This window comes from Leucopleurus acutus, assembly GCF_964270905.1.
Source record: "Leucopleurus acutus genome assembly, chromosome: X".
NCBI classification, from domain to species: domain Eukaryota; kingdom Metazoa; phylum Chordata; class Mammalia; order Artiodactyla; family Delphinidae; genus Leucopleurus; species Leucopleurus acutus.
Genome location: NC_139148.1, coordinates 25,781,968 through 25,847,745, shown reverse-complemented (window position 1 = coordinate 25,847,745; position 65,778 = coordinate 25,781,968). Strand labels below are relative to the sequence as shown.

At 45.5% G+C, this 65,778-nt stretch overlaps 1 protein-coding gene and 2 pseudogenes across 3 annotated transcripts in view; 1 reads left to right on the top strand and 2 right to left on the bottom strand.

The window, feature by feature from the left end:
* The first annotated feature begins 8,535 nt into the window (after positions 1–8,535).
* On the top strand, positions 8,536–9,002 carry LOC309978531 (ubiquitin-conjugating enzyme E2 D3-like; annotated as a pseudogene). Its single transcript has one exon. The product of its transcript is annotated as a ubiquitin-conjugating enzyme E2 D3-like (transcript).
* A 1,880-nt stretch (positions 9,003–10,882) lies between these two features.
* On the bottom strand, positions 10,883–47,754 carry LOC309978530 (uncharacterized protein; the record flags this gene model as incomplete). The annotated part of the gene is given in 8 exon segments (XM_082865080.1): positions 10,883–10,960; positions 10,962–10,990; positions 18,532–19,558; positions 33,240–33,252; positions 36,134–37,106; positions 38,896–39,043; positions 44,293–44,485; positions 46,715–47,754. Coding segments are annotated over 8 exon segments (3,501 nt in total).
* Positions 47,755–65,540: 17,786 nt separating this feature from the next.
* LOC309978529 (V-type proton ATPase subunit F-like) overlaps positions 65,541–65,778 on the bottom strand; it is a 359-nt pseudogene continuing 121 nt past the window's right edge. The window contains exon 1 of the transcript in view: positions 65,541–65,778. This exon is cut by the window's right edge and continues 121 nt beyond it. The product of the transcript in view is annotated as a V-type proton ATPase subunit F-like (transcript).

Here is a 65,778-nt window from a genome sequence, read left to right as displayed (position 1 = left end):
ATGATACAAAGAAATGAGGAGCCTCCGCCTGACAACCATGCTCTGGGCCTTCAAGGGCTGAGCAGAGGCCTGGGCAGGACTGTTTATTATGCCTTTGATTCGGTGGAAGGGGGGTGTGCTACCTTCAGTCGTCATTCACAGTCCCCACTGGGTCTCCTGGGAGGATCTGGGGGCTCCTTTCTCTCTTGACTTGAGGACATTTCCTCACAGTACGGCCCACAGCTCCCTGAGACCGAACAGTGGAAGTGACGATGGCCTTATCTGGCCACAGCGCCCCTAGTCTCCAGAGGCTGAAAGCTGCAGCAGGCAGGCTGAGGCCCTATAACGTGTGGTCCTCCCTCACGGTCCCCATTTCTCACTCAGAGGAGGGCCTACGGTTCCTCCCTCTGCTGACCCATCACACCAAGATGCTGACTTCCCTGTGAGTTCCGAGTGGGGAACTGATGGGCACTTGTGCCTCACATCTGTGCCCGGGGGCGCCTCTAGGAACGACAATGGAGGGGGACTCTGCGCGGTCCCCGCTGGCACGGGGTGGACTTCCCCCCACAGTCCTCAGCATCTTCTCCGTGAGTCCTGGCAAATCCCGGAAATCCTCCCTCTGCTGATCTGAGTTCGCTTGCATTACATTAAGATTCTCACCTTCCTGAGATCCCCAAGATGAAAGAAAGGGTGAGCCACTGCCAGTCACCCCCGTCCATGCCCTCCCTGGGTTGGTAGCAAGGGCTGGACTCCACGGGACCCCACTGTTGCGGCATCGTTGGCCTCTTTCGCCCTCACTCAGACGGCATCTACGCTCCTCCCTCAGCCCACCTGAGTCTTCTGGCCTCAGATCAAGGCCCACATCTGCCTGGGTCCCTGGGGCCCGAAGTGAGGGGTGACACATCAGGCTACCTCTACCTGGGGTTTCCCAGGGCTGAGGGGGGTGGGAGTTTGTGGGCCCCCACTGCTTTGGGTGGGTCTGCATCTACATCATCCCTCAGTGTCCTCACCCTGACGCACAGCAGGACTTGGACATCCTCTGTGTCTTGACTTGACGTCTATCCCCTCACACTAAGGCCCCCAACTCCCCGAGACCCGCTAGAAAGAAAATTTTCTTGTCTCTCTAGCTACAACTGTGTGTGGACTTGCAATGCTGACAGGCAGGAAGAGATTCTGTGGCCCTCACTATTGTGGTGTAGGTGGTCCCCTCAATTCTCAGGGTCCTCTCCTTGGATCCTGGCATTACCTGGAAATCCTCTGGCTGCTCACCTGAGCCCATACTCCCATCAAGGAGGTTCCTCACCTCCCTGCCATGGTCCGGGAAAACGTGAGTGATATTCATCAGGTCACCATGCCTGAGTCTCCCTCCCAGGTCTGAGAGTAGGGATGAGATTCTATGGGGTTCACTTCTTTCTGGGTGGGGCTCCCTCACGTTCACTCGGTGTTACCACCTTGACTCTCGTTAGGAACCAGGCTTCTTCCCTATGTTGAATGAGGCCTCTCCCATTAGACCCAAACCCTGACGTCCCTGAGACCACCCTTGGAGGAACTGAGAGGGCAATTCAGCCTGAGAGCTCTAAACCTGGCTTCCCAGGGTGAAGGCAGACGTGGCACTTTGTGGGGTCTCCTCTGTTCTGGGGGAGTCGGTTGTCTCATTCCTCACATAGAATTTGTGCTTTGACATCGATCATGGCCTGGGACTCCCCTTCTTCTGCTGAACCGGGCAGCCAGCCCTTAAAGCAAGGCCCTCATCTCCCTCAGACCCCACAGGCAGAAGTTAGGGGGCACCTGAGCCTGCCAGCTCTGCCCTGGGCCTCCCGGGGCTAACGGCAGGGGCGGCATGAGATGCAGCTCTCTCCACTGTGTATGGAGCAGTCTCCATTTCCTCACTCAGGATCTTCACCTTGACTCTGAACCCTGCCTGGGACTTTGCCCTCTGCTGACGCGAGCCCATGACCGTCAGAAAAGGTCCTCATCTTCCTGGGACCTGAGCTTACAGTCAGAGTGAGCCTCATTCTGCCAAAGCTGATCTGGGGCTCGGCTACGCCTGGTAACAGCAAGGGTGGGACTCTCCGACCCCACTGTTCTGGAGTTGGTGGCTCCCTCAGTCCTCATTCAGGACTCTGGCGTCCAGTCCGGGTAGGGTTTGGGATTCCTCCCTCCACTGACCCGAATCTACATGCCTCAGGCCGAAGCACTCACCTCCTTGAGTAGCTAGAAGAGAAGTCGGGGGCTCCACATCCCGGCTACCTTATCTGGGGACTCCCAGGTCTGAGAGCAGGGCTGCTGATTTGTGCAGTTCCCTGTTTTCACGAGAGGTCTGCTTACTAACACTGATGGTCCTACCTCTGCTTCTTTTAGGGCCAAGTCTCCTCCCTAAGCTTAATGGGGTTGCCTTATCTATCTATCCATCCATCCATCCATCCATCCATCCAACTACCTTTGTTTTACATTTCACACCCTTTACGCATTTACTTCGTAACTGGTAGTTTGTATCTCTTAATTGTCCTCACCTAATTTCTCTCCTCCCCCCAACCACGTTTGTTCTCTGTATCTATAACTGTTTCTGTTCTGTTGTTTGTTCATTTGTTTTGTGTTTCAGCTTCCACATGTAAGTGAAATCATACAGTATTTGTTTTTCTCTGTCTGACTTATTTCACTTAGCGTACAGAACACCCTCTTGGTGCACGCCCCCGCCCTTTCTTTTTGGCCGCACCATGTGGCATGTGGGATCTTTGTTCCCCCACCAGGGATCGAAGGTGCGCCCCCTGCAGTGGAAGCGAGGAGTCTTAACCACTGGACCGCCAGGGAAGTCCTGCCCCCTTTCCATAAAGGCCTTTCTCTACCCGAACGTCCCCTAGCCCCCAACCCCACTTCCCACCCCAGGCAGAAATGAGGGGTTCTCTCAGCCTGAATTACTCTAGGGCATCGCGCGAGTGAAGGCGGGAGGGGGCCCCGTGCAGTCACGCCTTTCGGAAAGAGGGACCCTCGTCAGCTCTGAAGGTCCCACTTTCCACCTGCTGGGGACAAGACTACACCCTTTGCCTAAGAAGCCGCCCCCTCTAGACAAAGGCCCTCCACTCTCTGAGGCCCTCCAGACGGCAACTCCTCTGGCATATACATCATATCAGGGTCCCACGCTGCTGATGGCAGGCAGGGGCGGGAGGCGGGGGTCACCTCTGTTATGGGGGGAGGGGGGAGGGAAGGTCCCTTCAGGCTACATTCAGGTCCTCACCGTGGCTCCGGACGAGTCCTGAAAACCCACGCTCGGACGAACAAACGCCGCGGCTCCCGGTCGGGCTCCTCGCTTCCGAAGCGGAAGTCGGGGGGAGCCGCATCCGGCGCTGCGTGGGGTCTCCGAGGGCTGACGGCAGGGGCGGGACTCTGCGGGAACGCCCACTGTTCAGGGGTCAGTGGTCCCTGCGTCCTGCTGGTGCCGTCTATCAGAGCCCGGGACCCCTCCCTCTATGGTCCCGTGTCCTCCAGCCTCCGAACCAAGCCCTCACCTCCCCGAGGCCCTAGTAGGGGGAAGTCAGGGCAGTGCTCCGACCATCTCTGCCTGACAAGACGGGCGCCACCCTATGAGCCTCCCTCCTTGGGGGAGAGACCCCCTCATTAGCACTGAGGGTCCTCATCTTGACTCTGGTTATGGCCAAGACGTCCCCCTCTGCAGAACTGGAGTCTGATCCTGCTAGATGAGGCCCTTCCCTCCCTGAGATCACTCGGGTGGAATGAGGGGATGACTCAGCAGTAGCTCTTCTGGGTCTCCCAGGGCTAAGAACTGTACAGAATTCTATTTGGCCCCCTCTGCTTTTGGGGGTCCCCTCATAACACTCAGCATCGTCACATGAATTCTTGTTAGGGCTCAGGTCTCTATCTCTCTGCAAAACTGAGGCCAACCCCATTAGACAGAGACCCTCACCTCACTGAGACTTTCCAGGCTGAAATCAACCTGACATCTATGGCCAGAGCTTCCCGGGGATGACAGCATCAGAGATTTTCCCGGGGCCTCCTTTTATGCTGTGCGTGCTACCCTTAGTCCACATTCAGATCCTCACCTTGACACATGATCAATCCTGTAACTCCACTCTCTGCTTTCCTGAAGCTGCTTGTCTTACATCAAGATCCTACTCTCCTAAGAATTCCAAGTTGAAAGTCAGGGTGATCCTCATATGACCATAGTCCATTGGGGCCTCCAAGAACAGGCAGCAGGGATGCAACTCTATTGGACCTCACTGTTCTGGCTGGGTCCTTCCATGATTCCTCACTCAACGTGCTCACTACATCTAACAAAGCCTGGCACTCCTCCTTCTACGGAACTGAGGTCACTCTCCTTAGTCTTTGGATAACTCCTATATTCAGGGGTGATCGTCTCCTCGGTCCTCATTCATGGGGGTTCTTATATCAGCTTCTGTCTCTTGATTAAAGGCTTCCTGGGAAACGCATATTCCTAGAAACATTTGACCAGTTACCCTATTGCAAATCTCGGGAGAAAATGGGTCTCTGTCCCGAAAGTGATGTAAGATTAGGAAAATGCAGCACAAATTAAGGACCTCAGGACAGATGTTACGCTGTCAGAGAAAAACAGCTGATATATTCCTTCTCTTCACCAGCCAGACTTAGGGTAGTTCTAAAATATTTACTTTCTACATAGAAGGATAGAGCCAGATAATCTTGTAAGCCCCTGATCATTTGAGGGTATCTGATTTTGCACATGCAGATGATCATATTGTTACCGAGCATTATCTCTTTCTCTCCTTTATTCATATCTCTTGTTTATTTCCGTATTTGTACTGCTGTGGGTATGTATTCCAATCCAGTGTTTTGGTCACAGAGTCCTTCTTTTCATCACTCAAGATACATTTTGAAGTGGTAGAAGACAGTGAATTAACTGACTCATGATCAGCCTCAGGCTGGGAGGAGTGGAATGGCGCGAGCTCTGGACAAATTCAGACCAGAGGTCCAGTCCCAGCCATGTGACCTATTAGCTGTGTGAACTCAGGTCCATCACCAAGCTCTGTGAGCCTCAGGTGAAGTGGCTTTGTTAAGCCCTATTTTGCAGGGCTAGTGGCATGCAGGTAATGTATGTAAAACACCTGGCACAGCGCCTGGACCACATTGAGACTTTACACAATGTCTGTTTTTACCATGATTATGATTATTTTGGCTGCAGACGATACCACCCACCCTGAAGGAATTTTTAAATCCAGGAGATATCAGAGAATATGTGGCATTCTAGGACATGGAACACCAAATCAGTCCAAAATGCTGTTTACAAAGAATCTTTAATTTCCCCAATAAATCAAATATGAAAATTATATTTTCCTTCCAACTGAATGAAATTCAAATATTCTAGAATTTGCTTCCAAGACTAACTCTTTCTTCCTTCCAAGCTGCCCTTTCATCTAAACTAAACAACCCCTATCGTCATTAATTTTACCGTCACCGAAAATCTACACCTCTCGTAGACTTTGCGGAATTACAACCAAAAAAAAAAAAACAAAACTGAATGCGAATGCCCTTTTAATAGAATGGGCTCTGACTCCTTGTCCCCCAGCAAAGAGTATCAGCCCACTGGCTTCTGAGTTTCCAGTTTCAGACTACTGTCACCTTTATTTCAAAGACACTCCTTGGAGATGATGTGCATAAAACACCTAGGTTGTGCACTGTGTTCACCTGCACTGGGACAGGAGCACGGGGCACGTTCCATCCCTGCCCCGGGTGGAGATTTCTCTCTGGTTTACTCATGGTTTCAAAGTAACTGTTAAGGGCAGTTTTCCATTCCAGGCTTAAGTCTCTCAACTCTGAGACCCACCATCTGAGGGTCTGGCCCCTGTTCAGTGTTTCCACAGCCTCACTGGCTGGCTCACCATACGGCCTAACTTAAAATTATCTCCCACTGCAGGACTTTTATATTGTCCTAAAGTCTCAAAGTGCCTTGCATCAGGACATTTACACTAGACTCCTCATGAGGAACCCCTCAACCCCCACTTCTTACCCCTTATTTTTATTGGGCCTTTAGATCTTCGTTCACCAGCTGCTTTCTATGAATGCTGCTCTTAGACTCTAGAATTCTACAGGCAGGGGTTGGGTCTATGTTTCTTAGCATCCCCAGTACCATCCAACAGCCTTCTGAAGAGCAGACGCTAAATTGATATTTGAACAATTAAAGATCAGGGCTTCCCTGGTGGCACAGTGGTTAAGAATCCGCCTGCCAATGCAGGGGACACGGGTTCGAGCCCTGGTCCGGGAAGATCCCACATACCGCGGAGCAACTAAGCCCGTGCGCCACAGCTACTGAGCCTGTGCTCTAGAGCCCGCGAGCCACAACTGCTGAAGCCCACGTGCCACAACTACTGAAGCCCACGTGCCTAGAGCCCGTGCTCTGCAACGACAAGCCACCGCAGTGAGGAGCCCACGCACCACAATGAAGAGTAGACCCACTCGCCGCAACTAAAGAAAGCCCTTGCAGCAACCAAGACCCAACGCAGCTAAAAATTAATAAATTAAAAAAAAAGAGCACGTGTGCAAGAAGGCAAAATACTGTGATTTCACTTCTCCCACATTCTTAAATAAGCTAACCGAATCCAGGTATATATACTTCAATTTTACAAAGAAAGACTAAAAGGAATAAAACAAACCAAGAAGTGAATACCTCTTCAGTTTTTTTTTCTGTATCTCATGATCACACAGACTTTACTGTGGAATAATTTCCTTTTTCACAAAAAGTCCATATTCCAATGTTCCGAATGACAAGAAATGATTCGAGGGTTTCCAGTTTGTGTTACATAATACCAAAATTCTTATTTCTCAACCTGATAAGCTGCACTAAATGTGTGAGTCATGTCATTAATAAACTTAGACTCTGAAGCTAAACACATCTTTAATTGAAAGGAACAACATTTAAAAATAGAAAAAAGAAAAATCTCCGATTTGTGCATATTGTCTAGGAACACAAATATATGTTGTGTTCCCATGAGCCCCACCTTGGCCCTCCACTAGTTGGGAGACTGACTGCTTTCTTTAATACAAAGTGAAGTATCCGCTCAGCCTTCACTAGGGACCGAGGAGCTTTGGGACATGCCCTGGAACACCCACTGGCCAGCGTAGCAGTATGAGCCCTGGCTGCAGCTCTGGCTCAGGCTCTCTCTTCCTCATCTCTCAAAGCCTCTTCATACCAGGATGGGAAGGCACTGGGCTTGGTATCACTGACATTAGCCCCAAACTCACACATTCTTTTATATATCTATATCCATAACTATCCTGGAAGCACCCCATACTAGTTTACAAAGATCATGCTCATTCTTTTTTATAGCTACATAGTATAGTGCTCCACTCTGTGAATATACCATGTTTTTATCAATTAATATATTCACGGACATTGCAGTATTTTCACATTGTTGTGGATGTGCCTTCGGGGTTAATTTCTGAAAAATTGGAGTTACTGGCTCAAATGTAAATGCATATTTCCTTTTGTTGTATCGCCAAATTCTGTTTATGTTCTAATCTCATTCTTTGACGTGTAGCTGTCCAGCTACACGTCAAAGAATGAGATTAGAACATTCTCTAACACCACATACAAAAATATACTCAAAACCAATTAAAGACCTAAATATACGAGTGGAAACCATAATGCTCCTAGAAGATAACATGGGTGGAACACTCTTTGACATAAATCATAGCAATATTTTTTTGGATCTGTCTCCTAAAGCAAAGGAAATAAAAGCAGAAACAAACAAATGGAATATAATTAAAGTTAAAAGCTTTTGCACAGCAAAGGAAACCATTGACAAAATGAAAAGACAACCTGTGGAATGGGAGAAAATAATTCAAAATGATATGCTCATTAAGGGGTTAACATCCAAAATATATAAACAGCTCATATAACTCAACAGTTAAAAAAAAACCCAATCGAAAAAATGGGCAGAAGACCTAAATAGACATTTTTCCAAAGAAGACATACAGATGGCCAACAGGCAAATGAAAAGATGGTCAACATCATTAATCATCAGATAAATGCAAATTAAAACTACCATGAGGTATTACCTCACACCTATCAGAATGGCCATCATCAAAAAGAACAGAAATAACAAATGCTGGCAAGCACGTGGAGATCTGTACACTGTTGGTGGGAGTGTAAATAGGTGTAGCCACTGTGGAAAACAGTATGAAGGTTCCTCCAGAAACTAAAAATAGAGCTACCATATGACCCAGCAATTCCACTCCTGGGTATGTATCCAAAAGAAACAAACAAACAAACAAAAAACAACAACCCCACCCCCTCACTAAGTTGGATGGTCTCCTTCAGGTTCTCGATGGTTCTCTGAGTCTAAGGGTTTCCACCGCTCATCTACCCTTCCCCCCAGTTTCGCCTACATGCCTCTGACCCCACCCTCACAGTCCAACCTCTCTGTTTAGTAAGAAGGTGCCTGTGTCTGGCAGAGCCAGGATAGGATGAAGAGACAGTCCTTCCCAGCCGCCCGGATAATCAAGAGTTTTGACCGGATCTTTGAGCACACACCAGGACTGTGAGGGGCCAGAGGAAAAGCACAGACTATGGTGCTGAAAGGGATTAATAAGGAACTTAGTGATTTGGCCCGTGACCCTCCAGCACACTGCTCTGCAGGTCCAGCTGGCGATAATATGTTTCACTGGCAAGCCACAATTATGGAAGCTAATGAAAACCCATATCAAGGTGGTGTATTCCTTTTGACAATTCATTTTCCTACAGACTACCCCTTCAAACTACCTAAGGTTGCATTTGCAACAAGAATTTATCATTCAGACATTAACACTAATGGCAGCATTTGTCTCAATATTCTAAGATCACAGTGGTCTCCTCCTTTAATCGTTTCTAACGTTCTTTCATCCATTTGTTCACTGCTATATGATCCAAACCCAGATGACCCCCCCTAGTGCCATAGACTGCATGGATCTATAAAACAGAGAGAGAGAAGTACAAAAGAATTTCTCAGGAACGGACTCAGAAGTATGCCAGGTATGCTACCTTAAAGTCAGAATAGCCTGCATTATAGCCAGAATAAACTTTAAATTACTGTTAAAAAAGGAAAAAAACACTAATTCGAAAAGATGCACGCACCCCAATGTTCATAGCAACATTACCGACAATTGCCAAGATGTATATACCACATCTTCTTTACACACACACACACACACACACACACACACACACAATGGAATACCAGTCAGCCATAAAAAAGAATGAACTTTTGCCATTCTGCAACAACATGGATGGAGTTGGAGGGTATTATGCTAAGTGAAATAAGTGAGATAGAGGAAGAAAAACACTGTATGATACCACTTATATGGAGAATTTCAAAAATAAAGCAAACTAGGGAAATATGACAGACTCACAGATATAGAGAACAAGCTAGTGGTTACCAGTGGGAAGAGGGAAGGGGGAGGGGCAGGGGAAGGATGGGGATTAAGAGATACAAAATACTATGTATAAAATAAATAAGTGGGCTTCCCTGGTGGCGCAGTGGTTCAGTGTCCGCCTGCCGATGCAGGGGACACGTGTTCGTGCCCCGGTCCGGGAAGATCCCACATGCCGCGGAGCGGCTAGGCCCGTGAGCCATGGCCGCTGAGCCTGTGCATCTGGAGCCTGTGCTCCGCAAAAGGGGAGGCCACAACAGTGAGAGGCCGGCGGACTGCAAAAAAATAAAAATTAAATAAAAATTAAAAAGCTACAAGGATATATTGCACAACAAATGGTATATAGCCAATATTTTATAATAACTGTAAATGGAATATAACTTTAATAATTGTGAATCACTCTGTTGTGTACATGAAACTTATAAAATATTGTACATCAACTATACCTCAATTAAAAAAGATCTACTCTCTTAACAACTTTCAAATATACAATACAGTATTATTAACTATAGTCACCATGCTGTACATTACATCCCCAGGACTTCTTTATTTTGTAAATGGTTTGTACCGTTTGGCCATTTACACCCATTTCATCCATCCTCCACCCCACACCTGTGGCAACCACCAATCTGTTCTCTGGGTGTTTTTTTTTTTTTTTAATTTCCATATATAAGTGAGATCATATAGTATTTGTCTTTGTGTGTCTCTCTGTGTTATTGCAAATGGCAGGATTTCCTTTTTTTTTTTTTAAATGGCTGAATAATATCCGAGGGAGAGTGAGAGTATGACTGTGTGTGTGAGTGTGTGTGTATCACATTTTCTTTATCCATTCATCCATCAATGAACACTTACGTTGTTTTCATGTCTTGGTTATGGTAAATAAATGAATATGGGGGGGGTGCAGATATCTTTTCAAAAAAGTTGTTGTTTTCTTTTCCTTCAGATAAATTTCCAGGAGTGGAATTGCTGGATCGCACGGTAGTTCTATTTTCAATTTTTTCATGAACCTCTATACTGTTTTCCATAGTGGCTGCATCAATTTACAGTCCCATAAAATCATATTTTCTTGAATAATTTAAGCACATCCTAAATTCAAAAGGTATATATCTTTTCCTAACTTTAAAAGGTGTATATCTTTTAAATTTTGGGAAAGAAAGACTGAATGGAGTACGCCAAACCCATAGGTGAACCATTTTAATTTGTTTTCTCTATCTTCTTATCCTATTTTACTGTGGAGTTCTTTCACATTACCAAGGATATCCCTATTCCAATTCCATGCAGTCTTGCTCTGGATCACATCGATGATTTAAAAATTTTCAATTTGTATTTCAAAAAACAAAATTCTTACTTCTAAATCTGATAAAGAGCAATAAGTGTGTGCCCATGTCATTCATAAGCTTGTTCTGAATCTAAATAAACTTTCTTTTGAAAAGAAGATCACTTGAAAATTACCAAAAAAATAAGCCAACAGGAATTTATGCATATCAGGAACACGGGTTAACAGGCTTTACCAACCACAAAGTGAAGAATCGGCCTCTACCTCACTAGGGGTGACAGGAGCGACTGGATGTGGCCCTGGAATGTGCACTGGCCGTGGCAGTAGTGCCAGCCCTGGCTGCAGCCCTGGCTCGGGCTCTCTCTCCCTCATCTCTCAAAGCCTCTTCATACCAGGATGGGAAGGCACTGGGGACCCTATCATCAACCTTGGCCAAAAACTCCAGGACTTTCATCTTGCTGGTTTCAGCTTGGGCTCTTGATCGCTGTCGCGCATCTGATGATACACCAGGTATTTTCCTGCACCAAATCTTCTGTGATAAGCTTCCTGGGCTCCACCAAGATGAAGTGCCTCTTTCCATCAAAAACACCCCAAATATTCAGGAATTCCCAGATCTCCTCCTCAGAGGCGTGGTCGCCATGCAAGAAGATCACACCGAGGAGAGGCATCAGGGGCCCATTCTTCCGAAACCGCCCGCCCCTGCTCTGACGCCCATCATCGGTGAGATCTAGCTTGCTGACAAGGGCATAGGAATCACCACTCGGCTTGACTTCCTTCAAGTCAAGGCCGCAGACCAGTTCCATGTGCTCAGTGGCTCTCCTTAGGATCTCAGGGAATTGTTCCCTGTACATTTTGTTGACAACCTTCAGAATGTCCACCTTCATGATGGGCTCTTTTATATTTCTGCAGTAGGAATTGCATCAACATCCCTGCCTTCATGGTTAGAAGGTCCTTCCGTAAGCTCTCAGTGGAGGCTGAGGCTTTAGAGCGACGTGCACTTTCTCATCTTGGCTCTTGACATCTTTTTCAGACATTGTGCATGAAATAGCTGAGAAGTAACGATGGTGGATGTGGATCTCTGAGGCTCCTAGGAATGCCAGCCACCGGGGAGTCCAAGGAAACATTCCCAAAACAGGAGAGGAAGAGAAGGGGGACTCTTCCCTGCTCAGTGGTTTGAGCACCCTGGAGATCCTGGGTCTCACCCCGGGCATGCTGGCATTTCTCACGAGCACTGAGTTTACTCTTGTGACCCTAGGGAATGATGAGTGTGATCAGGAACAGCAGGCGGGAGTGTGGGTGATGCCCGCACTTGGAGGAGGGAGGAGGAGGGGGAATGAGATGATGTGAGGACCCTCAGCAGGGAGATTCCACATAAGCTTTAACCAAGTCCATCTCTGCAGGTTTCCTTGAGGGCACTGCCCTAGGACTCTGCAGGGCTCTTGTTCTCCTGGTCAACCTGTCCCTGAGAACCCAATGGAGAAACGGTGAGCCTTAGGCTGCAGCCTGCCTGCCCTGTGTTTTAGTGACTAGGGTGACAGCATGGTTGATAGTGGGGCCACTTGTGTTTTTCAGTGTAGGGGGTCTTCTATGTTTAGCTTCAGGATTATCATGACAGCTCTTGGCAAGGCCTGGAAACTCCCCTCTCTGTTACTCTAAAGGTGACACCCCAAAGCTCTCCGGGACCCACAAGAAGGAAGTGAGAGGGGCACCTCAGCCCACCACTCTTATCAGGGGGAACCCAGTAGTTAAAGCTCTGTGGGTACCTCTCTGTCCTGAGCTTGTTAGATCCTAAGTCATCATTTGGAGTCCTCACTTGGATATCGCACAGGGTCATGGACTCTTCCTTTTGCTGACTGGGGGCTGGACCTTCAGACCAAGGATCTCACCTCCTTCCAGAACTCATAAAAAATGGGATGGGGATCCATGAAAGAAATAATTGATAAGCTAGATTTCATTCCCTTAAACTTCTAATCTGCAAAAATACACCATCAAGAGAACAAGAAGATGAGCTACAGTCTCAGAGGAAATATTTGCAAAAGACAGATCTGATGAAGGCTTTTATCCAAAATATACAAAGAACTCTTAAAATTCAATAAGAAGGAAACTAACAACCCGATTAAAAAAATGGACAAAAGATATGAACAGATACCTCACTAAGGAAGATATACAGATGGCAAACAAGCATATGAAAAGATGCTCACCATCATGTACCATTAGGGAACTGCAAATTAAAATTACAACCAGAAACCACTACGTGCCAAAATCCAGAGGACTGACAGCACCAAATGCTGGTGAGGATGGGATTCAACAAGAACGCTTTCATTGTTGGTGGTGATGCAAATGGTATAGCCACTTTGGAAGCCAGTTTGCAAGCTTCTCAGTAAACTAAACATATTCTGTACTGTTGGTGGGAATGTAAATTGGTCCAGCCACTATGGGAAACAGTATGGAGGCTCCTCAAAAAATCAAAAATAGGGCTTCCCTGGTGGTGCAGTGGTTGAGAGTCCGCCTGCCGATGCGGGGGACGTGGCTTCGTGCCCGGGTCCGGGAGGATCCCATGTGCCGCGGAGCGGCTGGGCCCGTGAGCCATGGCCGCTGAGCCTGCGCGTCCGGAGCCTGTGCTCCGCAGCAGGAGAGGCCGCAGCAGTGAGAGGCCCGCGTACCGCAAAAAAAAAAAAAAAAAAAAAATCAAAAATAACATATGATATTGTCGGCAATCCCACTACTATCCAAAGGAATTGAAATCAGAACCTTGAAGAGATATCTGCATTCCCATGTTCATTGCAGCATTATTCATAATAGCCAAGCTATGGAAGCAACCTAAATGTCCACCGATGGATGAATGGATAAAGTGTAAAGTATACATACAATGGAATATCATTCAGCTTTAAAAAGAAGCTAAAACTTCTCCAGCTATGACAGCGTGAATAAATCTAGAGAACATTATGTTCCAGTGAAATAAGCCAGACACAGAAGGACAAATACTACATGATGTCATTTATATGAGGAATCTAAAATAGTCAAAGTCAGAGAAGCAGAGAGTAGAGTGGTGGTTGCCAGGGGCTATGGAGATGGGGAAAATGAGAAGGTTTTAATCAAAAGTTACAAAGTTTCAGTTATGCAAGGTAAATCCTAGGGACCTACTATACAGCATAGAGTTTACAGTTAAGAATACTATATTGTACACTTTCTAACAGGTTAAATCTTATGGTAAGTGTTCTTATCACACACACAAAATAAAAAGGGTGGGAGGAAACATTTGGAGGTCATAGATATGTTTATGGCATAAACTGTGGTGACTGATAGTTTCACAAGTGGATACTTATCTCCGAACTCATCAATTTGTATACATTAAATATGTACGGTTTTTGTATGCCCATCCTACCTCAATAAATTGTTTTTCTTTAAAAAAAACAACTAAACATACTCTTACCATACAATCTAGTAATCATGCTCCTTGGTATTTACCAAAATGAGTTGGAAACTTACATCCACACAAAAACCTGCACACCGATGTTTATAGCAGCTTTACTCATAATTGCCAAAACTTAAAAGCAACAAAGGTGTCCTTCAGCAGGTAAATGGATAAATAATGGAATACTGTTCAGTGCTAGAAATAAATATCAAACCATGAAAAGACATGGAGGAACCTTAGATGTGTATTACTAAGTGAAAGAAACTAATCTTAAAAGGCTACATGCTGCATGATTCCAACTACATGACATCCTGGAAAAAGGCAAAACTATAGAAAAAGCAAAAAGACCAGTGGTTGCCAGGGGTTGGGGGCAGGGAGGGATGAACAGAGCACAGAGAATTTTTAGGGTAGTGAAATTACTCTGTATGACACTATAATGGTAGATACAAGTCATCATACGTTCGTCGGAACCCACAAAGTGTACAACACCAAGAATGAAGCCTAATGTAACTCTGCACTTCGTGTGCTAATGATGTGTCAATGTAGCTTCATAGATCGTAGCAAACGGCCCACTCTGATGGGGGATGTTGATAGTGGGGGAGGTGTGAGCTGTGTCAGGGAAGAGGGTACATGGGAACTCCTTGTACTTTCTGCTCCATTTTGTTGTGAACCTAAAACTGCTTTAAAAAAAAATAAAGTGAACTAAAAAAAAAACTGATGGGGGGTGGTGGTTGTTGCTCAGCCTCACACCCTTCCCTGGGGATTTAAGTCTTGAGTGCAGGTGCAGGGCCAGTTTTCCCCTCTATGCAAGAGTGGGTGGGCCTCTCAGTCCTCACTCAGTTTCCTTGATTTGACTCCTGGCAGGGCCTGAGGCTCCCCTCTTTCTCGACCTGAGGACATTTCTTCAGAGAAAGGCTCTTATTTCCCTGAGATCCAATAGGAGGAGGTGAGGGTGGCCTTACTTGGCCACACCTGCCATGCCATGAGTGACAACTGTATCAGGCAGGTTGAGACCATATGATGGTGATCCCACTCAGGGTTCTAACTCAGTACCCTAAATCTGACTCACGTGAAGGCCTAAGATTCCCCCCTCTGCTGCCCTGGGACCTCCCCCTCAAACCAAGTTCCGCACTTTTCTGTGATCCCCGAGAAGGATATGAGGCCGTCTCTTCCTGACATTTACACCAGGATCTGTCACGGCAACAGGGAGGATTCTGTGAGGTCTCCGCTGATATGGGTTTGGTGGGCCCTGAACTCTTCAGGGTGCTCACCTTCCTCCTGGCGCACCTTGGAAATCCTATCTCTACTGACCTGAGTTGGCCAGCCTCAGGCCAAAGTCTTCACTTTCTCAACCTCTTACGTGGAAATCAGGTTCAGCCACATCTTGCCAAGGCTGTCTGGGGACTCTGAGGGCTGACGGCAGGGTCAGGAGTCCATGGGACACACTGTTCGGGGGTGGCGGGTGTGCTTCCTTCATTCCTCATTCAGGGTCCTCACCACCACATGTGGCAGAGACTGGGACTCCTCCCTCTACTGACCTGAGCTCATCCTCCTAGGTAGGACTCACAAGTCCCTGAGAACCCTGAAGAGTAAGTGAGGGCATGCTCAGGCTGACAACTTTGCCTGGCATGTTGCTCTCCCCAGGCCACCCGTAAGGGGCCCTTCATCGTGGCTCCTGTTTCTTGATTAAAGGCTTCCTGGGAAAGGGCCCATCCCTGCAAACTCTTGACCGGTTTCCCTATTGCAAACCCTTCAGAGACTGGGTCTCCGTCCCAGGAGTGATGTGAAGTAGGGAAGTTGTAACGCAAGGCAGGACGGATGTGCTGTCAAAGAAAAAAAATACATTGGTTTTTCCCTTCTCTTTACCAGCAAGACTTAGCCTTTTATGTAACTTCTCTTTGAATAGATTTAACTTCCAAATGCGAAGGGCTGTCCAGCATGATTTTCTGAGCCCCTGATCTTTTGAGGTTATCTGACTTTGGATATGTAGATGATCATACTGTCACTAAATATCTTCCTCTGCTTTCTTCACCCTTTTCAACTATTTTGAGACGCTTATTGCTGTGCTTATGTATTCCCATCCAGTGTTTTGGGCACAGAGTCCTCCTTTTTATCACCTGAGATATATTTTGTAGTGAGTGAGAAGTAAGGTGAATTAAGGAACACAAAGTTGGCCTCGGGCTGGGAGGAATGGAAAAGTGTGGGCGTCAGACTTAGTTAGGCCAGGAGTCTAGTTCCAACACTGTCACTTAACAGCTGTGTGAAATTGAACACAGTACCAAACTCTGTGAGCCTCGGTCTTTTCATCTGTGAAATGGGTTTGAGAAGCTCTGTCTTGGGGACTGATAGAATTTATATAATGCCTGTGAAGTGCCTGGCCCATTGCCTGGCCGGTACTGAGACTTTCAAGGATGCCAGTTCTTACTAAGATTAATTTGTCCCCTGGAGTTTCAACCCACTACACTGAGATTTAACTTTCAATCCAGGAGATGCCAGAGAATAAGCAGGGCTCTAGGGCAAAGAAACCCCTATCAGGCAAAATCCTGCTTAACAAGGAAAACTAGTATTTCCCTGTTAGAGTATGTCATTCAAGGTCAACATGAGGTAGACTTCCTCAGTAGATGCAACACGAAGCTCTAAAATGTTTCACGGACCTAAAAGTTACCTCCCTTTCAGTTGCCCTTCTTTATAAACCACTCCCACTTTCATTCATTTAACCACCCACGAATATCTATTCCTTGCCTAGAGTTTGCCAAATTACAATCAAGATAACTTAATTTGAATGATTTTTTTTTCGTGGAGTGGGCTCTGGCTCCCCCAACTAGGGCAAAGAGTGCCAGTCCAGTGGCTTCTGGGCATCCCCCCTCAGGGGAGTACCACCCTTATTTCTCAGAAACTCCCTGGAGACATGACAGCACGAATAAAACATCTAATTTGCATAGTGTTCACCTGCACTGGGACAAGAGCACAGGACACATTCTATTCCTGCCTCAGGTGATTTCTCTCTGATTTACCCACAACCCCAAAGTACAAGGAGACCTCGAAGATATTGCAGGTTTGGTTCCAGACCCCCAAAATAAAGTGAATAGTACAATAAAGTGAGTCACAAGAATTTTTTGGTTTCCCAGTGCTCTTATAAAATTTATGTTTACACTATACTGCAGCCTATTAAGCGTGCAATAGCATTATGTCAAGGAACAATGTACATACCTTAATTAAAAAATACCTTTCTGCTAAAAAATGCTAACCATCATCTGAGCCTTCAGCGAGTCCATCTTTTTGCTGGTGGAAGGTGTGAAATATTGTGAGAATTACCAAAATGTGACACAGAGACACGACGTGAGAATACCTTGTTGGAAAAATGGCGCTGAAAGACGTGCTGGAAGCAAGGTTGACACAAACCTTCAATTTGTTAAAAAAAGAAAAGAAAAAGCACTATCTGTGAAATACAATAAAGCAAAGCGCAACAAAATGAAGTGTGCCTGTAACTGCTAAGGGCAGTTTCCCATTCCAGGCTTCGTCTTTCAACTGTACGGCCCACCATCTGAGGATCTGGCCCCTGCTCAAAATTATCAGTCTCATCTAGCCCACCACGCACCTAACTTATAATTACCTCCCACTGAAGGACTTACATTTTTCCCAAGGCCCACCACTGCCTTGCATCAGGGAATTTACATTCGACTGCTATCATGTGAAACCACCCCTTCTCCTTTCTTATCCTGTCTTTTCATTTGACCTTTTGGTCTTAGAGTATACATCACCATTTTCTTTATATGATAGCTGCTTCTCGGCTCTATAATTTTATGGTCAGTGGCTAGGTCTCCTTCTTCTCAGCTCTCACAGCACTAGCAAGGAGCCTTCTAAGAGCAGATGCTCAATTAATGTTTGGGGAATAAACGAGCCTGTGAGCATGAGGTCTAATTTATTATGATTTAATTCTACATTTTTGAATGAGCCAAGCACATACTGTTATTTCTAATTTTATAAAACAGAGTAAAAGGAATTAGTAAACCAAATATTGACCATCTTACTTTTTCTATACTATACTACATACAGTATACTATACTATACTTAACTTTTTCACATTTTCAAGGAATTGCATATTGCAATGCCATGTTATCTTCCACCAAATTACTAAATAAGATGGAAGTTTTCCCAATAAGTTTTACAAAACAGCAAAACTCTTATTCTTAAACCTGATAAACAACAGTAAGTATGACTGATGTAATTCATAAACTTACATTCTAACGCTAAATAAAATTTCATTTAGGAGTAACGTTTGAAAAACAGCAAAAAACAAAGACGTATTTCCAAATTCCCCATACAGAACAGGAACACGAAGGTATTATACAGTGTTCCCTCTGTCACACCCAGCCCTACACTACTTGAAATATTGAATGCTCTCTTCAGCCACAAAGTGCAGAATTTGCCTCAGATTCTGTGTGGGAGGAGCTGGACAGAACACTGGAACATCCACTGGCTTGGGCTCTCTCTTCCTCATCCTTCAAAGCCTCTTCATACCAAGACTGGAAGGCACTGGGGACGGTGTGATTGACCTTGGCCAGGAACTCCAGGACTTTCATCTTGCTGGTTTCGGCATGTGCTCTCGGGCCCCACAGGAACTCGTAGCGCGCTGGATCACTGTTGGCCACTTGCCGGTATTCCAAATACTTCAGCTTCACCCAATCTTGGGTGATGAGCTTCTTGGGCTCCCCAAATATGAAGTGCCTCTTCCCAGCATAGACTCTCATCTTATTCAGGAATTCCCAGATATTCTCCTCTGTGGCGCAGTTGCCCTTCATGAGGATCACAGCCAGAATGTACATCAGGAGACCGGTCTTGGGTAACCCGCTGCCACGGCTCATGGTCCCATCGTTGGGGAGAGCCATTTTGCTGACAAAGGTATAAGTATGCTTGGTACGGTCGACCTCCTTTAAGTCAACACCAAATAGCATCTCCATGCTGAAGGAAGCTCTTCTGAGGATCTCAGGGAATCGATTTTGGTACTTCTTAGCGATAAACTTCAGCATATGTGCTTTCCTAACAGGCTTTTTCATTTTATACATGTGCACCAGGAACTGCACCAACACACTCGCTGTCCTCCTTAGAGGGCCTTTTCGAGACCGCACGGCAGAGACGGGGGCCTGAGAGGAACTGTGCTTTTTCTTCATTTGGCCTTTGGCTCCTTTGTTTGATCTTGCGGGAGAAACACCTGCAGGATTAGTGGTGGTGGCTAGGGCCCTCTGAGGACTCTTGCGAGTGCTACGTGACTTAGCACCCGGCTTTCTCCGAGTAGTAACCCCAAGAGAAGGACATGAAGACGAGGTGACTTCCTCCTCAGCTGCAGTGGCCTGAGCACCCGTCAGACCCTGGGTCCCACTTTGGGCCTGGCAGCGTCTCTCACGGGTGCGGAGCTTACTCTTCCGCCCCCGAGGCATGGTGACTGTGGTCAGGGACAAAAGGCAGGAGCGCAGGTAGGACAGCGGGGTGATCTGGCAGAGATGCGAGAGGATGAGAGGGAGTGAGTGCCTACAGCAGGGAGGTACCACCCTGCCTTTAAGAGGGCCGCTCTTCAGGTTTCCATGTGGGCCCTGATCTACGAACACACAGGACTCCTGTTCTGATCACCCTGTCCTCTAAGAACCCTGTGGAAATAATTAAAGTGAGCCTCAGGCTGCAGCCTGCCAGCCCTGCCTGGTGCTTATTGGGGCTGAGAGCAGCACTGGGCAATTATCTAGTCCTTGTGGAGCCCCCTCTACTCTGGAGCATTGGGGTCCCCTCAGTTCATATGCAGGACCATCATATCAACTTTGGGCAGGGCCTGGGCCCCCTCCTCTGTGCTGCTCTAAATTTATACCTCAGACCCAGATCCTCATCTTCCTGGGATACCTTAAGAAGAAGTGAAGGGGCACCTCAGCCTAACACCCCTACCAGGGGGCACCCACAGCTGACAGCGCTATGGGACTCTGTCCTGGGCTCCTTGGGGTCCTCAGTCCTCATTCAGGGTCCTTGCCTTGGCTCTCACCAATCTGATACCATCAGAAATAAAGGAGGGGAAACCCGGGAGCTGTGCAAACAAAGAAGAGAAAGGGAAATCTCTCCCAGCAGCCTCAGGAGCAGCGGATTAAATCTCCACAATCAACTTGATGTACCCCGCATCTGTGGAATACCTGAATAGACAACGAATCATCCCAAACTGAGGAGCCGTGCGAATGAAAGGCTCTTGGTGCTGCGGCCAGGAGTCAGTGCTGTGCCTCTGAGGTGGGAGAGCCAACTTCAGGACATTGGTCAAGAAGAGACCTCCAGGCTCCACATAATATCAAACGGGGAAAAATCTCCCGGAGATCTCCATCTCAACACCAGCACCCAGCTTCACTCAATGACCAGCAAGCTACAGTGCTGGACACCCTATGCCAAACAACTAGCAAAAAAGGTACACAAGCCCACCCATTGGCAGAGAGGCTGCCTAAAATCATAATAAGGCCAAAGACACCCCAAAACACACCACCAGATGTGGACCTGCCCACCAGAAAGACAAGTTCCAGGCTCATCCACCAGAACACAGGCACTAGTCCCCTCCACCAGGAAGCCTACACAACCCACTGAACCAACCTTAGCCACTGGGGACAGACATCAAAAACAACAGGAACTACGAACCTGCAGCCTGCAAAAAGGAGACCCCAAACACAGAAAGATAAGCAAAATGAGAAGACAGAAAAACACACGGCAGATGAAGGAGCAAGATAAAAATGCACCAGACCGAACATGTGAAGAGGAAATAGGCGGTCTACCTGAAAAAGAATTCACAATAATGATAGTAAAGATGATCCAAAATCTTGGAAATAGAATGGACAAAATGCAAGAAACATTTAACAAGGACCTAGAAGAACTAAAGATGAAACAAACAATGATGAACAACACAATAAATGAAATGAAAAAGACTCTAGATGGGATCAATAGCAGAATAACTGAGGCAGAAGAACGATTAAGTGACCTGGAAGATAAAATAGTGGAAATAACTACTGCAGAGCAGAATAAAGAAAAAAGAATGAAAAGAACTGAGGACACTCTCAGAGACCTCTGGGACAACATTAAATGCACCAACATTCGAATTATAGGGGTTCCAGAAGAAGAAGAGAAAAAGAAAGGGACTGAGAAAATATTTGAAGAGATTATAGTTGAAAACTTCCCTAATATGGGAAAGGAAATAGTTAATCAAGTCCAGGAAGCACAGAGAGTCCCATACAGGATAAATCCAAGGAGAAACACGCCAAGACACATATTAATCAAACTGTCAAAAATTAAATACAAAGAAAACGTATTAAAAGCAGCAAGGGAAAAACAACAAATAACACACAAGGGAATCCCCATAAGGTTAACAGCTGATCTCTCAGCAGAAACTCTGTAAGCCAGAAGGGAGTGGCAGGACATACTGAAAGTGATGAAGGAGAAAAACCTGCAACCAAGATTACTCTACCCAGCAAGGATCTCATTCAGATTTGATGGAGAAATTAAAACCTTTACAGACAAGCAAAAGCTGAGAGAGTTCAGCACCACCAAACCAGCTTTACAACAAATGCTAAAGAAACTTCTCTAGGCAAGAAACACAAGAGAAGGAAAAGACCTACAATAACGAGCCCAAAACAATTTAGAAAATGGGAATAAGAACATACATATCGATAATTACCTTAAATGTAAATGGACTAAGTGCTCCCACCAAAAGACACAGATTGGCTAAATGGATACAAAAACAAGACCCTTATATATGCTGTCTACAAGAGACCCACTTCAGACCTAGAGACACATACAGACTGAAAGTAAGGGGATGGAAAAAGATATTCCATGCAAATGGAAACCAAAAGAAAGATGGAGTAGCAATTCTCATATCAGACAAAATAGACTTTAAAATAAAGACTATTAGAAGAGACAAAGAAGGACACTACATAATGATCAAGGGATCGATCTAAGAAGAAGATGTAACAATTGTAAATATTTATGCACCCAACATAAGAGCACCTCAATACATAAGGCAAATACTAACAGCCTTAAAAGGGGAAATTGACAGTAACACATTCATAGTAGGGGACTTTAACACCCCACTTTCACCCATGGACAGATCATCCAAAATGAAAATAAATAAGGAAACACAAGCTTTAAATGATACATTAAACAAGATGGACTTAATTGATATTAATAGGACACTCCATCCAAAAACAACAGAATACACATTTTTCTCAAGTGCTCATGGAACATTCTCCAGGATAGATCATATCTTGGGTCACAAACCAAGCCTTGGTAAATTTAAGAAAATTGAAATTGTATCAAGTATCTTTTCCGACCACAACGCCATGAGACTAGATATCAATTACAGGAAAAGATCTGTAAAAAATACAAACACATGGAGGCTAAACAATACACTACTTAATAATGAAGTGATCACTGAAGAAATCAAAGAGGAAATCAAAAAATACCTAGAAACAAATGACAATGGAGACACGACGACCCAAAACCTATGGGATGGAGCAAAAGCAGTTCTAAGAGGGAAGTTTATAGCAATACAAGCCCACCTTAAGAAACAGGAAACAACTCAAATAAACAACCTAACCTTGCACCTAAAGCAATTACAGAAAGAAGAAAAAGAAACCGCAAAGTTATCAGAAGGAAAGAAATCATAAAAATCAGATCAGAAATAAATGAAAAAGAAATGAAGGAAACGATAGCAAAGATCAATAAAACTAAAAGCTGGTTCTTTGAGAAGATAAACAAAATTGATAAACCATTAGCCGGACGCATCAAGAAAAAAAGGGAGAAGACTCAAATCAACAGAATTAGAAATGAAAAAGGAGAAGTAACAACTGACACTGCAGAAATACAGAAGGTCATCAGAGATTACTACAAACAACTCTATGCCAATAAAATGGACAACCTGGAAGAAATGGACAAATTCGTAGAAATGCACAACCTGCCAAGACTGAATCAGGAAGAAACAGAAAATATGAACAGACGAATCACAAGCAGTGAAATCGAAACTATGATTAAAAATCTTCCAACAAACAAAAGCCCAGGACCAGATGGCTTCACAGGCGAATTCTATCAAACATTTAGAGAAGAGCTAACACCTATACTTCTCAAACTCTTTCAAAATATAGCAGAGAGAGGAACACTCCCAAATTCATTTTACGAGGCCACCATCACCTTGATACCAAAACCAGACAAGGATGTCACAAAGAAAGAAAACTACAGGCCAGTATCACTCATGAACCTAGATGCAAAAATCCTCAACAAAATACTAGCAAACAGAATCCAACAGCACATTAAAAGGATCACACACCATGATCAAGGGGGGTTTATTCAAGGAATGCAAGGATTCTGCAATATACGCAAATCAATCAATGTGATAAACCATATTAACAAATTGAAGGTGAAAAACCATATGATCATCTCAATAGATGTAGAGAAAGCTTTTGACATAATTCAACACCCATTTATGATAAAAACCCTGCAGAAAGTAGGCATAGAGGGAACTTTCCTCAACATAATAAAGGCCATATATGACAAACCCACAGCCAACATCAACCTCAATGGTGAAAAACTGAAAGCATTTCCACTGAGATCAGGAACAAGACAAGGTTGCCCACTCTCACCACTCTTATTTAATATAATTTTGGAAGTTTTAGCCACAGAGAAGAAAAGGAAATAAAAGGAATCCAAATTGGAAAAGAAGAACTAAAGCTGTCACTGTTGGCAGATGACATGATCCTATACATAGAGAATCCGAAAGATGCTACCAGAAAACTACTAGAGCTAATCAATGAATTTGGTAAAGTTGCAGGATACAAAATTAATGCACAGAAATCTCTGGCATTCCTATACACTAATGATGAAAAATCTGAAAGTGAAATCAAGAAAACACTCCCATTTACCATTGCAACAAAAAGAATAAAATATCTAGGAATAAACCTACCTAAGGAGACACAAGACCTGTATTCAGAAAATTATAAGACACTGATGAGAGAAATTAAAGATGATACAAATAGATGGAAAGATATACCATGTTCTTGGATTGGAAGAATCAACATTGTGAAAATGACTCTACTACCCAAAGCAATCTACAGATTCAATGCAATCCCTATCCAACTACCACTGGCATTTTTCACAGAACTAGAACAAAAAATTTCACAATTTGTATGGAAACACAAAAGACCCCAAACAGCCAAAGTAATCTTGAGAACGAAAAAAGGAGCTGGAGGAATCAGGCTCCCTGACTTCAGACTATACTACAAAGCTACAGTAATCAAGACAGTATGGTACTGGCACAAAAACAGAAAGATAGATCAATGGAACAGGATAGAAAGCCCAGAGGTAAACCCACGCACATATGGTCACCTTATCTTTGATAAAGGTGGCAGTAATGTACAGTGGAGAAAGGACAGCCTCTTTAATAAATGGTGCTGGAAAAACTGGACAGGTACATGTAAAAGTACGAGATTAGATCACTCTCTAACACCATACACAAAAATAAGCTCAAAATGGATTAAAGACCTAAATGTAAGGCCAGAAACTATCAAACTCTTAGAGGAAAACATAGGCAGAACACTCTATGACATAAATCACAGCAAGATCCTTTTTGACCTGCCTCCTAGAGAAATGGAAATAAAAACAAAAGTAAACAAACGGGACCTAATGAAACTTCAAAGCTTTTACGCAGCAAAGGAAACCATAAACAAGACCAAAAGACAACCCTCAGAATGGGAGAAAGTATTTGCAAATGAAGCAACTGACAAAGGATTAATTTCCAAAATTTACAAGCAGCTCATGCAGCTCAATATCAAAAACACGAACAACCCAATCCAAAAATGGGCAGAAGACCTAAATAGACATTTCTCCAAAGAAGATATACAGACTGCCAACAAACACATGAAAGAATGCTCAACATCATTAATCATTAGAGAAATGCAAATCAAAACTACAATGAGATATCATCTCACACCAGTCAGAATGACCATCATCAAAAAATCTAGAAACAATAAATGCTGGAGAGGGTGTGGAGAAACGGGAACACTCCTGCACTGCTGGTGGGAATGTGAATTGGTACAGCCACTATGGAGAACAGTATGGAGGTTCCTTAAAAAACTACAAATAGAACTACCATATGACCCAGCAATCCCACTACTGGGCATATACCCTGAGAAAACCATAATTCAAAAAGAGTCATGTACCAAAATGTTCACTGCAGCTCTATTTACAATAGCCCGGAGATGGAAACAACCTAAGTGCCCATCATCGGATGAATGGATAAAGAAGATGTGGCACATATATACAATGGAATATTACTGAGCCATAAAAAGAAATGCAATTGAGCTATTTGTAATGAGGTGGATAGACCTAGAGTCTGTCATACAGAGTGAAGTAAGTCAGAAAGAGAAAGACAAATATCGTATGCTAACACATATATATGGAATTTAAGAAAAAAAAATGTCATGAAGAACCTAGGGGTAAGACAGGAATAAAGACACAGACCTACTGGAGCACGGACTTGAGGATATGGGGAGGGGGAAGGGTGAGCTGTGACAAAGCGAGGGAGAGGCATGGACATATATACACTACCAAACGTAAGGTAGATAGCTGGTGGGAAGCAGCCACATAGCACAGGGATATCCGCTCAGTGCTTTGTGACCGCCTGGAGGGGTGGGATAGGGAGGGTGGGAGGGAGGGAGACGCAAGAGGGAAGAGATATGGGAACATATGTATATGTATAACTGATTCACTTTGTTATAAAGCAGAAACTAACACACCATTGTAAAGTAATTATACCCCAATAAAGATATTAAAAAAAAAAGAAATAAAGGAGGGCTCACACACACCTGACTTCCATACCTGGGCTACCCATCGCTGCAAGCAAGCAGGGGGGCACTCCCTGTTGTCTCCTCTGTTTGTGGGTGAGTGGTATCATCACTGTTCTTTCAGGGTCCTCACCCTGACTCCTATAAAGCCCTGGGTTTCTTCCCTCTGCAGAATTGAGGCTATTCAATTAGTCCAACACCCTCACATCTCTGAACTCTCCAGACAAATGAGAAGAGTGCTTCAGCTTGACAGATACTCTTGGTTTCTACTCAGAACACGGGCAGAATTTATGAGACCCTACATTTTAGAGTCGGTGTTCACCTTAGTCCTCACTCAAGTCTCTGACCCGAATTCTGTGTAGGACTTAGGACTCCTCCCACCAATAACCTGGGTAGTCCAGCCTCAGAGCAAAGTCCTCAATTCCCTGAGTCCCTAGAGGGGGAAGTCAGGGTCCTACATATATGACTACCCCTGGCTGGAGCCTCCCACAAGTGTAGGGGTGCTGCCTTGTGATGCCACCCCTAAATGGGGAGAGGCCCCCTCATCAGTATTTAGGGCCCTCACCTTCACCTCAGTTAGGACCTAGGTATCCTCCATCTGCAAGATGGAGCTACTCCCTAGACCTAGGCCCTCCCAGCCCCGAGACATCTCAGGCAGAACTCAGTTTGATGGCTCTGTTGGGGCTTCCCAGGGCCTACAGCAGCAGCGAGACTTAGTGCAGTTTGTTATGGGCCGAGTGGCACCTCTCACTCCCCACTCAAAGTCTTCACCTTGACTCCAGACCAGTACTGGAAATTTTCTCTTGGCCGCCGGAGGCATGGCCCTCAGATGAAAGTTCTCACTTCCTGGAACCTCTGAAGCCGAAGTCAGGATGACTCACATCCGGCCACAACTACTCAGGGTCTCTGACAGCTGACAGCAGGGGCGGGGGTCTGTGGTACTCCAGTGTTTGGAGCCGGTGGTCCCTAGGTCCTACATACAGGGTGCCCATCTTGGAATCTGTCAGAGCCTGGGACTCCTCCCTTTACTGAACTGTGCCCACAAGTTTCACCTCCTTGAGCTCCTGGGGGTGGGGGGGGAAGTCTGGGCCTGCTATATATGACCACCCCGGCCTGGAGGCTCCGGGAACTGAGTGCACGGGTGCAGCTTTGTTGCCATCTCTACTCCCTCATTAGCGCTCAGGCCCCGCCCCTCCTCCCGCCCCCCACCCCACCCGCCGCCTTGACTTCAGTTAGGGCCTAGGTTTCCTTGATTTACAGAATCAGGAAATTCTCTCTTAGATTAAGGCTTTCCCCCTTGAGAATTTCCAGGCAGAACTCAGCCTACCAGTTTTTCAGGAACCTTTCACTTTCGATCACAGAGGCGGGATTTGTGGGGGTAACCTTTGTTATGGGAGGGGGGAAGGATCCCTTGGGTCCGCATTCAGGTCCTCACCTTGACTGCAGAGCAGTCCTGGGAATCCGCCCCTGGCCGAACAAACGCCGTGAACAACCGTCCGTCTCCGCCCCCGGAGCGGAAGTGTGGGAGCCACTACCGGCTGCGGCTGCCTCGTGCGGGGTTCCAACGGCTGACGGGACGCGCAGGGCTTTATGGGATCCCGGGGTTCAGAGGTCAGCCGTCCCATGATCCTCCCTCGCGGGTCTCTCCGGGCCATCTATTAGAGCCCGTGACCCCTCCCTCTGTGGTCCCGAGTCCTTCAGCCTCCAAACAAAGCCCTCACCTCCCCGAGTCCCTAGTGGGGAAGGCAGGGCGTTGCTCTGACCATCTCTGCCTGACAAGAAGGGCGCCACCCTGTGAGCCTCCCTCCTTGGGAGAGAGACGCTCTCATTAGCACTGAGGTCCTTACCTTGACCCTGGTTTGTCTGCTTATGGCCAAGACCCCTTCCCTTGCAGAACTGGGACCTGATCCTGATAGACAAAGCCCTTCCCTCGCCGAGACCAGACAGACAGAAATGAGGAGGCTTCTCATCCCTATGGCTCTGCCTGGGGCCTCTCGTGGTTAAGAATGGGGGCAGGGGTCTGTAAAGCCCCCTCATTTGTGGGTCTAGTGATACCTCTTTCCTCACTCACGGACCCCACCATACTCCTGGCCAGTCCCGGGACCGGATCCTCCCTGACCCTCCAACCTGAGCTTCTCCCTCTACTGAACTGAGGCTGTTCTTCTTAGACCAAGACTTTGACCTCACTGAAAACTATGAGACTTATAAGAGAGGATGCCCTGCCTGGCATTCTAGGTCTGAGAGCACGTTTGGGCAGGTCTCTGAATGACCTATATTTTGGCGTGGTTGTCTCTCCGGTCCTCACTCATGTCGGGGGGGGGGTGGTGTTCCTTTTGTCTATCTCTTGGATTAAAAGGTTCCTGGGGAATGCCACATCCCTGCAAACTCTTGAGCAGCGTACCTAATGCAAACCTTGTAGTTTCATGTCCCAGACTTGACGTGAGATGGGGAAAATGCAACATAAGGCAGGGGGCCCAGGACAGGGGTGGGCTCCCAGAGAAAAATAATGCTAATCTGTCCTTTTCAATAGCCAGAATTAGCCTCTTCTGTGACTTGTTTTAATTGATTTATAGGCATACCTCTTTTTATCGTATTTCACTTAATCATGCTTCACAGATATTCTGTTTTATTATGAATTGTAAGTTTGTGGTTACCGTGCATTGAACATGTGAATGGGTGCCGTTTTCCCAACACCATGTGTTCACGTGGGGTCCCTGTGCCACATTTTGTTAATTCTTGAAATATTTTAAACTTTTTCATTATTTTCTTATGGTTCTCTGCTCAGTTACCTTTGTTATTCTTTTAACTGTTTTTTTGTTTGTTTGTTTTTTGCGGTACGCGGGACTCTCACTGTTGTGGCCTCTCCCATTGCAGAGCACAGGCTCCGTACACGCAGGCTCAGCAGCCATGGCTCACGGGCCCAGCCGCTCCGTGGCATGTGGGATCTTCCCGGACCGGGGCACAAACCCGTGTCCCCTGCACTGGCAGGCGGACTCTCAACCACTGTGCCACCAGGGAAGCCCACTGTTTTGTATTTTTAAATTAAGATGTGTACATTTTTTTTAGACACTGTCTAGTACGTGTACAATAGGATTAACAACTTTTATAAGCACTGGGAAACCCAAAATTTCGTGCGATTTACTTTATTGCAATATTCGCATTATTGCGGTGACCTAGAACCCAACCCACAGTGTCTGAGATATACGCATACTTCTAAAGGAAAGGAGCTGTCCAGGATGGTTTTGTGCTTCCCCTGATTGAGGTTATGTGACACTGCATATAGAGATGATCCTATTGTCACTGAGCAGCATCTGTTTCTTCTCCTTATTCCTGTTCCTCCTTCTTATTCCTAACTGGCATTTACTGAGGTATTCTTCAATGCTTTGGATAGATTCCAATCCCGTTCTTTAGCCACACAGTCCTTACCTTTATCCCAAGATACATTTGAGTGTCAAGGAATACAAGCTCTGCTTTAGGCCAAGAGGAGTATAGCAGTGTGAGATCTAGAGGAATTCAGACCAGGAGTCTAGTCCCAGGCCTGTCATTTACTAGTGTTACCCAGCAAGGGCTCACTGCCTGACATGCATAGAAGCCAATACTATCACACTGCCTTTTGAGATAAAAACTTTATTCCGGGACTTCCCTGGTGGTGCAGTGGTTAAGAATCTGCCTGCCAATGTAGGGGACATGCAAGAGGGAAGAGATATGGGGCTATATGTATATGTATAGTTGGTTCACTTTGTTATAAAGCAGAAACTAATACACCATTGTAAAGCAATTATACTCCAATAAAGATGTTAAAAAAATGTGTTGAAAAACAAAATGACACAAATGAACTTATTTACAAAACAGAAAAAGACTTACAGATATCGAAAACAAACTTATGGTTACCAAAGGGGAAACGTGGGGTGGGGGGGAATGGATAAATCAGGAGCTTGGGATTAACACACCCACTACTATATATAAGACAGATAACCAACGAGGACCTACTGTATAGCACAGGGGACTCTGCTCAATATTCTGTGATAATCTGTATGAGAAAAGAATCTGAAAATGAACGAATATACGTATATGTGTGACTGAATCACTTTACTGTACACCTAAAACTAACACATTGTAAATCAACTATACTCCAATAAAATAAAATAAAAAATACCATGTGATCCAGCAATCCCACTCCTGTGCGCATATCCAAAGAAAACCATAATTTGCAAAGGTACACGCACCCCAATGTTCACTGCAGCACTATTTGCAATAGCCAAGACATGGAAGCAACCTAAATGTCCATCAACAGAGGAATGGATAAAAACTACGTGGTACATATACAAAACAGAATATTACTCAGTCATAAAAAAAGAAAGAAAGAATGCCATCTGCAGCAACGGGGACGAACCTAGAGATTATCACACTAAGTGAAATAAGTCAGACAGAAAGACAAATATCATATATCACTCATATGTGGAATCTAATTTTTAAAAATGACACAAATGAACTTACTTACAAAACAGAAACAGACTTACAGATATCGAAAACAAACTTATGGTTACCAAAGGGGAAACGTGGGGCGGGGGGGAATGGATAAATCAGGAGCTTGGGATTAACATACACACTGCTATATAAAAGACAGATAACCAACGAGGACCTACTGTATAGCACAGGGGACTCTGCTCAATATTCTGTGATAATCTGTATGAGAAAAGAATCTGAAAATGAACGAATATATGTATATGTATAACTGACTCACTTTGCTGTACACCTGAAACTAACACAACATTGTAAATCAACTATTCTCCAATAAAGCAACAAAAAAACAAAAAAGGAATATACACGTGTAACACCACCTCTGGGCAATCATCTTAGGCATGGGTGAAAAACCCCATCACCCTGTAAAGCAAGGTTTCCAGTCCAGGAGCAAGGTCTTTTATCTCCTGAGCCAGAGGACCCTCATTAATATCAATCAGGTTTAATAAAGTTTTGCCACAGTCATCCAATAGCCAACTCCCATTATCCAATCCTAACAGATATAACAGTCAGACCTAAACAAACATAGGCAAACAAATCCAAAGGCCTGGGACTTTAACCCAATTCTTTGAGTACCTCAGCAGCTGTAACCTTTTGTACTGTCTCTCTTAGGGTGGAACTCTAGCCCACGATCCTAGCCTTAGGACTCTAACCTGGACTCTATCCCGAGCAAAAAAAAACTCCCCCAGGCAGGACTCTAACCCACAATTCCGATGAGATTATTAGACAATTTAGGTACAGGCACATTTTAACAAGGTTACTCACCCAAAAGACGTCTGATCCAGGAGCTGTTTCTTTTCTCAAAAGTGAAAGTAGCCCGAGGAGCCTGGAGTGCCATGGCGGGGAAGCAGGAACCCAAGAGCCGACCTTCTAGACAAATTCAGTCTAGGTGGCTACGCAAGGTTGGTGCTGAGGGCCCACACTCTGCCAGGGGCTACAGTGCCTCAGGCAGGCGGTCACAAGACCTAAATCTCACCTGGGTTGCCAAAACTTACTGAACAAGGGCTCACTGCCCTGTGTGCACAGAAGCCAACACTATGGCAACAGTTTTTGAGAAAAGAGCTTTACTGCAAGGCCGACTAACACAGGAGACAAGGCTCTCAAATCTCACCTCAATCCAGCGGGTCTGGGTGAAATTTAAGGGGTCAGGGTAATTTCAAACTTGGAAGCTAATTGGCTAGTCTTGAATTAGTCCATATAAGCTACTCATGCTGCTGGAGGCCAGATTTTCCTTAATTGAAGGATTGTCACGGGCTCTCCAGGCAACATTTCTGTTCTCTGAGTTCTGCAGACTGAAGATCTTGGTTCCAGGGTCATCCTGGGGTCATGGGTTGCTTCTTGGAGATGTGCAGTTCTGTCTCTGTAAAATAACACAAGGTTTGATTAATCAGCAACCTATTTAAGGAGGCAAAACCAGTTTAAGCTGATCAATTGTTTTACGTGCTGTTTCACTATACCCGTGAGCTTGAGCACATTAACCAAACAGCAAGACAAAGAAATCGCAATTAACTAAAATGCTGCCTAGCAAGGACAATCATGTAATATCCACACCAGAGGATATAATACATAATGCGCTTGTGGGAGAATCTTTCCTAGTTGGAAACAACTCAAAGTCCTTAGAATTTTTGTCCTTGACCAGTATCTTCCCTACCCGCTACCCTTTCTTCTAAATAACCATTATTTCCACTTATTTAACTACCAACAAAAATCTAGAACTTGCCTAGAATTTGCCAAATTACACACAAGATAGAATAATTGAGTACGCTTTTAATGGCGAGGTCTCTGGCTCCCCCAACCCAGGGTAAAGACTGCCAGCCCAGTGGATTCTGGATTCTCTGAGGCCCTCCATCTGAGGCTCTGGCCGGGCTCACCACTCCCACAGTCTCATCTAGCCCACCAGGCAACCTCACTTAAAATTACTTCTCACTGAAGGCTTTGCATTTTCCTAAGGCGCCAAACTGCCTTGCCTCAGGCCATTTACACTTGATTGCTTTCAGCTCCAACTGCCTGCCCTCTTTAACCCTACTTTTTACTTGTTCTTTAGGTTGTAGAGCGCATCCCACCATCTTTTTATATAATAGCAGCTCCTAGACTCTAAAATTCAATGGGCAGGGGCTAGATCTTGTTTTTGTGGTGGTTGTTGTTTGGGGGCTTTTTCTGGGGGGTGGCGGGGGGAAGCATCCACAGTACTAGTATGATGCCTTCCTAAGAGCTCATTCTCAATTAATGATTGGGAAATTAAAAAGGAGTAAGCATGTGGCCTAATCCATTAAAATTTAATTTATCCTACATTCCTGAATAATCTAAGCAAATCCAGGTGTATGACTTCTACTTTTACAAGAAGAAACATGAGAAGGATTTAGGCAAACCACAAATTGACGATCTTTCCCTTATTTATAGTCTTTCTTTTGGCCTTTATTGATTAAATATAAGGTACCTACTGTATACTATGCACTATGCTCTGACTACAACCCCAAATAAAACAAAATATGAGCTTTTTTTTTTTTTTTTCGGGTACACGGGCCTCTCACTGTTGTGGCCTCTCCCGTCGCGGAGCACAGGCTCAGGACGCGCAGGCTCAGCGGCCATGGCTCACGGGCCCAGCCGCTCCGCGGCATGTGGGATCTTCCCGGACAGGGGCACGACCCCGTGTCCCCTGCATCGGCAGGCAATTCCTACTGCAGAAATATAAAAGAGCCCATTATGGAGGTAGACATGCTGAAGGTTGTCAACAAAATGTACAGGGAACAATTCCCTGAGATCCTAAGGAGAGCCACTGAGCACACTGGTTTTTAATGAGGTTCCTTACCTCCATGAGAGCTCTGGGAGGAAGTGAGTATGACGCATCATGTCACCATGCCTAAGTGACATAGCCTCAGGTCTGACAACAGGGACAGTGCTCTATGTGGTCCCCTTCTTTCTGGGAGAGATCCTTTCATTGTCAGTCACTGTCATCATGTTGACTCCTGTTAGGAACTGGGTACCCTTCCTCTGCTGAATGAGGCCTCCCCCATCAGTCCAAGGACTTTTAAGTCCCTGAAACCATCTTCCTTCAGGCAATAAGGGATAAACTTAGTCTGAAAGCCCTGTCTATTGCCTCCCCAGGCCAATTACAGACGCGGGACTTTCTAAGGATGTATGTGTAACGGGGTAGTTGGTTGCCGCACTCCTCATACAGGACTTTTACTTTGACACTGTCACGCCTGGGATTCCACTCTCTGCTGAACAGCCAGCCTATAAACCAAGGTCCTCCCCTCCCTGACACCCTCCAGGCAGAAGTCAGGGGGCACTTGACCCTGCCAGCTCTTGCCTATGCCTCCCAGGGCTAACAGCAGAGGAGGGGCTAAGTGTAGCCCTGACAGTGGTGGACTGAGTGGTCCCCATGTCCACAGACAGGGTCTTCACTGTGACTCTGCACACTTCCTGGGGCTCCATTCTCTGCTGATCTAAGACTGAGGGCTCTGCTGATCCCCAGAGTCCCCACCTTCCCGCGACCTGAGTTGAAAGTGTTAGTCACAAGCAGCCAGGACTGTTCTGGACCTCAAGGGGCTGCCAAAGGGGATGGGACTTTATGGGATCCTACTGTTCTGGCTGGGTCTTTATTCAGGTTTATCACTGTCATTTCTGTGAGAGACTCACACTCTCTCCTCTACCAACCTGAGAACTCTGCCCTTAGACAAATTCATTATGGCCCCAAGAAGCCTGAAGAATAAGTGAGGGTACGGTTAGCCTAACAGGTCTGCCTGAGACCCTCTGTGTCTGATAGCAGACAGGATTGGTGTCCCAATGACCACCCCCCAATATTCTGGGCTTTGGTCTCCTCAGTCCTCCTACACGGGGCCCTCATCTTGCTTTCTATCTCTTGGATTAAAGCCTGCTTAGGAAATTCCACATCTCTGCAAACTCTTGAGCAGTTTTCGCTCTGCAAACCTTACAGAGAATGGGTCCCTGGCCCAGGAGTAATGTGAGATGGGGAAGCTGTAGCACAAGGCAGGAGTCCCAGAACAGGTGGTGGTAGCCTGTCAGGGAAAAAAAGTACACTGATCTATTCTATCTCATCAACCAGATGAAGATTCCCACGTCACTTCTGTTCTGATAGATTTACTTTCTACAGGGAAGAGACTGTGAGGATGATTTTGAGAGCCCCTAGTCTTTTGAGGTTATCTAACATCGCAAATGTAGATGCTTATACTGTCACCGAATATTGTCTCTTTCATTTATTTATTTATTTATACCTCTCAAATATTTTGGTATTCTTACTGCTCTGGCTACGTATTCCAATCCAGTAGTTTGAGCACAAGGCCATTCTTTTTATCACCTAAGACAAAGTTTGAAGTACTGAGAAAACAACTGAAATAAAAGACACAGGATGTGTCTCAGGGTAGGAGGAGTAGAACAGTACGAGCTCTACAGTAATTTAGACCAGGAGTCTAGTCCCACCCCTGTCATTTACTAGCCTTATAAATTTTGGCACATGACCAAACTCTAACTCTATGAGCCTCAGGATCTTCACTGTGAAGTGAGTTTGATAAGACCTGTCTTGTAGGACTGCTGGAATATATGTAATGTATGGAAAGCAGCTGTCACTGTGCCTGTCCTGTATTGAGACGCTAGGGAATGGCGGTTATTACTATGATTATCTTGACCTCAGACGTTACCATCAATCCAGCTGGGATTTTTTTTTTTTTTACATCTAAGATATGTCAGAGAATATGCAGCATTCTAGCTGGAAAAAATCCTCCCAATCAGCCAAAATTCTGCTTTTAACAATGAAAACTAAGGCATATGTTCTCTCCACCCTCTCTTTACCCTGCTTTTTTACTTGCTCTTCTTGAAGTAGAGAGTATCTCACCCTTTTCCATACAATAATAGCTTCTCTGAGAAACGGTAATTGCATGGGCAGAGGCTAGGACTTTTTTGATTAAACATCCCCAGTACGAGCACAGAGACTTCTTAAGAGCAGATGCTCAGTTAATGTTTGTGTAAAATAAGAGTCATGAACAAATCATTTGCTATAATTTGTATTCTCAAACATTCTTGAAAACCATAAGCAAATCCAGTATATATCCTTTAAATTTACAAAAGAAAGACTAAATGGAGTAAGGCAAACCAAGAAATTGATCAACTTTGCCTTTAGCTCTCTATCTGTCTTATCTATCTTATCTCTCCATCTAGCTACCTAGCTATCTTCTGATCCTATTTTAGCGTGGTGTTCTTTCATGTTTCCGAGGATATTCTTATCCTAAAGTGATGTTATTCTTGTTCTGGACCACAAAAGTGATTTAAGGATTTCCAATTTGTATTTCAAACAACAGAATTCTTACTCCTAAATCTGACAAACAGCAATAAGTGTGTGATCCATGTCATTCATATACTTATATTCTGAATCTAAATAAACTTTCTGTTGAAAGGAACACCAATTAAAAATGCAGGAAAAAAGTCAACAAGTTATTTAAGCATATCAGGAACACTGGTTAACAGGCTTTTCCAACCACAAAGTGAAGAATGGGTGGGCTTCAGACCTCACTAGGGGGTGAGGAGAGGCTGGATGTGGCCCTGGAACGCGCACGGCAGTGGCAGTAGTGCCAGCCCTGGCTGCAGCCCTGGCTCGGGCTCTCTCTCCCTCATCTCTCAAAGCCTCTTCATTGTGGGGTGGGAAGGCAGTGGGGACCGTATCGTGGATCTCCAGATCCATGGAGATACGGTTCTGGTTCCGCATCCAGAACCTCCAGCACTTTCATCTTGCTGGTTTCAGCGCGGGCTCTCAGGCCCCACAGGAACTCAGAGCATGGCGGATCGCTGCTGGGCACCTGGCGGTACTCCAGGCACCTTTCCTGCACCAAATCTTCTGTGATAAGCTTCCTGGGCTCCACCAAGATGAAGTGCCTCCTTCCATCAAAAACACCCAAAACATTCAGGGATTCCCAGATCTCCTCCTCAGAGGCGCGGTCGCCATGCAAGAAGATCACACCGAGGAGAGGCATCAGGGGCCCATTCTTCCGAAACCGCCCGCCACTGCTCCGACGCCCATCATCGGTGAGATCTAGCTTGCCGACAAGGGCATAGGAATGACTGTTGGGCTTGACTTCCTTCAATTCTAGGCCAAAGACCAGCTCCATGCACTTGGAGGCTCTCCTGGGGATCTCGGGGAAGTGCTCCCTATACCTTTTGTTGACAATCTTCAGCTTTTCTCCCTTTTTAATGGGCTCCTTTCTCTTATATTTACACAGCATGAACTGCACCAACATCCCTGCCTTCCTGGTTACAAGATCCTTTCCAGGATCACTGGAGGTTGAGGCCTGGGAGGAATTTTTACTTTCCTCAACTTGGCCCTTAGCACGTACATCATATCCTGGGCATGAAACCCCTGCATCACGAGAGCTAGTGGCTGGGGCTCCCTGAGGCTCCTGGCGAGTGCCAGCAGCAGCGGAGCTCGGGAGAGTACCCTGAGAAACAGAAACGGGTGAGGAAGTGGTCTCTTCTACCCCTGCTGTGGTGGCCTGAGCATTAAGACCTTGGGTCTCACCTCTGTTACGGCGGCGTTCCTCACGAGCACGGAGCTTACTCTTCTGACCACGAGGCATGGTGGCTGTGGTCAGGGACAGCAGACAGGAGTGTGGGCCAATGACAGGTGATTTGGACACCTGGAGGCTGGAGAATGAGATGACGTGAGCACCTTAAAGTAGGGAGATTCCACCTTGGCTTTATCAAAGGCTGCCTCTGCAAGTTTCCTTGAGGGCACTGCTCTGGGAACCCACAAGGTACCTGTTTTCCCGGTCAGCCTGTCCTCCCAGAATCCCATAGAGGAAACACAGAGGCCTTAGAGTTTTACTCCACATCCTATCAGCCCTGCCTTGGATTTACTCAGGTGACAACAGGTGCTGGCAGTGGGGTCCTCTTGGTTCATCTTCAATATTATCATGTCAGGTCTCTGCAGAGCCTGGCCACCCTCCCCGCTGCTACTCTTAAGCTGACACCTCAAACCTCCCTGCGATCCAGAAGAAGGAAGTGAAGGGGTGCCTCAGTCCACCTCCCTGCCAGGGGACACCAGAGCTGCGAGCTCAGTAGGGTCCTTTCTATCCTGAGTTCATTGCGATCATCATTTGAGGTCCTCACCTTGCCTCCTTAAAAGGCTTGGCACCACTACTCTCCATTTGCTGACTGGTGGATGCACCTTCAGACTAAGGACCTCACCTCTCTTAGACGTGATATAAAGAAGTGAAGCAGACGCTCTACCTGACAGTCCTTCCCAGAGATTTCTTGGGCTGAAATCCAAGGGTTGGGCTGGACACTTTGAGTCCTCACTCAGGTTCCTCAATTGGGCTCCTGGTAGAGAAGCTCAACTTTTGCCTGAATTGATGCCTATATGATAGTAAGAGCAAAACCAGCCTGTGTCCCAATAGGAGGAAGTGAAGATGACCGTATCTAACTAAACGTGGTCTCCCAAGAATGAAAGCTGTTGCAGGCAGGCTGAAGTCCTTGTGGTCCCACACAAGATCCCAATTCAAGGTCTAAATGTGCCTCCTAATAGGGTCTAAGATTTCTCCCTCTGCTGACATGGGACCACTCTCCTCAGACCAAGACCCTTATTTCCCTGTTAGCCTGTAGTGGGAACTGATGGGCATTTCTGCCTGACATCTATGCTTGAGGTCTCCCAGGGATGCTAATAGTGAGGATTCTTTGTGGCCTGAATGCTTTCATGTGGGACATCCCCACAGTCCTCAAGGTTCTCACCATGACACCTGGCATAACCTGAAATCCTCCCTTGCCAACCCGAGGCTGCCCCCTTTGACCTGGTCTCTCACCTCCCTGAGATGTCCTGGGAATAAGTGAATGCAACTCATGTCAAAATACCCAATTCTCCCAAGCCTGAAAACAGGGCTGGTGCTTTATGCTGCCCCGTTTCTTGTGGGAGGGGCCCCCATCCCCACTCGGTGTCACAACCATGAATGCTGTTGAGGACTAGGTCCCTTTGCGGAATTGGGCTTATTCCATTAGACCAAGGCTCTCATCTCCCTGAGACCATCTCCAGAGGAGATTAGGGGGCACCACAGCCTGCCAGCTCCGCCCGGAGCCTCCTCTCCTGAGTTTGGGAGCCATGAGGTAGCCCTCATTTCCCTTCGTCACTAGAGGGGAATTTAGGTCACTCAACATCTGTCTACCTTGCTAGGGCCTCCTAGAGCTGAGAGCAGGGGCGCTGCTCACTGTGGCCCGCTTTGGGGGTCGAGGTCTGCTCACTAGCACTCAGGGCCCTCATCTAGGACTTAGACCTTCTCCATTTGTAGAATCAGCGCTACTCTCACAGACCAAGGCCTTCTGCCTGAGACATCCTAGGCCGAATTCAGCCCGATAGCTCTGCTGGGGCCTCCAAGAACAAGATGGCAGGGGTGGGATGCAGGTGGGTCACCTTTGTTATGCGTGGAGGGGGGAGGGAAGGTCCCTTCAGGCTACACTCAGGTCCTCACCGTGGCTCCGGACGAGTCCTGAAAACCCCCGCTCGGACGAACAAACGCCGCGGCTCCCGGTTGGGCTCCTCGCTTCCAGGCGGAAGTCGGGGGGAGCCGCATCCGGCGCGGCGTGGGGTCTCCGAGGGCTGACGGCAGGGGCGGGACTCTGCGGGTACGCCCACTGGTCAGGGGTCAGAGGTCCCTGCGTCCTGCCGGTGCCGACTATCAGAGCCCGGGACCCCTCCCTCTATGGTCCCGTGTCCTCCAGCCTCCGAACCAAGCCCTCACCTCCCCGAGGCCCTAGCTGGGGGAAGTCAGGGCGCTAAAATTCATAGAGCAAGCCAGCAGGTTAGAAACTCAGATGTTACAGTCTTGAGTCCAAGGTCTGTATAGCAGGGCAGTCTTTTTTTTTTTTTTAAATATTTCTATATTTATTTTGGCTGCGCTGGGTCCTCGTTGTGGCATGCGGGATCTTTAGTCGCGGCATGGGAACTCTTAGTTGCAGCATGCATGTGGGATCTAGTTCCCTGACCAGGGATCGAACCAGGGCCCCCGGAATTGGGAGCACGGAATCTTAGCCACTGGACCACCAGGGAAGTCCCTGTGTTGCAGTCTTGAGGCTGAATTCCTTCAGGAAACCTCAGTCTTTGTTCTTGGGGCCCTCAACTGATTGCACGAGGCCCAGTCACACTATGGGTGGCAATCTGCTTTACTCAAAGCCTACAGATGTAACTATTAATCACATCTAAAAAATATCTTCACAGTGGACATCTAGACTGATAACTGACTAAACAGCACAGCCTAGCTAAGATGGCGTACAAAATTAAGAGGTGGGAATGATAGGGAGGAATCTAGACTTTGAAATACGATGCTGCCACTAACTGGGACAAAGAATACAGGAAGAGGACGAATGAGGTTGGGAAAAAAAATCATGTGTTTATCTTTTTTCACATTGAGTTTGAGATATCCTTGAATCAGTCATCGTTGGATTTATGTTTAAAGCTTTGTGGGTAGGTCAGGGCTTGGGATAATAGATCTGGAAGTTAGCAGCAGATAGTTTGCAGTTAGAACTGGAGGAGTGGATGAAGTTACCTGGGGATAGATGTGGGGAGAAAAAAATAGTGGACCGGATATGGTAACTTGGGGAGCACCAGTTCCCCAAGGGGTGACGGAAAAGAAGTCCATTGAGGAGGCAGAGAAAAAACAGATTGAGAGGTAGAAGAACCAGGACAGGGCAGTGTCTTAAAAACTGTAGCAGACAGTGCTGTGCTCGCCAAACCCAATTCTATATTCCTTCTTCTCAGGCACATGGAAAACTCCATTTTTCAGGCCCCTTGAGGCTAACCGAGGATTTATGACTGGTTTCAGCCAATGAAATGGGAGAAGAAGTGATGGGTTTGGCTGAATGAAAGAACAGCCCTTTAGAGACTCTCTGTCCACTCTCCCCTGCCTCAGTGAATAGGTAAGCCCCAGAGAAAACCCCCAAATGCCCCTCCCTCCCCCATACCCATTGAACATGTAGTATGGTTGAGAAATAAACCTTTGATGTGGTAAAACACTGAGATTTCAGGATTAATTTGACACTCTAACATAACCTAGCTTATCTTGACTAATACAGAAGCCAAGGCAGTAGAATATTTTGCAAAGGAGAGAAGAGTCACAACAGTCTCACATGCATCAGTGTTCCAGAACAGAGACCCTTCCATGGATTCCCAAATGTGGAATAATTAAGCCAATAAGTCCAAACAATTTAGGGGGTCTCTCAATCATAACAGTCTGACAGGGAACCTGCATTGTCTTTTGGCTTTAGCAAACAAATGTGCTCATCAGATCAATAAAATGTAGAGTTAACTTGAATTGGACATTGACATCACAACACATATACACATTACAGTGTACTAGTCTTGTGGTTTGGCTTGAAATCTTGAGGTGATGACATAAATTCTGATTGAATTATCTTTGCCTTAGTTCTCCATTTATGTTTTGCAAAAAGGGTGGTCTCAATATTTCCCCTTAGTACAAGAGACCCCAATTTATAAACAACTTTATCCTATATATTTAGTTACAAAGTTGATTGTTTAGCGTTCTGGGTGCCCTTTCCCAAGTGGAAAGAAATGATAAAGGATGATTAGCTTCCCAGGCCATATCCCACCACCTACAGTGCAGCCAGACTAGAAATGCATATTATTCCAGGACATAATTATGACTTATGTTATTGATTCTAATCAATGAGAAGCAAACTAAATGTCATTTTACATAAGGCACAACAATAGAGTCAAGCAGGAAGCTGTGCCAGATATATATGCATTATACTTGAAAAAGGAGAATTCCAAATTCCAAAAGTACATTGATGTAAAATAAAGGAGGTCCAACTGGCCTAAATGCACACATCTAATCATAGATTCCACATATTTGTACAAATAAAAATGAAATCTCTGATGAGACTAGTAATTATGACATAAAATGTTCCAGCTACAAAACATTAAGCTAAAAAAATCACTTAAAAACTATAAAATATACATGAAAACAATGCTTTGATTAGGCAGCATTTCCAACGTATTCTGGTCCTTCTTCCACATATTACTCTCAAATGAGATCATCACAATCTCTTTTCTTCTCAGATTTATAGAAATTACATTAAGAGGTATCCTTGGATACCAAACAATCCTTAAATCTCACTTAGTCCAAGATGTGGTCAAAGCTGAGTTCCTCAGTTCTTCACTGCTTAGCTATTTACTAATGATAAAAAATAAAATCTCTCTCTTTTGAATTACCTCATTTATCCTATACAAATGGGGAGTGAAGTATTAAGGCTAATAAGTTTTTCTGATAACCATGGCTTGTATTTAAACATTAATACTTTTTATTGACCTAATTAATATTAATGGAAATCATCTGATAGTGCTTTAGGGACTACAGATGTGACAGATTCCCTCTCAGAGGTTAGTATTTCTACATTGTAGTTTTTAAGTGTTAAGGTTATCTATAGGGCCCATATTCTTCCTGTATTAAATGTCAATTAATCCTTCAATGAAAACTCAGCAAAATGCTTTGATAATAAAATAATAGTTAACACATATATAACGCTTATGAATTCGTGGGCACCGTGCTGAATGCCCTACACTTAATTCACAAAATAATCTTATAGTTAGGTATTATTACCATCACAATTTTACAGATAAGAAAAGAGGCACAAAGAGGTTACGGAATTTACCCAAGATTACACAACTAGTAAATGGTAGCGCTGGGATTGAAAGACCAGGTGTCTGGTTCCAGAATCTCACGCTCTTACGTACTACATATCGCCTTTCTAGATGGTGTGAGATAAACGTGCTCCAGAACTATGTTGAAACTCATGAACTATCAGGAACTTATCCTCTGATATAAAATTTCTCTTTATCAATCCACCAGCTGGAGAGAGAATAGTCTATAGGTAATCTTTTTGTTTTCATTCTGTAGGAGAAATAATCATGCGTCACTTCACTCTTCTTTTGTAAATTATTTGCTTATTTTTCCCATTTTAAAGGCTTCCCTAACGTCTGTAATTAGAATTTCCCATGCCTTTTGAAGTTTATTTTTCTTAACCTTAAAAATATTTTTAGGAATAGTATGTGCTCCCTGTGGAAGACAAAGAACATAAAAAATTAAAATATGAACTGCTAGCCCTTAATGTACTTATTAGTAAACTTCCACTGCCCAATGTAGAGCCACAAAACGTAGCATCGTAACACAACAACTGTTTCTTCTCACAGATCTACAGGTTGGCTGAGGGGCTCTACTTCACGCTGTAGCTTAGGACCAGAGGGCTGGCTGGGACCTTTTCTAATGGTGATGACAGTTTTAAAACGTGAGGTGGGTCTTACAAGCTGTCACAGAAAGATCTTGCATTCACTTCCATTAAGTTACAAGAGCAAGTCACAGAACAATATGTACACTGTGGCCCCTGTGTTTTTAAAAATTCAACATATTTTTGTAGCACATCTATGTACAAAGAAGCCTCAAATCAGCTTCAGAATGACACACACCAGACAGTTAATTGTGGCTACTTTTGAAAAGGGGGCTGAATTTTCGAGCAATGTTGTAAGGGGGGAGATTGTGATTTATGTGTGTAAGAAGTTTTTATAAGAAGAATATATATGCTATGATTAGCTGTGTCATTAAAACATTTAAATGAGCCTAAGAGAAGAAATAGTAGTTGTGTATCACTCGGATTAAGTAACTGCTAACTGATGCAACAGAGAAAACCTGATATCTGAATGACTTAACACAACAAAAGTCTGTTTCTTGTGCACATAAAATCTGATGAAGGTTGGCAAGGCTCACCGCTCACAGATGACTCCGAGGTCCCGGCTATGTACGTCGCGTGGCTCCACACCTCAACACGGGCTCTCTCTGTTTGCTGCTGAATGGAAGAGAAAGCACAGAGGTGCCATACTGACTCCCTCGTGCCTTGGTCTGGAGGTGACCCTTCCTAATTACAAGTGGACTGGGAATATAGTCTCCCCAGGAACCCAAGGAGAGCAAGACAGGATGTGGATGAGGTTTGCAGTCTCCCATAAACTGGTGTATAGTATGTGCTCAATAAAGAGCAAATACTGCAATTGCTTATGACAACAACCCTCTTAGTTAGTTGGAGGAGTTTCTGAGAAGGCCAAATTTACCTTGAAATTCACCAAGTTTTTCTTGTGCCTACTATGTAAGACATGTTTTCAAATACAGGATTCCATCTAATTTCCAAAAGTACCCTGTACATCTCAGCAGAGAGGGCTTTCACCAGTTCCTTTCTGCATTGCCAATTGCAATAACCTGTGTAACCTCAGTAGGCTGGGAATTTTCTCCTAACTTCTGGTTGCATGGTCAAAATCATAGCCACCCACCACCTGAACATACCTGAACACCCAAACAGGTGCCATTAAGCATATTGAACAAACAGCATCTCCCCTGGGACCGATACAGACAAGGATTACTGGGAGGATGGTGAATTACTTTTCCTTGTTATTCAAAGCTAGCATGTCTGCCAAAGAACCATTTTCCACCTCCAAGAAGGACTCCAAGATGGGTTTTTAGGAATTCAGCCTCAGCAGATGTTTGTTTACACAGTGATTTCCTTGGTCCCTCCTCCTTTACCACTTAGGAAGAAGGCTTTGGTTTTGGACCCCTTAATTAAGTTCACTCATCAGTGTATGGATTCAGTGGCCAGATTCAAAGAAGACACTTCATTAAAATCCTACTGCAAATATCACGTTGTTTCAAACAAGGCCTCCCTAGCCTTGGGGTTATAAGCCAAGGCCCTGTAGAGTCCATACCAAATCAGAGTCTCGTCACCAGCAGGCTTGCAAACACTGAGAATGTGGTGGAGGCACCCAGTGGGGATGAGGAGGTGTGTAAACGTCACTGTCTGAAGTGAACAGATACATGGAAAGGGCAGCTGCTGTCCCAGGGGTCCACGGTGACGAACGGGATCTGCGGGGAGTCGGGATGCTCCGAGTCAGGGGAGGGCAGGGCATATGGGCTGTCCGTTCCTCCGGGAGCTGAGTGCAGCCTCCAGAGGAAGATGCAGAGAAGAGCTGGCCAGCAGGTCAGCTTCCAGTCTGGACACGAGGGCACACTGGGGAAGACCCAGGGGCAGGGCGCTGTGATGCCGCAAAGTGCTGGGACTGGACCCCCGTGCCGGGACTGGGGTAATCAGCTCTCAGGGAAGCCTGGGGCGAGGGGCAGGAGGATCCTAGGTAAATGAAGCCCACAGACAATCCCCAAATGGTGTCTGATTCTCATGTTCACCTTCGTTCTTTAGGCCTGCTTTTAATATTTTGGCTACAAGTTCCTCTTTCTTATTGCCTGAGAGACGTCACGGAGCAGTGAGAGGAGAAATGGATTAAGAGACAGAAGGGCTGCCTCAGGCTGGGAGGAGTGGAACAGTATGGGCTCTGGAGGAATTCAGACCGGGCTGTACTCCCGGTTCTGTCACTTTACCAGTCCGGAGAATACTGCAAGTTCTTTGTCTGCCAAGTGGGTTTGATAAGCCTCATCTTATAGAACTGTCGGAACATATGTGATATATGTAAAGCACCTGGCACAGTGGCTGGCGATGTCTGGGTCTTTCATGCATGGCAGTTATTATGATGCTTGTTTTCATACCAGAAGAGACTGGTCTTCTCTGTCCTAGAGATACCCTCATCTCTAGGAATTTTTCATTTTATCCAGGAGATGTCAGAGACTATGCGGGCCTCTAGGACAAAGAAAGCTGAATTAACCAAAGTGCTCCTTAGCAAGTAACCCTGAGTACATTTTCCCTAGCAGAGAATATGTTGTTTCATTTGTGGAGGCAGGGGTTCCACCAGGATGCAAATCAAACCTTACAGAATTTGTGTCAAGGACCAATAATTCCCCTGCCTCCCAAAACCCCCCCGATTTTCATGTGTTTCATCACCACCAAAGTCTGGGCCCATTTAGGAGTTCTGCCAGATTACACTCAAGACAAACAAATCTCATATATTAACGCATATATGTGGAATCTAGATAACTGGTACAGTTGAACCTCTTTGCAGGGCAGGAACAGAGATGCAGATATAGAGAACGGACATGTGGACACGGGGGAAGGGGGGTGGCATGAATTGGGAGATTAGGATTGACCTATGTGCACTACCATGTGTCAAATAGACAGCTAGTGGGAACCTGCTGTACAGCACAGGGAGCTCAGCTTGGTGCTCTGTGACCACCTAGATGGGTGGGGGGGAGTCCAGCAGGGAGGGGATATATGTATACATGTAGATGATTCACTTCGTTGCACAGCAGAAACTAACACAACATTGTAAAGCAATTATACTCCAATTAAAAAAACCCGATAACTAATTAATGGAGCGGGCTGGGGCTCCTCCAGCCCAGGGCACAGAGTGCCAGCACAGGGGCTTCTCAGCATCCCACCACAAAGGAGACAATCTGCATAAAACACCTGGTTTGTTTGGGCACCGTGTTCACCTGCACCGGGGCAAAAGCACTGGACCCCTGCTCACCATTATCACAGCCTCATCTAGCCCACCATGCAGCCAACTTAAAATTACCTCCCAAGGAGGGATTTGCAAAATAACCAAACCTCAAAGTGTTCTGGCTACGAGAATTTATACTTCACTGCTCTCATCTGGACTCTCTCCCCACCATCCTCACTGGGTTTTTCCATCACACCACCTTCCTTATATAATAGGTGCTCTTATACTCTCAACATCTACAGGCAGGTGCAGGGTCTTTTTTATCTTAGCATCATCACTACCAGCACAGAACCTTCCAAAGAGCAGATGCTCAATTACAGATGGGAATCAATGAGGCACTGAGTGAGGAATGTAACTTATTACTATCTAATTTTGTCGGCATTCTTGAATAAGCTAAGGACATCTAGGTGTATATCTTTGAATTTTACAAAGAGAAAGACAAAGGTGAATAAGACAAACCAAAATTTGACTAAACTTTACTTTGCTTTTCATTTTAAAACCACAGCATTCTTTCACATTTCCAAGAAAATTCCTATTCCAAAGCCATATTATCTCAGTCCAGAACCCCAGAAAGATGCAAGGAGTTTTCACATGGTACTACACAGTACCTAAACTCTTACGCTTAAACCTGATAAACAACAACAAATATGTGATCCATGTCATTTATAAACTTGGATTCTGAATCTAAAGAAACATTCTAGTGAAAGAAACATTTGAAAGATACTAGTGTAAAACAGGAACACAAAGAAGATATATATTATGATCTTTCCAGCCCCAGCTTAGCCTCTCACTACTGAAAAGGTTGGCAGCGTTGGTCAAACACAAAGTGAAGAAGCTGCCTCAGACCTCACTAAGGGTGGGAGGAACTGCTAGACATGACCTTGGAAGGCGCACTGGCCTTGATACGAGTTAGAGCCCTGGCTGCAGCTCTGGCTTGGGATCGGGCTCTGTCTTCCTCATCTCTCAAAGCATCTTCATAATGGACTGGAAAGGCACTGGGGACGGTACCAGCGACCCTGGCCACAAACTCCAGGACTTTCATCTTGGTGGTTTCAGCGCGGGCTCTCCGGCCCCACAGAAACTCATAGCGCAGGGGATTGCTGTCGCGCACCTGACGATACACCAGATACTTTTCCTGCACCAGATCTTCTGTGATAAGCTTCCTGGGCTCCCCAAAGATTATGTGACACCTTCCAACATAAACACCCAAACCATTCAGGAATTCCCAGATCTCCTCCGCAGAGGCACGGTCGCCATGCAAGAAGATCACACCGAGGAGAAGCATCAGAAGCCCATTCTTCCGAAACCGCCAGCCACTGCTCCGACGCCCATCATCGCTGACATGTAGCTTGCTGACAAGGGTATAGGAATCACCACCCGGCTTGACTTCCTTCAACTCAAGACCAAAGATCAGCTGAACGCACTCAGCAGCTCTCCTGAGGATCTCAGGGAACTTCCCCTTGTACCTTTTGTTCACAAGCTTCAGCAAGTCTGCCTTTATAATGGGCTCTTCCACTGTATACTTCTCCAGCAGGAATTCTGTCAACCTTCCCACCTTCTTGATCAGAGGATCTCTCTGAAAGCTCTCACCAGAGGCTGAGGCGCGGGAGGAACTTTTCCTTGCCTGAACCGGGCCCTTGGCGCGCACATCAGATCCTGGGCCTGAAACCCCTGCAGCACGAGAGCTAGTGGCTGGGGCTCCCTGAGGCTCCTGGCGAGTGCCAGCAGCAGGGGAGCTCGGGGGAGTACCCCGAGAAGGAGAAGAGGGGCACGAGGGCGACTCTTCTCTCTGTGCTGCAGTGGCCTGAGCACCCCCGAGATTCTGGGTCTCCCTCCGGGCCTGGTGGCGCTTCTCGCGGGCACGGAGCTTACTCTTCTGCCCCCGAGGCATGACTATGGGCAGGGACAGCAAGCGGGGGAGTGGGCAGGAGAGCAGGTGATGCTGGAACCTGGAGGAGGGAAGGTGAGAGGGTGTGAGCACCTTCAGCAGGGAGGTCCCACCCTGACTTGAAGAAGGCCGCTCTGCACGTTTCCTTGAGGGCACTGCTCTAGGAACCCCTAGGCTCTTGTTCTTGGTCAGCCTGTCCCCTGAGAACCCAGTGTAAGAAGCGAGAGTGAGTGAGCCTCAGGCTACAGCCTGCCAGCCCTGCCTGTGGCTGACGGCGGTGACCACAGATCCTGGTAGGGTAGGCCCTCTCTGGGTTCCAAGGGTCCCTTTCGTTCACAAACAGGATTGTCACATCGACTCTTGGTAGGGCCGGGACCTCTTTCCTGTGCTGCTCTAAAGGTGACACCTCAAAGCTCCCTGGGGCCCACGAGAAGGAACTGAGTCATGGACACTGTCGGGGTGCACAGCGCTGACACTTCTGTGGGGCCTGCTCTGTCCTGAACTCGTTGGTCCTCAACCATTCAGCATCCTCATCTTGTCGACACCAAGGGTCTGAGACCCCCCTGCTGCCCCTGGTGCTGCATCTTCAGACGAAGGATCTCGTCTCCCTTAGAAATGATACAAAGAAATGAGGAGCCTCCGCCTGACAACCATGCTCTGGGCCTTCAAGGGCTGAGCAGAGGCCTGGGCAGGACTCTTTATTATGCCTTTGATTCGGTGGAAGGGGGGTGTGCTACCTTCAGTCGTCATTCACAGTCCCCACTGGGTCTCCTGGGAGGATCTGGGGGCTCCTTTCTCTCTTGACTTGAGGACATTTCCTCACAGTACGGCCCACAGCTCCCTGAGACCGAACAGTGGAAGTGACGATGGCCTTACCTGGCCACAGCGCCCCTAGTCTCCAGAGGCTGAAAGCTGCAGCAGGCAGGCTGAGGCCCTATAACGTGTGGTCCTCCCTCACGGTCCCCATTTCTCACTCAGGGGAGGGTCTATGGTTCCTCCCTCTGCTGACCCATCACACCAAGATGCTGACTTCCCTGTGAGTTCCGAGTGGGGAACTGATGGGCACTTGTGCCTCACATCTGTGCCCGGGGGCGCCTCTAGGAACGACAATGGAGGGGGACTCTGCGCGGTCCCCGCTGGCACGGGGTGGACTTCCCCCCACAGTCCTCAGCATCTTCTCCGTGAGTCCTGGCAAATCCCGGAAATCCTCCCTCCGCTGATCTGAGTTCGCTTGCATTACATTAAGATTCTCACCTTCCTGAGATCCCCAAGATGAAAGAAAGGGTGAGCCACTGCCAGTCACCCCCGTCCATGCCCTCCCTGGGTTGGTAGCAGGGGCTGGACTCCACGGGACCCCACTGTTGCGGCATCGTTGGCCTCTTTCGCCCTCACTCAGACGGCATCTACGCTCCTCCCTCAGCCCACCTGAGTCTTCTGGCCTCAGATCAAGGCCCACATCTGCCTGGGTCCCTGGGGCCCGAAGTGAGGGGTGACACATCAGGCTACCTCTACCTGGGGTTTCCCAGGGCTGAGGGGGGTGGGAGTTTGTGGGCCCCCACTGCTTTGGGTGGGTCTGCATCTACATCATCCCTCAGTGTCCTCACCCTGACGCACAGCAGGACTTGGACATCCTCTGTGTCTTGACTTGACGTCTATCCCCTCACACTAAGGCCCCCAACTCCCCGAGACCCGCTAGAAAGAAAATTTTCTTGTCTCTCTAGCTACAACTGTGTGTGGACTTGCAATGCTGACAGGCAGGAAGAGATTCTGTGGCCCTCACTATTGTGGTGTAGGTGGTCCCCTCAATTCTCAGGGTCCTCTCCTTGGATCCTGGCATTACCTGGAAATCCTCTGGCTGCTCACCTGAGCCCATACTCCCATCAAGGAGGTTCCTCACCTCCCTGCCATGGTCCGGGAAAACGTGAGTGATATTCATCAGGTCACCATGCCTGAGTCTCCCTCCCAGGTCTGAGAGTAGGGATGAGATTCTATGGGGTTCACTTCTTTCTGGGTGGGGCTCCCTCACGTTCACTCGGTGTTACCACCTTGACTCTCGTTAGGAACCAGGCTTCTTCCCTATGTTGAATGAGGCCTCTCCCATTAGACCCAAACCCTGACGTCCCTGAGACCACCCTTGGAGGAACTGAGAGGGCAATTCAGCCTGAGAGCTCTAAACCTGGCTTCCCAGGGTGAAGGCAGACGTGGCACTTTGTGGGGTCTCCTCTGTTCTGGGGGAGTCGGTTGTCTCATTCCTCACATAGAATTTGTGCTTTGACATCGATCATGGCCTGGGACTCCCCTTCTTCTGCTGAACCGGGCAGCCAGCCCTTAAAGCAAGGCCCTCATCTCCCTCAGACCCCACAGGCAGAAGTTAGGGGGCACCTGAGCCTGCCAGCTCTGCCCTGGGCCTCCCGGGGCTAACGGCAGGGGCGGCATGAGATGCAGCTCTCTCCACTGTGTATGGAGCAGTCTCCATTTCCTCACTCAGGATCTTCACCTTGACTCTGAACCCTGCCTGGGACTTTGCCCTCTGCTGACGCGAGCCCATGACCGTCAGAAAAGGTCCTCATCTTCCTGGGACCTGAGCTTACAGTCAGAGTGAGCCTCATTCTGCCAAAGCTGATCTGGGGCTCGGCTACGCCTGGTAACAGCAAGGGTGGGACTCTCCGACCCCACTGTTCTGGAGTTGGTGGCTCCCTCAGTCCTCATTCAGGACTCTGGCGTCCAGTCCGGGTAGGGTTTGGGATTCCTCCCTCCATTGACCCGAATCTACATGCCTCAGGCCGAAGCACTCACCTCCTTGAGTAGCTAGAAGAGAAGTCGGGGGCTCCACATCCCGGCTACCTTATCTGGGGACTCCCAGGTCTGAGAGCAGGGCTGCTGATTTGTGCAGTTCCCTGTTTTCACGAGAGGTCTGCTTACTAACACTGATGGTCCTACCTCTGCTTCTTTTAGGGCCAAGTCTCCTCCCTAAGCTTAATGGGGTTGCCTTATCTATCCATCCATCCATCCATCCATCCATCCATCCATCCATCCACCTGTTGTTTTACATTTCACACCCACTACGCATTTACTTCGTAACTGGTAGTTTGTATCTCTTAACTGTCCTCACCTAATTTCTCTCCTCCCCCAAACCACGTTTGCTCTCTGTATCTATAACTGTTTCTGTTCTGTTGTTTGTTCATTTGTTTTGTGTTTCAGCTTCCACATGTAAGTGATATCATACAGTATTTGTTTTTCTCTGTCTGACTTATTTCACTTAGCATACAGAACACCCTCTTGGTCCACGCCCCCGCCCTTTCTTTTTGGCCGCACCATGTGGCATGTGGGATCTTAGTTCCCCCACCAGGGATCGAACGTGCGCCCCCTGCAGTGGAAGCGAGGAGTCTTAACCACTGGACCGCCAGGGAAGTCCTGCCCCCTTTCCATAAAGGCCTTTCTCTACCCGAACGTCCCCTAGCCCCCAACCCCACTTCCCACCCCAGGCAGAAATGAGGGGTTCTCTCAGCCTGAATTACTCTAGGGCATCGCGCGAGTGAAGGCGGGAGGGGGCTCCGTGCAGTCACGCCTTTCGGAAGGAGGGACCCTCGTCAGCTCTGAAGGTCCCACTTTTCACCTGCTGGGGACAAGACTACACCCTTTGTCTAAGAGCCGCCCCCTCTAGACAAAGGCCCTCCACTCTCTGAGGCCCTCCAGACGGCAACTCCTCTGGCATATACATCATATCAGGGTCCCACGCTGCTGATGGCAGGCAGGGGCGGGAGGCAGGGGTCACCTTTGTTATGGGGGGAGGGGGGAAGGAAGGTCCCTTCAGGCTACATTCAGGTCCTCACCGTGGCTCCGGACGAGTCCTGAAAACCCACGCTCGGACGAACAAACGCCGCGGCTCCCGGTCGGGCTCCTCGCTTCCGAAGCAGAAGTCGGGGGGAGCCGCATCTGGCGCGGCGTGGGGTCTCCGAGGGCTGACGGCAGGGGCGGGACTCTGCGGGTACGCCCAATGGTCAGGGGTCAACGGTCCCTGCGTCCTGTCGGTGCCGTGTATCAGAGCCCGGGACCCCTCCCTCTACGGTCCCGGGTCCTCCAGCCTCCGAACCAAGCCCTCACCTCCCCGAGGCCCTAGTGGGGGGAAGTCAGGGCGCTGCTCCGACCATCTCTGCCTGACAAGACGGGCGCCACCCTGTGAGCCTCCCTCCTTGGGGGAGAGACCCCCTCATTAGCACTGAGGGTCCTCACCTTGACTCTGGTTATGGCCAAGACGTCCCCCTCTGCAGAACTGGAGTCCGATCCTGCTAGATGAGGCCCTTCCCTCCCTGAGATCACATGGTGTAGTGGAATAAGTGAGGACATGGAAAGGAGACGTGACCCATGAGCCCGCCCCCAGCAAACTGGGGACTGGCGAATAAGCCAGAACTGCAAACAGTCCTGATTGCTTTGAGCCCCCCCGGCAAACCGGGGGCATGTGAATAAGCCAGAGCTGTGAACAGTCCTGAATGCTTTGAGCCCCCCCCCCCCCGCCCCCGGCAAACCGGGGGCCTGCGAAGAAGCACTGAGTGCTTTGGGCACTAATCCATGAGATGTCCTCAGTATAATCAGAATGGTGGGAACACAAGGAAATGTCCTTGTGCTACTTCAGTATAATCAAAATAATGGTGGGAACTTTGTGCTGCTTTTGCGCTCAAGGACGAAGCACGGCAGGTTCTCAAGAAAGCCAATTATTGCTTGTATAATTAATAAAAACATAGGTTGCTGCTTTGGCATTTCTGAAACGTTAAGAAAACAAGTCGTAAAGTGTAAACCTAGATAATGCTTTAATAAAAGCTACCACAGCAGGACAGACGGCGCTGCTTTGCCTGAGCGAGCGGCAGCCCTCTACTGCTGTGCTTCGGCACAATGCATCTCGTGTGATGAGCTTACTTTCGGCCCTGTCATAAGATAAACTACAACACACGGGTGGAATGAGGGGATGACTCAGTGGTAGCTCTTCTGGGTCTCCCAGGGCTAAGACCTGTACAGAATTCTGTTTGGCCCCCTCTGCTTTTGGGGGTCCCCTCATAACAGCCAGGTAATTTTCCTGACTCTTGTTTAGACCTGAGTTTTCTCTCTGTAGATCAGTGGCTGTCCCACTAGTCCAGGGTCCTCAACTCCATGAGACTCCTCAGGGAGACTGAGGGGGTTCTTCTACCTCAAACATCTGTCCTGGGCATCCCAGGGCTGACAGCATTCGGGGGATTTGTGGGACTTCTCTGTTCTGCGGTGTGTGGTTCCCTCATTCTCATTCAGAGTCTGGTCAGATACCTGACCAGCCTAGGGACTCCACTGTCTGCTAACTTGAGGCTGCTCGCATCAAATCAAGGTACTCCCGTTCTGGAGACCTCCAGCTGGAAGCCAGGATGAGCCGCATCCAGCCAGGACTGTTCTGGACTTCCAAGGGTTGATGGCCTGAGTCAGACTTTACAGAAAACCCCCTGTTCTGGCTGGGTCCTTCCATCATTCCTCAGTCAGGGTCCCTACCTTCATATCTATCGAAGACTGGGACTCTTTCTGCTTATCTCCTTCCATTGTTTTTAGGCCAAGGCTCTTAAGTCCCTGAGAAGTCTGAAGAATACGTGAGGGCATGCTCAGCCTGACAGCTCTATCTGAGGCTCTCTAAATCCAACAGCAGGTGGAAGCCTGTCTAGGTGTGACTCCCTGTATTCTGGGGTGTTGGTCTTCTAAGCCCTCTAGTATTGAGGCAATCCGCTTGGCTCCTGGCTCTTGGATTAAAGGTTTCCTGAGAAATACCTCATCCTTGCAAACACCTGAGCAGTTTCCCCTCTGCAAACCTTGGTCCCTGCCTTAGGAGCGATGTGAGATGGGGAAGCTAAAGCATAAGGCAGGAGTTCCAGACAGGTGGTATTGTATCAGGGGAAAAATACACTGATATTTTCCTTCTCTTCACCAGCCAGACCCAAGAGCCTCATGTAAATTCTGTTCTGACAGATTTATATTTTATGGGGAAGGGGCTGTCCAGGATGATTTTGTGAGCCCCTGATCTTTTGAGGTTATCTGACACTGCATATGAAGATGATCAGTCACTGAGTATTACCTTTCTTTTCTTTATTCATGCCTGTCATTTACATTGGTATTCATATTGCTCTGGGAATGTATTCCAACCCAGTAGCATGAGCACAGTTTTTCTTTTATTTATTGCCTGAGATGCATTTTTAAGAAGAAAGAGGAAAACTGAATATAAGAAACACAAGGTGGGCCTCAGCCTTGGAGAATTGGAATAGTGTGGGCTCTTGATTAATCCAGACCCAGGATCTAGTTTCAAACCTGTCCCTTAACAGCCATATGAATTTGGGTGCATTACTAAACTCTGTGAGCACCGGGCTCTGCATCTATGAAGTGGGTTTGCCAAGCTCTGTCTTGTAGAACTAGTGAAAGGTGGTTAATATGTGTTAAGTGTCTGGCACAGTGACTGGCCTGTGTTGAGACTTCAACGTGGCATTTATTACTATGATTAATTTGGACCCCATGATACCACCCACTCTGCTGGGGTTGGTTTTTTTTTTTAAAACTCCAGGAGAAGCCAGAAAATATGTGGCAACCTAGAACAAAGAAAACCCAATCATCCAAAATGCCAATTAGCAAGAAAAGCTAAGTAATATTTCCCTATTACATGATAAATTATTCAATATGGGTATAAGATATACTTTCCCAGTTAGATACAACACAAACCCCCTAAGTCTGTGTCAAGGATCACCAACTTCCCTCCCTACAAGCAGCCCTTCCATCTAAACTACCCTTGTTTTCATTAATTTAACCATCACCAAAAACCCAGAACTCGTATAGAGTTTATCAGATTAAACACGATAACTTAATTTGAATGCCCTTTTGAAGGAGAGGGCTCTGACCCTCCCAGCCCAGTGCAAAGGTGCCCAGTGGCTTCTTACCATCTTGCCTCAAAGGAGAATTACACTTATTTCTCAGAAACTCCCTGAAGACGATGTGAATGAAACATTTAATTTGCATACTGTGTTCTCCTGCTCTGGCACAAGAGCACAGGACACATCCCATCCCTCGCACAGTGATATACTTGCCCTTCATGAATAGGCTCAGAACAGTCACAAGGGGGCTGATCTTCTGCATGCCCTTTACATAACTCAGCCTCTCATCTTAGGTGAGGTCCAGTTTTCTGAGACGGACATAGGAGTGGTGCACTTCTTTCACATCAACCTCAAAGACCAGCTCCATGTGCTCAGAGGCTCCCCTAAGGATCCCAGGAAGTGAAATGCTCCTCATCATTTTTTAGGGCATTATTCACCATGTCTGCCTTTGTGATGGGCTCTTTAACTCGATAACTGAGAACCAGGGAATTCACCACCAAAACCACTTTCTAGGCAAGAGTGTGTTGGGCAACTTCTTAGTGTCTGGCAAAGTGTATGGTTCTCTGACTTTGTTCCTCTATTTGACCACTGGAGTCCTGCTTGATGAGATGCCTATGAACACTCCTGACTTTGAGTCTTTGGGTCTCCTTGAGGGCCTGAAAGCATTGCTCATGCGTGCAGCACCACTGCTTCTGATACTGAGGCATGACCGCTCTTGTTGGTACCAGTAGGCAGGAGTGTGGGTAGAAGGCATGGCAATGGGCCACCACAGGCTAAAGAAGAGGAGGAAGATATAAGTGCTGTCAGCTGGTAAACTCAATTTTATTTGCTCTGATGAAGGCCAACTCCACCAGACTTTTCCTAAGGGCAGTGTTCTAGGGCCTCACAAGTCTCCTGTCCTGTTTGTTCCACAAGTACTTGAAGAAGGAACTGAGAAGGCATTTCACAGCTCAGCCGGCCAACCCAGTTGGAGACTTCCCAGGGCTCACAGTAGGGCAGGGAGAAATGGGCTCTATTAGGTGCACTGGTATTAGAGTATTCCCCTCAGTCCTCACTCAGGGTCCTCACTGTGACTCCTAGCAGTTCCTGGGACACTCAGTCTACTGACCTGAGGCCATCTCCCTTCAGATCGAGGCCTTCATCTCTCTGAGACTCCTACAAGGAAGTGATGGAGACATGTCATATGGTCACCTCTGTCTGGGTCCTCCCAAGGTTGACAGCACGGCCTTGACTCTGGGGGACACCCTCTCTTCTGGGGTAAGTAGTCCCCTCACCGCTCATGCCGGTTCTTCACCTTGACTCCTGACAGAGTATGGAATTCCTCCCTCTGCCTAACTGGGGTCATTCATCCCCTTCAGGCCTCACTTCCTTGAGTCGTCTGAGGAGAAAATAACACTGGACAAAGAAATATAGGACCTGTTTTTTTATTAACAGGATGTCTGGCAAACCTACCTGAGGGTGAAGTAAGGGTCCTTAGCTTGAAACTGTCTGGGCCTCCCAGGTCTCGGGGCAGGGGTGCAGCAGGCCTCTGGGGTTCCTCTCTTCTGGAGTTATATTATTCTCAGTTCATATGGGAGGTATTTGGAGAAATCATGGTACTCAGTGAAAAGCAAGTTTGAGGGCATGCCAGGGACCTATTGGGGAGAGAGTGACAAAAATGACAGGTGGAACGTCAGACTGTGCCTGCATGTCTTGCTGAGACATTGTTACAGGCAATCAAATATACCCCCTAATCAGTGCTGGAGTGGTGTTTACATCAGTATTTTCAAAAACAGGGCCTGTGAAGTAATAATAGGTGCTCTTCCAAAAAAGGCAAATTATTTAAATAAAGTTGAGTAAGTTTTAGTTTCTGGCTTTGTTTTCACTGCAAGACTTCCCAAAGCCCTCAATATGCCAATACGCACTGAGAAACTCCAAGAGGGATAATATAGCATGATGAGTTTTCTTAACACATTTGACCATGAAAAGCATGTCCTCTTGCCATTTTTTTTTTCACATCGAATCTCAGGACTTCAACACAGAGCATTTTGGAGATGCTGTCTATGATGTTCCTGGCAGATCCTCCGCTTATGTTTTTCTGAATGTTTTCAGTTACGGTATAGTGGCCCTTGGATGGGGCAGGAAGACCGGCCAGGCACATTTTCAAAACAAAATGGCTGCCTTAGTGCCAATAAAGATGATATCTAAAGCACAAAGACCTTAATAAGTGACATGAAATATCAACTCTTGATACTTTTCCAAAATTTCAATTTAGAGTCAATAGGATGCAACCACATCCAAAACTTGCTTGAGATGCCTGATCATTGAGAGACATACTCTAAGGGTCATGTTAAACATAGGTCATCCTAAATTTCCCAAAGAATACTACTATGTTACAGCTACTTAAAGGAGAGTAGATGCATATTTTGTAAGTACCCAAACCTCCAGGGGGAAAATATGCTAGAGCTAGCCCAGCTGTAGGGGACCTAATCAAAAAAGGTGTGGGGCTTCCCTGATGGCGCAGTGGTTGAGAGTCCGCCTGCCTATGCAGGGCACACGGGTTCGTGCTCCGGTCCAGGAAGATCCCACATGCCGCAGAGCAGCTAGGCCCATGAGCCATGGCCGCTGAGCCTGCGCGTCTGGAGCCTGTGCTCCGCAACGGGAGAGGCCACAACAGTGAGAGGCCCGCGTAACGCAAAAATATAAAAATAAAAAAAAAATAAATAAAGGTGTGACTACAGGGTAGGTATTCAGGCTCAGTGGAGAATGGGAATGTTTGGAAACCACAAGGGAGAAATTCTATCTTATAAACTGGTTTTACATAGTGGAAGTGGCAGGGGAACACAGTAATAAGGAAGCTACACGAGTGCCTGCAATTCATCCAAGTGGTACAGGGTACTGTGTTTCAAAAGACCTGATTCTGGACTTCTCTAGATGTTAGGATTGAGGTTATTGGTATTCTTTCTGCTATTCTTACAGTGTTTAGTTCAGAAACTGGTGCAGGCCATGTTCCTGCAGAAGACACACATAGTTGATCTGGGAAAGACAAAGGCAGGGAATAGAGACACGGGCTGAGAGCAATGACCCAGAGATGCCTGCAGAAGTCTAGAGGAGTACAGCTAAAAACACACATCCGTTTTCCTCTTTACAGTTCAAATAAATTTAAAAACTAAAGCAATTTCCTAGGCAAAGCTATAATGCAAACCCAGCCTTTATCTTGTGATTTGGACTTAGGGTGTACAGATAATTAGAAGTACGTTGATCTGAGCAAGCTACTTTCTTAAATGCTGTATTTCAAAGGATTTCAAATAAAAGAGAAACAAGATGGTGGCTCAAGATAGCGGACATTTAAAAAAAACAGCATATAAGTAACATATTTAGAGCTATATTAGTGCATCTCTTGGGTAATTTCAGTATTCATTAGTGTCTTCATCTCTCAGTGGAACAAAACTCATGACTGTCGTTAAAATACTGTTTTAGTCATGTACTAGCTAATTAATAAAGATATTAAATATAACCATTTCTGAAACCTGTGCCTCCGGCATATATTTTAGCAATGCCTCTTCAATGGGATTTTAGTACTTAAATATTTCCCTCTATGATATTTGGATATGTGTATGATTTTAAAATATTATAAAATTATTCAACAGGGAACTGTAACAGGGCTTTGTGACTTTACTAAAAATCTTTTCATTTGAAAACACACCTTTAGAGTATCCATTGATATTGGGAGACAACTTCAAGTTTTATAATTATGTGCTACCAAATACCATTCTTTCATTATAGAGCAAGAAACCCAGGTCAAAATAAAAACATCTCCATCAGGGGCTTCCCTGGTGGTGCAGTGGTTGAGAGTCCGCCTGCCAATGCAGGGGACACGGGTTCATGCCCCGGTCTGGGAAAATCCCACATGCTGTGGAGCGGCTGGGCCCGTGAGCCATGGCCGCTGAGCCTGCGCGTCCGGAGCCTGTGCTCTGCAGCGGGAGAGGCCACAGCAGTGAGAGGCCCGCGTACCGCCAAAAAAAAAAAAAAAAAAAAAAAAAAAAAAGATAACTTCTATGCTTTCTTTAGGTGGTAGCTTTTAAAAATCCAAGGAATTAGAAGAACTTTTTGCTTACAGAAAGGTGAAAAACTTACTTTCATTTTCAGGAAATCATGAAAGCATAAAACTCTTCTATAGAATATCAATGTCAATTAAGGATAATACATTACATAGAGTCAGAAGTACTGGTGTTTAGCGAGTTCACCTTTGAGAGACATTTGGCATAAACTAAAACTCAGCGGGAGAGGCCACAACAGTGAGAGGCCCGCATACCGCAAAAACAAACAAACAAACAAAAAAAAACCTCAATCAATGTTTAAGAGGATTATCAGTTTTTCAAAATTCCAGTTTAATTTTAGAAAATCATTCTTATGATTCTTCTAACTGGTTTTTCCATTTCATTGTAAAAATCTATTCAAAAATATTAATGTTTAAAGTGATCGTTATAGAGAGGGAGGGAAGTAGGAACAGCACAAAGAAAAATAACAATATAATCTCCACTACTCAGAGACATCTGCTGTCATCAAACTATTCTTTCTATTAGTTATTAGGCAATTTTGGAAGACTCTGAAAAAATCTCAGCTTGGCATACACAAACCACCTAGTGAACAATGGCAGACTCCTACCACCTAGTTAGTTCTTTTCAGTTTGCAGATGGGTGAAGAAACTCAGCCCCAAGAAAAGAATGCTGCCCTTTTAATTATTCCTCCCTACTTTTCTTCATCGAATGACTATATACTGCTTTGATTACTGCAGGACTTTGTTTAAGCCATTGACAATGATTTTTCTTTTAAAAGAAGAACCCTACAGAGAAAATAGCTTAAAAATTGCATAGGATATTCAGAGAGCAAGAATAAACGGAAACAAAAATCCACCGTCAGGATTTGAATTTCAGGCTTTGTCAGCGATTGACGTGTAGAATGTAGAACGCAATTTTTCTCCAGACTTTAATATCTACTAAACACCCAATGACCAAGTGGCCTACATTTGTTAGATATTTAGTTAATGAGTTGGATTTAATGTGACATTTGCGACTGAAAGCTAGAAGTCTAGATCAACTGTCTGTGATCTAAAGAGATGGGGCCTTAAGTTCTGGATTTTATCAAATGTGCATCCAATTCCAAATCGATAGAACCAAGACTTCCCTGGCTTTCAGTACTCCATAGAAGGTGAAGACATAGGTAAGCTATTTAAAGAACAAAATGGACTCCACACTAAGAGTAATGACAAAAAAACACTAAGGATTCAAAATCCAGATCAATATCAAATGATAAATAAAAGGTACAAAGATATTACAATATAAATGAATAGGTGTTGAAATTAAAGGAGCACTGTTTTAAATTAGAGCTCTGTTTAAATTAAAGGAGATCTTTGTTAAATTCAGAGTCCATTCACATATCTAGAATGCACAGTCATGCTGCTGAGAGTCATACAAGTGATGTAGGGGGAAAGTGGATTTGTGTGTTTTGCAGCGAGTGGGATGGGAAACGGGAACACTGGAAGTAAAACAAAATGACAGGATACTGGGGAAGCGGTGGGTTCTTTCCAGTCTCAGCATTAGCTGAGGCAAAGCAATGGCTAACAGAAATTGTGAGCTCTTAAAAAGAATGGGTACCATACCCCCCATAATTGAAATCACTTGGGGAGTTACTGAGAATACAGATTTCTAGGCCCACTGTAACCCAAGAGCAGCCTTGGAATCGAGATTTTTTGGTTTTTTTTCTTCACAGAGAATTAAAATTTTTGTTATTTTTAATTTTATTTATTTATTTTTTGCGGTATGCGGGCCTCTCACTGTTGTGGCCTCTCCTGTTGCGGAGCACAGGCTCCGGACGCGCAGGCTCAGCGGCCATGGCTCACCGGCCCAGCCGCTCCGCGGCATGTGGGATCCTCCCGGACCGGGGCACGAACCCGCGTCCCCTGCATCGGCAGGCGGACTCTCAACCACTGAGCCACCAGGGAAGCCCTATTTTTTATTTTTTTAACATCTTTATTGGAGCATAATTGCTTTACATTGTTGTGTTAGTTTCTGCTGTATAACAAAGTGAATCAGCTATACCTATACATATATCCCCGTATCTCCTCTCTCTTGCGTCTCCCTCCCACCCTCCCTGTCCCATCCCTCTAGGTGGACACAAAGCACCAAGCTGATCTCCTTGTGCTATGTGGCTGCTTCCCACTAGCTGTCTATTTTACATTTGGTAATGTATATATGTCCATGCCACTCTCTCACTTCATCTCAGCTCACCCTTCTCCCACCTCGTGTCCTCAAGTCCATTCTCTATGTCTGCGTCTTTATTCCTGTCCTGCCCCTAGGTTCTTCAGAACCATTTTTTTAGCCTCAAGTGATTCTGATGAGAAGCCGACTTTGGAGCCACACTGTTACCCACACTGATGTCTTGTTAGCACTTCATTAAGAAGTGTTAAACTTTTAGAAATTAAGGATTTCCCAGAAGATAAGGTGTTTTTCATTTAAATTTAAACATATTAATGGGAAGTCTATAGATATTCTGGAACTTCTCTGAAAATTTTTGATGATCATATTCAAGTGCTGAGTTTTCCTCCAGTAATGAACATTTTTAAGCTAGCTATGGACATTTATTAAAATACAGGCCTCAAACTGTCCAAATTGTGACAGGATGAATAAAATAAGAATGTCTCAAAACGTTACTTGAAACCCTCCTAGGGCACTATTAATATCTAGAATTTTTTGGTAGGTGAGAATAAAAACAGGTTTTAGGTCACATATAATATTCTTTTTCCATTCCTTTTAAAGACTTCATTTATTTATTAACCTCTTTTCAATTCTATCCTTATAATTAAGTTTCTTTATATCCTCACACTTACAGTTGAAAGTAGTGTCTGTAGGTTATGTGTAGAGGTTACATTTCATAGGTCACATTTCAGTTGTTACTTAATTGTTCATGCATTTCCCCTCAAATAAATTTCCAGGAGGAGGAGCACAGATTTTACTTCTTTTAATATGCAGAATATTTAAAGTTACTATTTTAAGTGTAGTAGACTCTCAAAAATGACTTACCCAAAAGATGTTTTTCAACACTGAATTTTCTCAATTGAGAAAAGTATATATACTTGTGCTGTTCAATACAGTAGCCATTAGCCACATGTGACTATTTAAATTTAAATGAATAAAAATTAAATAAAATTTAAAATTCAGTTCTTTAGCTGCACTATCCACATCTCGAATGTTCAGTAGTCACATGTGGCTCTCATACTGGACAGCACAGATATAGAACATGTCCATTAATGTAGGAAATGCTCTTAGAAAATGCTGATCTATATAAATTGTTTCTCCTTCTTTCCTCCCTCCCTCCCTCCCCTTCCTCTCTCTCTCTCTGATACAGAAGTGTTTCACTGCTCTAAAAAATTCCCTATGCTCCAACTATTCCTCCTTCCCCCTTTCTTCAACACCTGGCAACCACTGATCTTTTTGTTTCCATAGTTTTGCCTTTTCCAGAATGTCATATACAGTAAGTCCCCTACATACGAACCTTCAAGTTGCGAACTTTCAAAGACGCAAACGTATTATAAACCTATTACAGTACAGCACTATATAGCCGATTGTGTTAGTTGGGTACCTAGGGCAACTTTGTTGGACTTACGAACAAACTGGACTTACAACGTGCTCTCGGAATGGAACTTGTTCATATGTAGGGGACTTAACTGCCGGTGGAATTATACAGTATATATAGCCTTTCCAGATTGGCTTCTTCTGCTTTGTTTTGTTTTGTTTGGCTGCGCTGTGTGGCTTGCAGGATTACTTCCCCGACCAGGGATTGAACCTGGACTCCCTGCAGTGGAAGCACGGAGTCTTAACCACTGGACCACCAGGAAATTCCCTCAGATTGGCTTCTTTCAGGTAACACTATGCTTGTTTCCACCATTTTTTTTTCATGGCTTGATACCTCATTTCTTGTTATCACAGAATAATATTCTATTGCATGCATGACTGCATCACAATTTGTTTATCCATTCACCTACTGAAAGACATCTTGGTTCCTTCCAATTTTGACATTTATGAATAAATCTTCTATAAACATTCCTGTGTAGGTTTTTATGGGGACATAATTTTCAATGCATTTGGATAAATCCCAAAGAGCATGAATGCTAAAATATGGCAAGACTATGTTTAGCTTTGTAAGAAATTTCCAAACTATCTTCCAAAGTGGCTGTACCATTTTATATCTCCACCAGCAATGAATGAGAACTCCTGTTGCTCCATATCCTCACCAGCATTTGATGTTGTCAGAGTTTTGGATTCTGGCCATTCTAATAGGTGTGTAGTAGTATCTTATTGATGTTTTAATTTACAATTCTCTACTGACGTATGATGTGCAGCATCTTTTCATATGTGCCATATTTGCTATCTGTATGTCTACTTTGGTAAGCTGATTAGATCTTTTGCCAGCTTTTAAATTGGGTTGTTCATTTTGTTGTTGTTGTTGTTGAGGTTTAAGTGCTCTTTATATGTTTTGGATACAAGTCCTCTATCTGATATTCTTTTGTAAATATTTTCTCCCTGGCTGTGCCTTGTCTTTGCATTCTCTTAACAGAGTGTCTTTTGCAGAGCAGAAGTTTTTCACTTCAATGACCTCTAACCTAGCTATTTTTTCTTTCATGGAGCATGCTTTTAGTATTGTAACTAAAAACTCATTGTCAAACACAAGGTCACCTAGATTTTCTCTTGTTATCGTTTTATATTTTTATAAGTTTTATATTTTTGCATTTTACATTTTGGTCTATGATTGATTTTGAGTCACTTTTCTTAAAAGATATAAGGTCAGTGTCTAGATTCATTTTCTTGAATATGAATGGCAGTTGTTAAGCCCCATTTGTTGAAAACACTATCCTTTTCCACTGGATTGCCTTTGCTCCTTTGTCAACAATTAGTTGCTCATATTTGTGTGGGTTTATTTCTGGGGTTTTTGGTCCATTAAGTTGATTTGTCTATTCTTTTAACAACACCACACTGTCATGATTACTGTGGCTTTAGAGTAAGTCTTGAACTAGAGTACTGCCAGTCCCCCAACTGTGTTCCTTTACAGTGTTGAATTGGTTATTCTGGAACTTTTGCTTTTCCATATAAACTTTAGAACCAGTTTGTTGGTATCCACAAAGTAAACTTCTGGGATTTTCATTGGGATTGTGTTGAACCTATAGATTATGTTAGGAATAACTAATATCTCAACAATATCGAGTCTTCCTATCCAAGAACATGGAATATCTCTCCATTTATTTAGATCTTTGATTTCTTTCATCAGTTTTGTAGTTCTCCTTATATAGACCTTATAAAATTTTGTTAGATTCATACCTAAGTATTTTAATTTTTTTGCTTCTAATGTAAATGGTATTTTACTTTTTATACTCAAATTCCAAATGTTCGCTGCCGATATATAGGAAACAGTAGACTTTCATATATTAACCCTGAATCCTGCATCTGTGCAATAATTGCTTATTAGTTCCAGAAGGGGTTTTTTGGTCAATTTTTTGAGATTTTTCTATATAGACAATAACATCACCTGCAAACAAAGACAGTTTTACTCCCTCTTCTAAATTTTCCTTCCTTTTCTTGTCTTTTTTTATTACATTACATAGGGTTTACAGTACAATTTATAATTGTACTGTACAATTTTGATAAAGAGTAGTGAGAGGGGACGTCCTTGCCTTGTTCCCCATCTTAGGGGGGAAAGTCTAGTTTTTCACCATTATGATATTAATTGCAGTCTTTTTGAAGATGTTCTTTATCAAGTTGAAAAAATTTCCCCTCCATTTCTAGTTTACTGAGAGTTTATCATGAAAGGGTGTTGTTATCTTGTTGAATGTTCTTATTGCATCCACTAATATGATCGTATGATTTTTCTGCTTCAGCCTGTTGATGTAATGAATTACATTAATTGACTTTAAAATTTTGAACTACCCTTGGATACCTGGAATACACATTTGGTTGTGGTGTATAATCCTTTTTATACATCGTTGAATTTTATTTCCTAATATTTTGCTGAGGATTTTTGAATCTATGTTCATGAGAGATATTGACTGGTAGTTTTCCTTTCTTGTAATGTCTTTGCCTGGGTTTGGTATTAGATAATGCTGACCTCATAAAATGAGTTACGAGGTGTTCACACTGCATCTATTTTTTGGAACAGATTGTAGAGAATTGGTATCATTTGTTTCTTAGATGTTTGGTGAAATTCAATAGTGAAACCATTTGGGCCTGGTCCTTGCTATTCTGGAAGGTTATTAATTATTGATTTCAATTTCTTTAATAGTTGTAAGTCTACTCAGATTGCCTATTTCCCCTTGTGTGAGTTTTGGTAGATTATGTCTTTCAAAGAACTGGTCCATTTCACCTTTTATCAAATTTGTGGGTGTAGAGTTCAAAATACAGTTGACACTTAAACAATGTGGTGGTTAGGGGCACAGACTCCTTGTGCAGTAAAAAATCCACGCATAACTTTATAGTAGGCCCTCCGTATCCATGGTTCTGCATCCAAGGACTCAACCAACTGTGGATCATGTAGTGTTGTAGTATTTATTGAAAAAAAAAACCTGTGTATAAATGGACTTCTGTAGTTCAAACCTGTGTTGTTCAAGGGTCTACTGTATTCTTTTATTATCATTTTACTGTCCATGGGATTAGTAGAGCTGGTTCCTCTTTCATTTCTGATACCAGTAATTTGTGTCTCCTCTCTTTTTCTTTTTTTGTTTAAACCCTAACCAGCCTTGATTTCAATGGCAGAGCTCCAGCAACCTGGAAGCACCTCACCGAGCCTCTCAGTGGAGTGGGAAGGGGCAGGGAATTGGAACTCAGAGGCTCAAATCTTAGAGAAGGGTTGATGGCAAGCCTGGGGAGAGGCTGCATGACTGTGGGGAGTTCCCTAGTGCAGGTCATGGGCCATGAACATGCCCCTGGCCCTGCGCAGGATGGGGTCCTTGGCAGCATCATTGGGGTGCTCCTTGGACGGGATCTCCAGTAGCGCTGCAGTGAAGCACTGGTGGGCATCGAGCACATGCTGCACCTCTCTGCGATGTACTGGTTGATGAGGATGATGCCGATGTCCTCCCGATTTAGAAACCACGGGAAAGTGTCTTCCGTCTCATTGATGGTAGTATCCT